The 72089-nt window shown below is 35.7% G+C and overlaps 3 protein-coding genes across 9 annotated transcripts; 2 read left to right on the top strand and 1 right to left on the bottom strand.

The window, feature by feature from the left end:
- The first annotated feature begins 6002 nt into the window (after positions 1-6002).
- On the top strand, positions 6003-9515 carry LOC145012688 (inactive leucine-rich repeat receptor-like serine/threonine-protein kinase At1g60630). Its single transcript, XM_078971484.1, has 2 exons — positions 6003-7653; positions 8710-9515. Exons 1-2 carry the CDS (start codon positions 6348-6350, stop codon positions 9381-9383), a joined length of 1980 nt encoding a protein of 659 aa, XP_078827610.1. The 5' UTR covers positions 6003-6347; the 3' UTR covers positions 9384-9515.
- On the bottom strand, positions 9394-12344 carry LOC145012689 (uncharacterized). Of its 2 annotated transcripts, none has more exons than XM_078971485.1 (8): positions 11290-12344; positions 11098-11197; positions 10896-10952; positions 10265-10385; positions 10062-10147; positions 9926-9987; positions 9770-9851; positions 9394-9685 (listed from the first exon to the last, which is right to left on the bottom strand). In XM_078971485.1, the coding sequence occupies exons 1-8, from the start codon at positions 11604-11606 to the stop codon at positions 9626-9628; spliced, it is 885 nt and encodes a 294-aa protein (XP_078827611.1). In that variant the 5' UTR covers positions 11607-12344; the 3' UTR covers positions 9394-9625. The 2 variants fall into 2 exon arrangements, with proteins under 2 accessions (XP_078827611.1, XP_078827612.1); XM_078971486.1 differs by having other exon boundaries at positions 10062-10144; positions 11290-12342.
- A 37943-nt stretch (positions 12345-50287) lies between these two features.
- Positions 50288-58027, top strand: LOC145012976 (protein SHORT ROOT IN SALT MEDIUM 1-like). Of its 6 annotated transcripts, none has more exons than XM_078971768.1 (21): positions 50288-50442; positions 50707-50847; positions 50973-51125; positions 51239-51430; positions 51531-51628; positions 52594-53121; positions 53217-53262; positions 54096-54188; positions 54272-54327; positions 54454-54565; positions 54657-54868; positions 54933-54996; positions 55080-55253; positions 55388-55418; positions 55515-56461; positions 56564-56638; positions 56754-56828; positions 56913-57302; positions 57392-57433; positions 57523-57585; positions 57750-58027. In XM_078971768.1, the coding sequence occupies exons 2-21, from the start codon at positions 50743-50745 to the stop codon at positions 57837-57839; spliced, it is 3546 nt and encodes a 1181-aa protein (XP_078827894.1). In that variant the 5' UTR covers positions 50288-50442; positions 50707-50742; the 3' UTR covers positions 57840-58027. The 6 variants fall into 6 exon arrangements, with proteins under 6 accessions (XP_078827894.1, XP_078827890.1, XP_078827893.1 ...); XM_078971764.1 differs by having other exon boundaries at positions 51227-51430; XM_078971767.1 differs by having other exon boundaries at positions 50292-50480; positions 50742-50847; positions 51227-51430.
- The last annotated feature ends 14062 nt before the right edge of the window (positions 58028-72089 follow it).

Genomic DNA, 72089 nt, shown 5'->3' with positions numbered 1-72089 from the left:
TCTCCTTTAATATATTATTCTCATAATATATTAATAAATCATAATTAATCTTTTCTCTCTATAATTCATCCTATCAAGTTGCTTTGGTGAAGGCAACCCAAAAGGACCATGCACCATCGTGTCAAGTACATACCAAAATAGTTATGGACTTAGACACTAATCCAACACAACCACCACCGAACACCATCAACCACCATCGTTCATCTTCAACATGTAACATACTCGTGTTTTTCCCTTTATTGGGGATCGATGTTTCTCTCTAGCGCCAGTCGCTGCCTTTACGCCAACGCCGCCCCTCCTCCAGAAAATTAGTAAGTTTCTCTGCTCAATTTATGAAATCGATTTTTCTGAAACTGAAGTTGAAATCTGAAATCGATTTTCAATGATTCGCCACTTTTTCTCAAAGAAAAAAGTGCTTGCCCACCTAGCTTACATGGAAAGTAGAATTCACTTTGAATATTCAGTTCTACAAACGCCTTTATTTACTTTATTGATGGGGTTCACGTGGGACGCCTTTGCAGGTGGTGTTGATTACAGCCTTTTATCACTTTTAATATTTTCACTTTTGCTCATGGAATTGTGATCAACTGGATAGGTATTTGCAATTGGAAAGGGACTCACTGAACCTGGAATCCAATTCAAGGTGGATGTTGATTTCGCGTTGGAAAATCAGTTAATTACAAAAAAAATATTATAATGAATTGATTCAAATAGTACCAAAGTGTGAAGAAGCAGCAAACAAATGCAGTAATTTCATTATTTAAGCTTGTTATATTTTCGTTAATGTTGTATATATCCTACAATCATAACTGGAAATGTAATTTATATGTAATAGAAACAATTGTTGTATAATAGCCTTATGATTTGAGGAAGCAAAGATGTGATGACTTGTCAAAGCTAGATGAATTCTTGAACTTGGAATCAGTGAAAAAGGCATTAGGGTTACCAGAGGAAATACACTTTCGGGTGTGTAATGGTAAGGTGTATCCAGCAATGAAGGAAGACATTATAAGAAACCTTGAAGTTGGGATTCTAGTGCTTTTAGAAGATGGTATTCAGATGCTTGTTTATGCTGAGGAATATGATTTTATTTGCAATTGGTTAGGTAAGATACGAATTCCAATTTTGTTGGAATGGAATCATGAATTTCAATTCTGTTGGAATCACAGAAGTTGATGCTTGAAGAACGGACCACAAAATTGAAATGGACCACATTATTCTTTTAGAATGTATTAATCTTTGTTAGATTTTGATGTTTTCTTTCAGATTTGGAAGTTTTTTTAGTTTTATTCTTTAACAATAAATGTAATTCTTAGCAATTGTTACCCGTATTCTATAAGAACTAATGTAATGTTTATTTTTATTCTTCAATTGATGGTTCAATAATTTGTTATTCTCCAAGAAGTTTTTAAAATTATTTTTAAACTCATGGTTTAAAACTATTGTTTATTAAGCATGAAGATATATACACGTTGACAAATTTGAAAATAATTTAGATGGAATGTCTATTAGTTATATTTTTTCTATTTTCATAGAATAATATAAAAACGTTTGTAATTTTTAAGAATGTCATTGTATAATTGTTATTCTTTAAGAATGATATTTTTTCCATTCTCATAGAATAATATGAGAATGTTTGTTATTCTTTAAGAGTTATATATTTTCTATTATGATAGAATAATATAAGAACGTTTGTTATTTTTAAAAATGTCACGATATAATTGTTATTCTTTAAAAATGATATTTTTTCCATTCTAATAGAATAATATAAGAATGTTTCTTATTTTTATAAATAATGATACAGTTAAACTTGTATATGACTTTTGATGTAAGATATGAATGAATATAAATGTCTAACAATGATAAATATATTTCTTTTCTTATATATATATATATAGTTTCAGGTTCATTTGAGACCATTCTAATTTTGTGAGACCGTGAGATCAAATATAAAAATAATTTTAAAATGCAAAATAAATGAAAAAAATTCAAAAATTCTTTTTTTAAATATTATTTTCTGAATTTTAATTAACTAAAAAATAAAAAATAAAATAACAAAAAATCCCATTTTTTTAAAAAAAATACGTGAAATATCTAATAGAATATTACACTGACATATTCTAAAAAATAATTTTAAAATGCAAAATAAATGGAAAAATCTAAAAATTCTTTTTTTAAATATTATTTTCGGAACTTGAATTAACTAAAAAAAATAAAAAAAATAATAAAATAATAAAAAAAATTCCATTTTTTTTAAAATACGTGAAATATTCTAATAGAATATTACACTGTACATATTCTAAAAAATAACTTTAAAATGCAAAATAAATGGAAAAATCCAAAAATTCTTTTTTTAAATATTATTTTCGGAACTTGAATTAACTAAAAAAATTAAAAAAACAAAAAAATACGTCTCACGGTCTCACAAAATTAGACCGTCTCACATAAAGCTAACCGTATATATATATATATATATATATATATATATATATATATATATATATATATATATATATATATATATATATATATATATATATATATATATATATATATATATAACTTGTAATTCACGACATGTTCTTCACAAATGATAATGATAATAATTGAAACTGAATTATATCAATGGAAATGTTAATAACAATCTCCAATAACAAATTATTCTTTAAGAATAGAAATTGACAACCGTAAAAGTTTAAAAAATTTTAATTTTAATATATTGATTTTGATTTTTGTTGAGTAATTTCACTTTATTGCCTAAAATATAGGTAAAGTTTGTTTCTTTCTCTTAACAAAATGTTATAAATACCATTATAATTATTTACATGTAATTATAGAGTAAACACTAGCTCATGTTATAATCTGATTATTTATGTCTACGATTGCAAGAACGAAATTTTTCTGATTATGAGGTTGTTATCTTAATACAAAAAGTACAATTGTTGATTAATATAACAGGGTCTCGTAAAGAACTAAACTTTTTATTTCTCATTTACCTACAACGTTACATAATATGGAATTTAAATTCATAGGAAGTTTAGAAATTCATAGTTTGTTTTTGGTCGCAAGGTATACCAACAACTATAAACTTAAGGTTTAGTGATACCTTTGAAATATACTATATTGTGAAGATTGTTCGGTGCAATGTTAATATTATATTAGACATGCAAACAACTCTAAATTTAAGTTTTAGTCATTTGTAAAATACTTTATGAGAAGACATTTTGGTGTAATGTTTATCTTAAGGATGCACTCTATAAGCTAACAATCATATGTTCATTTTTATATGTATCATTTTCATATTTTTCTTTATAAATAATGATAAATATTAATTACAATAATAATTATAAGGCGAGCGTCATTTCTGTAAACATCCAGCAATAGTTGCCAACGATTTATAATATATGAAATGTATACAAGTGTAGTCTGGATAAACTTTAATTAATGAGTAATCCTACATTACTTAGGTTATGTTTGACTTACTAGCTGAAAAATTAGCTTTTAGCTGAAAAGCTAGCTGATAACGGAAAAACTAGCTGTTAAATAAAAAGTCAACTGATACTTGAAATGTTAACTGATAAAAAATATTTTTTGGTAAAACTAGCTGAAATATATAAAATTAAATAAAAGGACGTTTACAAATATTTGTTTCTATAATTAATTAAGGGGTATATTTGAATTTTTTTACAAAAGCTCCTAAAAACTAGTCTAAGTAGCTTACCAAAAAGCTAGCTTATAAGCTTTTTTTTGGTTTGCCAAACACGACAACATAAAAAAACTTGAAACATAAGCTAGCCTATCAGCTAGTTGTATCGCGCCAAACACAACCTTAACGTGGATGCTTAGACTCATAAAAAAAATGATAAGCCAGACTGCCATTCCCTAATATTCTTGTAAAAGTATTTAAATCATGTGATGGTTGTTTTCACCTATTTCCTAAATAGGTTTATGTTTCCCCTTTGAACGTTTTGAACTTTTCTACATGTTTTGCCGGATACAGGTTACTAATAAGTATTATTATCAGTATTGAGTATAAGTTTCATAGTATGGCCCATTTAATATTTAAATCATGGCATGTTTGCTTTCACATAAAGTATAAATCAAGACTCATGAAAATAAACACTTTTGTTTCTATTCAAAAACTTAAACGGTCTATTCACTTGGTCATATCATGCTGGCTTGCATATGGATATCGTTAAAAATAGTAGTAATCGGACAATAAAGCATAGTAAAATGCATGGTTTGAAATTTGAATAAAGACAAACTAAAACAACAAAAAAAATATTTGTGATAAACACAACTATACATGTTTACATCATTTTCTTAGTTATATATTGGAACAATGATATTTAAGGGTAAGGAATTTTGTTACGCGTACACATTTATTTTTTTTTTTTTTTTTTTTTTTGGGTACAAACCTTATTATCGAACTTGTTTATAGTGTTCAAAATAGATCATTATGTGATCAGGTATTGTAGATGTAGACATAAAAACTTGAATGATTAATATATAATACGAAACAAAAGTTTGTTACTTTATTTATTATTATTTTTTTTTTGGACTATGAGCATGATCAAATATTGCAATGTTTAGAGCAAAAAGATGTACACACTCTATATGAATTAAATACAAATCTAACTGTTATTAACTTTGTAAGTACATATATATATATATATATATATATATATATATATATATATATATATATATATATATATATATATATATATATATATATATATATATATATATATATATATATATATATATATATATTCATGAAGTACCGTTCTAAAGATATATATATTTTGCCGGCAATTGGTTACAACCAAATCAATTATTGTCAAATACTTGTACTAAAACTATATTTTCTTTAATACATGCTAAAGAAGTGATTTGTTCAACAGTGTAATTAATATATATCATACAACAATTAGGTTTTGTAAAACATGATATTATCATTTTTCTAAAGTTTTAATCCTATGATCTAGGATCTTTTTAAAAATATTGTCATCATTCAAAATGTTTGTATTTCCATATTTCTCATAAAAAGGGATAATAATTCATTGATTTGTAAGGATAACAAATTTTGTTAAGTATACATATTTAATCACTCGAGTTTTCTTTGTATATATCTTACTAATGCATTTGTTTATGGTGTTCAAAATTTGTAATTATGACCTGTAATACCCCCATAATGATATATTTTGAACGTAAAAAAAAAAGAGTTTAATGGTAAAATATATATATATAAAAAAATTAAATAATTATATATACACACATAACAAATAACAAAGTTCATTATCCTTTACAAGTCAAGTCATTAAGACAAAAAAAAAATACTAATCATATATTTATTTTGTTAGAATCATGTCTTGTTATATCATCTTGTTTAATTTTGAAAATCATACAATCTCATATTTCATCAAAGACCACCAAATATTTATGACTCTTTAATATATGTCGCTCATTTCCAAATCGCATCCCTAAAATCATCAAGTTCCTCTCTGTTTCTAGCCTTATTGTTTGTATACGTTGCATTTCTCTATTTCTAGCGTTATTTATGACTCGGATTACATTACCCTTTTTATGTTAGATCATCAAGTAACAATCGTGATGCAAATATCAATTGCTTAACATTAATCCTTCATAGATCCGAACCTCAAGTTATTTTGGCACATGAGTTATCTCATGATGCCCTCACAACATGGAGTTTATAGCAACGTTCCACAAACTAGTAAAAGACAAATTTGTCCCCATACGATTCACCAACCTAGCTAGTATTCTTCCCCTTTATCTTTATTTATTTTGCTATAAAACAACATTAAGTAAAACATAAAAAAAAAAATTATAATACTAAAGTTAACCAAAGTAAAGAATACAGTTGTTACATTTGATTGATTTGGTGGGCATCTGCATTGGATCCCATGTTTACCTCGCTTCCATAAAAACTGTTAAATTTCTATTTTTTTAGATTTTTAATTTCCATTGTTTAAAGCTTCTACTGACATCAAGAAAAGGAGTGGGGATTGGCCCTGAGAAATCACGTGGACGCTCACTTAACCATTTGTCCGTGACTCTACTAACCACCAACTTCAAGAACACCTTAAAAAACCTGCAACTTGTTATCTGATTCTTCCTTTTCTATTTTGTTTTTGCTCTTTCAAGCTACAGACACTCACTTTCATCGTATTAGTAACTAATCTATAATCCAGATCTATTGCAGATTTCGTGGTTAAAAGTCTTAGGTCAATCATGGGTTTTAATGGCGGATTCCACCATTCATTGCTTCATTAATGGAAACCCCATCTCAAAACTACAACTTTTCTTTCGAAATTTGACTTCAAATGTTTGAAATGAGAAACTCGAGAGCGGTTCTTGTTCTTTTATTTAGCTTGTGTTTTCGATTTGTATTCAGTGGTGATTTGGAATCACTTCTGGAGATAAAATCATCCATTGATCCTTCGAATTCATTGCAATGGAGAGGAAATGATTTCTGTAAATGGGAAGGAGTTCGAGAATGCTTGAGAGGTCGAGTTTCGAAACTTGTTCTTGAGAATTTGAACCTGAGTGGGACATTTGATTCAAGAATCATCAACCAGTTGGATCAAATTCGTGTTTTGAGCTTAAAGCAAAACTCAATCTCTGGTCAAATCCCCAATCTTTCCAGCTTAACCAACCTTAAATCACTCTATCTTTCATACAACAACTTTTCCGGCGAGTTTCCGGCGTCTCTCACCACCCTCCACCGTCTCAAAATCATTGTTCTTTCCGGTAACCACCTTTCCGGCGACATTCCTCATTCATTACTTGGTTTACAAAGACTGTATATTCTTTACTTAGATGACAACATGCTAACCGGAAAAATCCCACCTTTCAACCAAACCACCCTGAAATACCTAAATTTGTCCAACAATCGACTTTCCGGCGAAATCCCGATGACACGAACTTTATCAAGGTTCAACTCAACGTCGTTCATCGGTAACAATATTGATTTATTATGTAGTGATCCCTTTGGTATTCCATGTGGGGTAGTTTCCCCGACTCCGTCTTTTACTCCGGCGGATGAAACACCACCCACCACCGGAGCATCGTACCACCATCGCCGGGTAATCAAGATCATAACGATAATCACCGGTTGCATCGGTGGATTATCTTTATTGTGTGTTTTAATCATTTTACTGGCGTTAAGCTTGAAAAAGGAGAATAAAACCAAGACGGGTACGTTCGTCGGAGGTAAAGGTGTAGAATCAGCAGAAGCGGTGGGTGGTGGTGGAACAAGTGGAGACGGAGGATCTTCATGGGATGAAGAAGGTGGTGGGATGGGGTCACTGGTGTTTTGCGGCGGCGGAGATAAGCCGGAGATGAATTATAAGTTGGAGGATTTGTTGAAAGCGTCGGCGGAGACACTTGGAAGAGGTACTGTGGGGAGTACGTACAAGGCGGTGATGGAGACCGGGTTTATTGTGACAGTGAAGAGGCTGAAAGATGCCACGTGTCCTAGTCTGGAGGAGTTTCGTAGACACGTGGAGGTGATCGGGAGGCTGAGGCACAAGAATTTGGTGCCACTCAGAGCGTATTTTCATGCAAAAGAGGAACGTCTACTTGTATACGATTATTTCCCAAATGGCAGCCTCTTTTCTCTTCTTCATGGTACGCAATTAATATTATGCAATCGTTTCTATATATACTTTTTAATTTGTGAAAAAAAAAAAAAAATAGATTTTATACCAAATATACAACCAAAAAAATGTTAGCATATCTTTTTATGTTAATGTATAAATTTTTTTAATTATGTAACAAACTGACTTTTATACAAATTCATTTAAGATAAAGAAGATATGATATTTTAGTGGTTATTTGTTTAACAAGTTTCAAATATGATTGCATTAGTTTGAGTTGCATTACTTGTTAAAAAAATATATAAAATTGTTATTTAAATTAGTAAAATTTTGATTTTACTTTTGCTCCTTACTTGGCAAAAAGTTAAAAGTAGGTAACTAGTTACTAGTTAGGATGTTGCATATATTGTCGTAGAACAAAATATGGTAACATGCATGTTTTGTCTATATTCACTTTGTTGTATAATTAGAAATTAAAATATAACATTGATGTGTGAATATACATTAACCCATATTATTCTTTATGTGATGACATTATTATTCTTATTTATGCAAAAAAGTTTTTTTTATTTTTTTTATTTTTTTTATTTTCAGAAGGATAGAATCATTTTTCATTTTTATGATCTATATATGCAAATTTACTTGCAGCTTGTCTAACTAGTTGGAATGTAATTGCATCCTTTTTCTCGAAAACTAGCTTATAAATCAACTTAGATACAAACTTATATAAAAGTATGTTGCTATATTATCTAGGTTTTCATATACTTCATGACGATAGAACAAAAGAGATATAGCCATATAATTGCTTTACTTATTACAAATTTAGTTAATTTTTTAATAAATTCTTATGTATTTACAAAAAAGAAAGTATGAGATGTTAAAAAAAATGTTTTACAAAAATGATCAAATTATCAAAATATGATAAGGGAATATTTTGTATTTGAAAAATATTTTTACTTTTCAAAAACTAGTTCATTAACAAATTTTATGTTATTTTGATGATATAATCAGGCTTTTCGTATTTTCATTAAAAACTCTAACTAAAAAAACTTTGCCCTAATTAGAAATAATTTACGGCTTATTGCAGGATCAAAAACATCATCTGGAGGCAAAGGCAAACCACTTCACTGGACTTCCTGCCTCAAAATCGCCGACGATCTCGCCACCGGACTCCTCCACATCCACCAAAACCCAGGCCTCACCCACGGCAACATAAAATCATCCAACGTTCTCCTCAGCTCCGATTTCGAATCCTGCTTCACCGACTACGGCCTCGTCTCCTTCAAAAACCCCAACTCCACACACGAATCAAACCCTAATAATTCTCTCCTCCACCGTGCCCCTGAATGCAGCAACCAAAAAACACCACCATCTCAACAATCCGACGTATACAGCTTCGGCGTTCTTCTCTTAGAGCTACTAACAGGCAACCCTCCATCCCAAGCCCTAATTTCAGACAATGGCTCCGACATTCCTAAATGGGTCAACACCATAAGAGAAGAACAAACCGAATCCAGCGGCGAAACCGTATCTTCAGGTAACGAGAAACTCGCAGCGCTTCTCAACATTGCGATGGGTTGTGTGTCGGTTGTTCCAGACAACCGGCCAGCGATGAAGGATGTTTTGAAGATGATTAGGGAAACGAGAGCAGAAGCAGGTCATGTGTCGTGTAATAGCAGTGATCATTCACCTGGAAGATGGTCGGATACCGTTCAAAGCTTGCCGAGGGATAATCATAATCATCTGAATCTCAGCATATGATCATGGATAGTTGCAGTAATTCGTCTTGCTAATTAAGTAAAATTAAGTAATTATCACTCGATTACAGTAGGAATCTTGTTCTCTTCTCCTAATTGCTACCCAGCAAGCTAAACATTCTTAGCTTTTTGAAAATGGAAGTTTCTTATTGTGGGTTTGAATCGAAATGGGCAATCAAAATACATGAAGAAAATTTGGATTGAATTCTGTACTTGGAGAATCTAAAAACTGAAGAAATCGTCTTCTCACCAAGAACCTGGTTCTTGTTTCATATGCATTCCGCTTGATGAGGTGAACATCATTGTCTGTTATTATAAAACTTTCATACATTACCCTAAAAAAACCAAGAATTGTAAAATGTAAATGGAAACCTTGAAAAGAAACAATACCTGATTTTTAGTGGAGAGAATGGTATTAGCAAGATCTTCGTTCAGCGATACAGGTAGTGGAGGCCCAGGAATAAATCTCATGCTGCAAGAATTGAAGTAAAATTCATATCAATTTAAAGAAATAAAATTGACGTTCACAGAAGCAATAAAACATACTCGTTTAAAATGGCAGATATATTGTTCTTCATCTGGCTGAAGAGGTTAACATTGTCTTGAAGCTGTTAAAAATGAATTCAATTCCATTGTAATCCAATTCCTTTCCTTCCAAAAACATTTACTAATAATTACTTACCTTTAGTGCACACATATTAGTTGAGATCTGACCAATAACTTGTTTGTTTTGTTCCAACAAATGTCTTATCGAGCCTTGTAATGCTGCTTAAATAAGTAAAAATATAAATCATTATGTCAATAAAAGTAAAACAATCAAGATAAAAAATCATCTTACAAAAGTCATACATTGGAATACAAAGGAAGGAACCATGAGAGACTAACCTTCAACATGATTACCATCAGTCTGGACTCGATTATTCATTGAAACTGAAAATGGAGCCACATTAAATGTTGATATTGGTGGTAGGACACCTGGCTTTGAGGAAAATTCCACCAATTTATCCTGAATAAATATGACACTTTAATTGATAAGTATTGCATACTAATACACCAACAAGATTAGAGAGAAATAGAGTGTTTCACAATGTAAATGGAGTATTAGACATTAGTTCTTACAAGCAATTTCTTAATTATTATCTTGGGATCTTGCAAAAATCATCTCATGTAAGTCAAGCTGAGTACCTGATCATATCAAAGCCCTCATTATCCTATAAAATGCTACTATATAACAAACTACTCAAAACCTATGAGTACAACCTTAAAGACTATTATTCGATTATCTTTTTGACAATGTGCCATTAGAAAACTAAAGATGATTAAGAGACAGGTGTAAAGTAAATTCATCCAAAGAATCCAAGGACGCAACATTATTCTAATTCTAATTCCAGACTTCCCCAATATACACAGTTAGATATATGGTTATCATTTCTAGTTGATTTGAACACAAAAAATAAATTAGCTGTTTCATATATATATTTCAATAACAAAAATAACAAATAACGCTGTTTTATACCTTCTTGTCTTTTGACTTCTTCCACAAACTGAGTTCCTCATGTTTCCGTCTTTTTCTCTGTGAAAGATATGATGCGAAGATATTGATCAAAAAGTAATCTCTTAAAGTTTTATTTTAACTTTTTTAATTAATAAAAAGCAAATAATATGTTATATATTAGATAAAAAAAAAAAAAAAAAAAAAAAAAGAGTGAGAAACTCACCGCCATCCACCTACACCTGAGAGCAACATCACGAACAGTTTTATTACGCAATGTGGCAGCAATCTTGACATACCTTATAATTCCAGGTTCATTAGCATATCTACATATATTGAACAAGGTCAAGGGCATAAATGTAATTTTCCAATTTTGAAAATGTAACAAAAAGTGAACCCACTAGAGCAAGATACATACTTGAGAAGTGCTTCCTCTAGTTTATACTGTTCTTCAACAGACCACTCCACAGCCACGCCTGCTCTGTGCTTCAATTCCGGGACGGAATCAACAATAATAGAATCACAGGAATTCCCAATTCCTGTGAATGTTGAACTACTGTTGTTTACAATAGCAGAATTCGCTGAAAAAATCATGCCATGTGTACCATTCATTCGATGGAAATCCAAATCCCCAATCATACTAATCTCAGATTTGCTGTCTCTTGGGCTAGATTGGAACGATATAGCTTGTTGATTCAGGGATGAATTTTGTTGATGGTGAAAACCCGTATCCATCACAATTGATTGATTTGTTATAGAAAGGGGTATGATTAGGAAAATGGTGTTGAAGTTATGTAGCGTTTGAGCTACAAAGCGGAGGGAATTTCGTACACCCAAAACGAAAGAGGAAAGGAAATACCCATGTTTTGAAACCCTAGATTCTCAGCTCAGATAGATATAACAGCCATAAGAATAAAAATCAAAACCTCCATTGATATCATCAAGAGCAACGTTAAATCGATCCGATCCCACGAAATAAAGTAGCATAGAATTACTGAATCAGTGGTGGAAGTACCTTAGTGAAGCTGAAACCGCAATCGTAGAAACGACGAAATACCCAAAAAGGAAGAGAAGTTTCGTAAAATCTACGGAGTTCAGCAAACAAGTATCGATACAAAGAAAATTGAATTAAAAACGGGTAACTGAAAAGAGAAAAAGGAAAGTTTGATAAATTGCATCCGCTTTAGAAGGGAAGCTCTGATTGGTTGTTTGTGTCGCCGCCTTCGTTCTTTCTCTCACTACAACATTCTCTACTTGACTTTCTCTCTCTATATTTATTGGTGGCGAAAGAATAGAGAAGAGATCGTGTGGATAGATGAATGACTTTCCTTCTGCTGTTGAGCTTTTTTATAAAGTTTTGGTCTAGCAAGCAGACCAGGCCATGGGATTTAGCAAAAAGTGCGAATCGATGAGCATTTGATGCCCATTACTGTCACCATTCCACCAACCACCATGAAAGGGTGTATACCAATGATAGCCTCGATTGTCGAAAATGTTTTTCTTGAAGGTGTTTAAAGTTTAAACCTAATTTATATTTAGTTTAAACCTAAAATATAAAAAGGAATATATAAGAAAAATAACCAAAAATATATCATTGTACAAAATCAATCGATTCATAAAAATTTATTAGGCTGTGTAAGTTGATAATAAATAACATTTAATAAAAATTACTTATAATTTAACTAAAAGTGTAGAATAACATAAAAATACATATGGAAACATAATTCGGTATTTTCCAAAAGAAAATTTAAATATTCTTTTGCTTTTTCTTTCTACTTATAGTATGCTCAATGGTAAATATATCTTATCACTTAATATTTTTATCGCATCATCATCCTAATACTTTTGATTTCTAATTAAATGAGTCTTCTAATGGTTAAGATTTTCAATAGTTTTTTTTTATAAACTAACATATAAATTTCACTTACTTTCATGATGAAATTTGAACATTCGATCTTCAAGATGAGGACACAACCTAATATCATCCATGGCATTTATCATATTTTGATAAAATTAATAATAATTTAAAGCATGTGTCATCATTTCATATAAAAAGACAAATTGAAAAAAAAATAATAATATTTATTTTCTCTTTTCAAAAAGTTGAAACTTTAGCAAACATATTTGTTTTAAAACCTAGTGCAAATGCATATAATAATAATTCAACATTTTCTTTGTATACGATAATAACTCAACATTTTCTTTAGATTGATAATTTATCATTTGGGATAAATTACACCAGTCGTCCCCTATGTATGTGCTACAATGCATGTTTAATCTCTATTTTCGAAAATTAACTCGGACCATCCATCGTTTGTTTAAAATTTGAACGTTTCGTCCCTAATATGCATTTTGTTGTGATTTTAGACCATGATAGATTTTAAGTGACCATAATGCCCTTTATGTATTTTTTCCAATGAATTTAATGTCATTATTATTATTTGTAATTTAAAAAAAAAAAATATGGCTCCACCCACCCTACCCTCAACCCAATCTCCTTCACTGCCATGAAATAGAACCTCTTCCTCACATCCACCGGTGACCATGTACCTCTTGTCAAATTCTAGTATGTCCTCCTCTGATGACACTCAACTCTGGCGACTCTCAATTCTATTACCACCTAATCGTTTTTCAGGAAAAAACATATCAATTTGATAAAAGCAAACCAAAACACATCGATTTCATAAAACTAAAGCAAACCGATTTCAAAACCAAGAAAATCAATTACCACAAGAAACTAGCTTCTCCTAAATTCAACCACCAGAAAGTTATATCTACCTACGAATTTAAGTGATACGAGAGTCCAAGAGAGATACATAGGGGATTAAAGTTTAGATCCAAAATCGACATCTTTTTTACAACCTGTAAAATGTTTATTTTTTGGATGAATTCTCTAACATCGAATAAGAAACAATATGAAAGATTGAGAGAATATGAGTTTAGTGGATGAATTTCCCGGCCAACGATGGAAGTGGGGCCGTTTTTGGGAAAGATGGAAGGCAACAGTAGGTATGATGCACAAAGTTACAATCCATTTGGGGTTTGGTGAGAGGATCTTCAGAGTAGAGATGTGAGATGGTGATGGCGATGGTGTTGTTGTTAACGATTCCACCAATGATGGTTGTGTTGTTGATGATTCCACATATAATTCCTTCTTGAGTTTCAGGGTTTGATTGAGGCGATCGGTGGAAGAGGAAGATTGATTAGTCCGATTTTGGTTTATTAGTTTGGGGTGTAGGTGAAGGTGGGGGTGATGGGGAATTGTCGATGTTTGGAGTGGCTGAGAACGGGGGAGACAAAAGGTAGCGGAAGCTGTAGGAAAGGGAATGGGGGAAAGGTGGGTTCCGGTATGAATATTCATTGTTTTTTAAATCTATAAATAATAAACAAATAAAAAGAAAACATTTGCTCAAAGTATATCTTATCTTTACCACGAGCCATTTTCCGGCTAACAAATATGTGACATCCCCAGAATCTCGGCCAAAAAAAGACCGATTTCATTTATGCTTTTTAAAATAATTTTCAGAGTAAATCCTTTTAATTTTAAAAGAGATGCGGAATTTGTTCCCAAAAACAAAACATGATAAAATAGATATTTATCAAAACATTTCATAAAGAAATATGATTTCATTTCATAATCAAAAGACGGGATGTCATGTTCCGATACAGATCATAAAGCATAAACGATAGCATTACAAGTCATTCAACAAATATATACATATACAGACTTGTAAACAAAACAACTTGATGTTCGCCCATCTTAAGCTCTTGCACCACTTCCTGTAAAGTAAATCAACTGAGTGGGTTAGACTTGGGAGCCTGGTGAGCATATAGGGTTTTCAACCCACAATAATTATATTTAATTTCAACCATCAACAATAAACCCGATTACCCATTCCCGTTATCCTCACCTTACGTTCCTAAAAATAACGTCTGTTATAAGGAACCTATTTCAGGATTTTTCATCGGGACGGACATTACTGCAGAGGGGCTTCCTCAACAATAAGTATCCTAAAGGCAACCATGTGGGGGATAGAGTACACCGGTGAACACGTCGTTCACAACACCTACAGGTAATGAGCATGCTAGTGTTCCACAGGACAGTCTAGAATAGTCCGTGGTCGTCATCCATACTCTGCTGAATGACTAAAATAACACCAATAACACCGAGGCCTCTCATCTGTTTATTACACACCAATTATCTACCCATGTTCTACCCAACATATTAGTAGATAAAAATATACGTTTTTATACATAGTTTAAAAACCTGTATAACATGTTTTAATCAATACATATTCCACATAACAGATGAGGCATACACACATAACACATATTTCATAGAGAATACATCAGATCTATAAGATAGAAGAGAGTGAATATACACTCACACGTATAACAACCAAGTATATACACATAACACGTATTTTATAGGAAATACTTCATAATATTGCGTTGGAATCAAAATAACTACACACTCACTTGATCAAAAGATGATCGGGCAGCACTACGGCTTGCAGAAGAGGTGTTTCTCCGTAGATCTGGAAGATCTTCACAAAAACCGGGCTCCTCGCGGGCAGCGTTTCGGCTCGGGAATAACGCTCTTCGGGATCCTCGGGGCTTCGGATCTTACTTCGGGGCTCGGGAATATTACCGGGGCTTTGGGGTATAAACGGCACGCAAATCGAGGCAAAACTTAGAGAGAGGGAAGAGTTTGAACAAGAGAAAATGGCTGAATTCGAGTTCTATTTATAGGCTGCTGGGTCTGGGATTACGCGGGGCGTACTCAAATTACGCGGGGCGTACTCGGGTTACGCGGGGCGTACTTTGACGTCACTGCGTGCGTCGACTGGTGGCACTCGAGTATTGGTCAGAAAAGTTGCATCCGACTGAGTACGCGGGGCGTACTCAAATTACGCGGGGCGTAATTGACTTGTCAAACTTCTAAATTGCGTAACTTTCGCATACGAGCTCCGTTTTCGACGTTCTTTATATCCACGCGAAGGTCAGACCATACTCTACAACTTTCATTTAGACTCCGTCGGCTAATTTTGACTTTTATTTTTATTATTTATTTTTAGAAGGCCGGGACAGAAAAACTTTGTTATAAATTCATAACTTCTTCGTCTGACGTCCGTTCTCGCCTAACTTTTCATCATTTCGCTACTAACAACAAGATCTTCGATTCTCATTTAGATTGTTTCGGCTAAAAACCGCTCGATCTCAAATCGAGTATTCAGGCTGCATACTGCTAAGTCGAAACTTAGAAAAATCATAACTTCCTCATACGAAGTCAGATTTGGGCGTTCCTTTTATGCACGCTCTCAGTTTAACGAAATCTACGACTTTCGTTTAGATTGCTAAGGCTAAATATCGCTCTATCTTAAATTCATATTTTACGTCACTCGGCGTCGTGTCGGTTCTGTCGCGAAACTTCGACAGGTCATAACTTCTTCGTTATAACTCGGATTTTGGCATTCCTTATATCTCCGGAATCCTTGTTTCGACCACTACAACTTTATGCAAAGATGTCGGGCTTATCTCACACTTAAATTTTGACGCTTATTTCATTCTTAATTCATTAAATTATAAAAATCAAGAAAATAAACACATAAATCACATAATTCACAAATAATACATTCTTATTATTTCAAGTTGAGTTACAAAGGTTAACCTAGACTATTACATTGCTAAAAATGGCAAGCCCAGAAACACGGGCGTTACAAAATAGCTCAACTGTGACATCCCATTTTCACGGCCAGAAAAGACCGATTTTGTTTATGCTTTATAAAAATCAGAGTACTTCTTTTAATAAAAATGTTGCGGAATTTGTTCCCATAAAAACATGATAAATACGTTATCAAAGCATTTTCGAAGAAATGTATTTTTATTCATTTAAAACATTTGGGATGTCATCGTCAATACAGAAACATAATCATAAACAGAACTTACATTCATTTACATTAGTGATCTACATCTCTTTTAAATCTCTCAGTGCAAAGTAACTTCGGATCAACACATGTGATACAAATAAGCTGGAGTGGGTCAGGTTGGGAAACCTGGTGAGTACATAGGGTTTTCAACCCACAATAATATAATTATTATATTTAAACATCAAACAATCAACCCGATTACTCATCCCCGTTATCTTCTTTGATATTCCTTAAAGAATTATCTTAAGGGTAAATCTCCTATATCATATTTACCTCACATTTCCTTATATGCTCGTTCCTAAGGCATGAATACGTAGTTACAACGTCGCCTGAACTCATAATTCATAGTAAGGGTTAGAGTATCATCACATGAATATACAGTCACAACATCACCTGGACTCGTAATTCATCACCTACAGGTTATAAGTCTGCTGGTGTTTCCATGGGTTGTCTAGAATAGTCTGTGGTCGTCATCTATACTCTAGTAGATGACTACATCTCCAAATTGTCGGACAAGGTTATAGTATATTTCATCCTACATCACCGATTCATCATCACCTTCCTATAATCACATATCTCTCATCATTTTATTTCATCACACACCAACTATTTCATCTACCCATGTTTTATCCCAACATATTTGTAGATATAAAATAAATATATATTTAAATCATTTAAAACATGTATAAAATCATTTATCCATCATAGACAGCAAGTATTCAAATAATATGCACACATAGCACGTAATTTATATAAAATACTTCATATCTATGTGTAAGATGAAAGGGACCATGCATTCACTTGAAAAGGTGGTGAATCCGAACTCAGATAGCGCTTCGCTTCTTAAAAATAATTTCCTTCGATGAAACCTAGTATTATTACCACTAGAGTTTAGTCTATTATTCGCCGAGACTAATTAATAGTTTAGCTATTATTACTATTATATAAACGTTAAACAATACTTATATAACTCATAATAATAGCCCAAGTACTTATTATAAGTTCCTAATAACGTTACTATAATTAAATAAACGATATAATAAAAATCGCGTAGGCGTAGCTCACTTACAGCGGGTTTTATAGATAACGGGGCTTTGCTTGGAGCAGCGTTCCCGAGCCGAAAAACTCTTCTTCTTGGAGCCGCCGAGCACTCCGAGGCTTCCGCCTCATGCTAGGGAGTTTCCCTAGGCTTTTCGGGGGGTTTCGGGGCTAGAGAGAGGTTCTAGAGAGAGAGTAAAAAGAAGAAAGAATGGGAAAGGTGTGAAGAAAATGAGGGTGGGAGAGGTTCTATTTATAGGGGGAAATTGTTGAACTTGGTGCCACATGTCACCATATAGTGGCAAGACTTGGAGAGAAAGCAATGGTCAAGATTGTGCCACATCACCCATTTTCGCACAACACACTTTCGACTTATAAATTCCGTAACTTTCACATACGACCTCCATTTATGAATTTCTTTATATCCACGTGTAGATAAAAATAAGATCTACAACTTTCATTTTGACTCCGTCAGCTAATTCTCGACCGATCTTAAATTTAACAGTACGAGGAGATTATACTGTTAAATGTCCGCGTAAAATTCATAACTTCTACATACGGACTTTGTTTTCGTCTGTCCTTTTACCGTTGAGTTCTTATTAATGAGATATTCAATTCTCATTTAGTTCGCGTAGGCCAAAAACCGCTCGAACTATAATTTGAGTTTCGAGCCGTGCACTGCTATGCCAAATCTTAGAAAATTCATAACTTCATCATACGAAGTCATATTTGAGCGTTCTTTTTTTTGTATGTTCTTGGTTTAATGTATACTAAAACTTTTATTTATATCACTAAGGCTAAAAAGTCCTTTATCAAAAATTCACTATTTACATCTCCTGGTGTCGTGCCGGTTTTGCCGTAAAACTTCGACGAGCCATAACTTCTTCGTTATAACTCGGATTTCGGTGGTCTTCATATGTACAGGGGATATTCTGCAGTCAAGCCGGACCCTTCCATTTGGAACTGGAAGTACCTGAAAACATTTAAAACATAAACCATAAGCACAAATCTTAGTGAATTCCATAATATACCACATACCATACATATTAATGGGACCAGCCCTAGGGGTGTATTTCAACCCATGTGAATGCTATGATCCAACCATAGTGTTACAGTCATTTTGAGACTACAACTCCATTGTAGCCTTTCCGCCATGATCCAACCATGGTCTTCCATTCAAGTCACAAATACAAACACGTGTTATGATCCAACCATAGTCTTCCATACAAGTGTTATGATCCAACCACAGTCTTACATAAAAATAAGTGTTGTAATCCAACCATACTCATTCATGCAAGAGTCACAAAGACAATCTAGCACCTATATAGTATAGTGAGAAGACTCACCTCTCTCACAAAGTCAGAAAAACCACAACTCAACGCCATGAAACGGGTGCTACAATCCATATATTAAATCACACCAGGTCACACCTTTGTCTACACTCTAAAGCTAGCATTTGACCAAGAGTGCACATGGTCAAAAAGTTAACGATCAAGGTCCACAGTCAAAGACAACATCAGTTACGTTTCACGTCGTGATCAATCCAAGGTCACATCGTGAAGAACAAACTCAGGTTAGGTTAAAATCCTGATCACGAACCAACTCCACTAGAGTCAATGCTACCGTCACGTCGTATAACAATAGTTATCCCGCCCGCATCGATCGACCTCCTTTTAAGATGCTTTATAAGAGGAAATGTAGGACCCCAATATGTTGGGGTGAGATCATTCAGTGAGTCATGGGGAGTACCAAAGTGGTACTTAAGACCACTAATTTGATTCAGCAGGTTCGGAGCAGACTTCAGACAGCTCAGAGTCAACAAAAGAGCTATGCCGACAACTGTTTATTAGACCTAGAGTTTCAAGTTGGAGATATGGTTCTCGTGAAGGTATCACCATGGAAAGGTGCCATCCGATTCAGGAAGCGGGGCAAGCTAGGCCCCACGTATATCGTTCCTTTCATGGTGGTAGCCCGGGTGGGCAGGGTAGCTTATCGATTGGATCTTCCGGAGGAACTTAGTTAGATTCACAACACTTTTTATGTCTCTCGGCCAAAAAAGTGTTTGGTTGATGATTCTATAGTGTTTCCATTGGAAGATATTCAGGTGGATGACTGCCTGAGCTATATTGAGAGACCGGTAGCGATCCTCGACAGGAAGATGAAAACCTTGTGGAACAAGGTTGTTGAGTTGGTTAAGGTGTGGTGGCAGCACCGCAAGGGTTCAAAATGGACATGGGAGCATTACCCAGAGTTATTTCCAGCAGCAGACTTCGAGGACGAAGTCTAATTCAAGTGGGGGAGAATTGTAGCATTCAGAATATCAGGTATTTCTATTTTTAGCCTTAACCTATTTGAGTTTGTGCATTTGGTCCCATTTAGAGAGTTTTGCATCTCATCTCGTACAATGGGTATACATGTGGGTACCTGCAACGTACTCGTGTGATCAGATCGTGGAGGGTATGCTAGTACGTTGGGCGTATGTATGGTACGTCGGGTGTACTAGCTTAACATTAAAACCCTAATTTTAAGGGTTTTCTTCCCTATTTAAGCCACCTCATGCCTCCCTTGGACATTCCTTATCAGCCACCTTTCCCTCAAAAACCATAATCTCGAGTTTAAGCCATTAGTGAGAGTTTTGAGCTTATCAGTGACTTTTGGTGCATATTGGTTAAAGAAGAAGACCCTTGAAGAAGGAGGTGTTTCTCGTAAGCTTATAGATCCAGAAACTACTCCTCATTGTGCATCTTTTGAAGGTATAAAGTATATACCTTGATGTGTTTCCCTTTTGATCTCTATGATTGGGTTTTATCTGCTTTTGTCCCCAACGCTTGGACCTTTATGAGTTTGGGACACTCCACATCATATTAGTTTTCCTTTCATGCATTTTAGGTCATGTAGATTCATAAAAATGGTTGTCATGTGGTGTAGCCTATTATAAGAGGCCTAGTATAGGGTGAACTTGAATATCTATGTAACCATTTCAAGAAATAATATAAACCTTGGCTATGCTATCTGATGTGTTAAGGTTATATATGATTTTTCTTGTGTGGTGACTTGGAAAACTAAGAGATAATTCTTGAACGAGTATGAGTAGGTGTGAAAGGTAGTAGAGGCGTATACTACTGGAAGCACAAACTCACAATTGAATCAGGAAAAGTCATAAGGTTACCAAGGTACTAGTAATTGATTATGTTTTGTTCATGTATGTTGTTACCATCGTTTCGGTAATGACTAAGAAGATGATTATTATTCCGAACCTAGTGGTTATATCAAATCGAGTATGACTAAGATAATCATGTTACTGTTGGGTTTTCAGCATTCTAACACTCCTATGATGTACATGCAACCATAAATACCTTGAATCTATGTTTTATCTATTATACATGCAATCTTGAAGTTTCCAACGTATTACCCTAACTAGCATACAATCATATGTACTAGGATAACAAAAACTAGATAAAATACATACCTTTTTTATGTAGCTTGATTCCATGGAGCTTAAGAGCCTAATGCCCCAAGTGTGACACCTCAAATGGTTCACACAACACCAAATACACTTAGAATAACTTGAGAGAAATGAGACACTTCATGAAATTGGCTAGCCCTCACCATTCCTTCATAGTCGCTGATTTTTTGGAAGAATAGGATGCTTATATAGTGTGTCACAATTAGGGTTACACCATGTAAACCCTAATTGTCATGGCCTTTCATTTCCATGATCCATGGGTACAAATATACCATGGAGTATCCTATGGGTTTTAGCCCAACTTGGTAATCCATGGAGCATTAGCCCACTATACAAGTATGGATGATTTACACAATCAACCCATATATTTAATTAGTCCCCTTTTGATCACTTAATTAATTCCAAATTAATTCTTGATCAATACTAATTAAATAATGTTATTAATATATTAGAAATTATAATATATTAATAAACCTTAAGTGTTATTTCTCTCATTTTATTCTATCCAAATGCATGGTGCCATGCAACCCAAATGGACCATGTCAATCGGGTCAAGTACATACCAAATATAGTTATGGACTTAGACACTAATCCAACAGTCTCCCACTTGGATAAGTCTAAAATTATTATTACGTATGACTTCAAAACCCAACTAGCAATCGTAGCTCTTAAAAGTTGTTGTTGTCGAACTCTTAACAAATCAATGACGCGTCCATCAAATAAGGGATCATATATTTCTCCATTCTAGATATCATATGGACTGAGACATGGATTAAAATCATTCTCTTTGTCCATTTGTTATTTCCCGATTTCTGATTTATAACGACCGACTAATTGAACAAATCAAATCAGTCCTGACTTGGCCAAGCACTTCGGGGTGTCATCACTAAATCATCGAGGGGCCCACGGATATCGCTTTTATCCTGAAGGTAAAAGGAATGGATAAACTTCGACTCATATGGATTGTTCTACTACTTGTTGAATCATACACAAAGGCACGTTTTATAACATCGAGTTACCAATGCGTTTTCGTGAAATCAATGTATAACCAATTCATAGTAACAACTCATATCTCTAGGTTTGAAGAATAGAAGATATTATCGTCTCATGATCACTCGTGATAAAATCCATGAAGGTGATTCCACTGAGCGTGGGTTGAATCCAATACTCAGAACTTATGAGTACTCATGAGTGTTGTAGCACCACTTGTTATGTCCCATACCTTGGACATCTACAATCCAGCTTCATGACAGTCTTGATTCATATCTACTTCCAACATATAACCGATTGTGGATGGTTTGAATAACTTAGTCATTCAGGAAGAACGACCTAGTTATTCTGGAAGTCAAAACATGCAAAGTGAAATACAAGAATAATCAAATCCAATATGGTCTCAGAATTTATGAATATAAATAGAACACCTTTTATTTATCATTATATTGATTACACATTATTCATTGCATACTGTTTCAAACTATCAACTTTATACTTGAATTAAAACAATAATTAACCCATGCTCCAAGCATGTACACTGTGTTTTCTAAACACTAGTCATGCCATACACCAAGTATGCACACCATGTTTGTCTAAACATTAGTTATGCCATACACCAAGTATGCACACTAAGTTTGTATGTGATCTTTACTTTGTGAAATAGATCAATTGAACATAATTCCAATTATTCTCATTTCACAATCCCAATTCCTTACCGCAAATGCAAGAATTCCAAATTCCTGCCATTTACCTAAATCTTTTAGATTTTAAACTTTTATGCACTGATCCTCTTGTAATGGTTATGTACAAAGTCACAAAGACTTGTCAACAGACATTACACAATATTCCAATGGAGATCATTCCATGGAAACAAAGTCTCAAATTTAAAGTACATTGCTTTGAACATCCTTCTTGCATTAAGTTTCCTAATCTTACACATATATAATGAATAACTTCCACCTATGGAAAATTTCCATATTCCCATTTTGACTGTCACTTCTGAACAAGAGTTGTCTCTTTTTAGAATATGTCAATATGGTCCTCTCCAAAAATTTACACCATACTTCCAACTGTTCCCGAGCAACCAATCTTTGGTAAACCTTATATTGTCATCGATAATTGCTTAATCATTTTAGTCATATCCAGTTCTAGTACTTTTTCCTCTTAATGCTCTAGACATTTGAAAAAAGTTAGAACATATGAATACTATAGAACATGCAATCGATCCTATATCCGAAGCATATGGGACATGATTCATGATGTCTCACATAAATACATGATACTATACCAGTCCTTTTGCTACAATATTTCTATTTGCCAAATTCCCATAATTCAGATTATGAAAAGGGAGGTCATAATCATAATCGAATTTTAGAATGCAAATAATGGACCCATATATAGAATTTTCTTATGTTGAGCCATTCCAACATAAAATTCATATATATATATATATATATATATATATATATATATATATATATATATCATTGACTGAAGATGATTAAAACCTCAATCTAAGCTTTTAGAATTGAAATGAAGTATAATTTACTCTCCCTTAATTATAGCAAAACAACTTTTCAATCCTTGCAACTTCACAAATTGAAACTTTTTATTTTCTATAATTAACATTGCTAACATCACAACTTACCAATTTCAAATGTACAAGAGTAGGACACTTTTCCTCTTACATATGACAAGTGATATAAACCTTCTTTAAGATGTGTCACTCAAGTTACAATCTTGGAGTATGACTCTAAGACTTGTTTTGGAACAAAGTATGACTCATCTTCTTGATTTAACAATTTCAACAAGTCATGACTATTCTTCTTAGCCATAAGAATGCACTATGATGTCCTTATAAGACCAATTGTAATATGGTTCTTTAATCATTAAGATGATCACAAAACATGATACTAAAGTACTCTCCCATCTTTTCATATTTGAGAAACTTTTATCTTTCTGCCTAATTTTGATTCTTCTCATTCGTTCTGCCATACATCGAAAATTTTCCAATGTTTCAGAATTATACTTAAACTTGTAAGTATAACCATATTTACTAAACTTTGGTAAATCATGACGAATAGTCTTATCAATATTTTGTGGTGGACTTGACCAGTGCGCAAGAATATGTACTCGATCCCTTAGTCCTTCACTTGACTCACATATACATGTGAACAAGGAATTAGTCTTAATTTTCCAAAGATGAAAATTCTCATTCATGATACTATACAACTTGCATGAATCCAAGTTTCGGTCCAATTGAAACTTGGGTGATGAGAATCTTTCTTATTTGGTAAATTTAGACACTACCACAAATGAAAGAGTCAAATTCATATTTCCATTATTGCTATCAATGGAATCATATAAGCAACAATTTTCCACAAATGCCATTGTAAGGATACTTAGAATAAATAAAATAAAAATTTTATTGTTATTTTAAAACTTTGCGGAAAAACTTATCCTTACAGTGCAAAAGCATATGAAAAACTTGTTGTTATCTATTCCTAAGCAATATATCATAACTCCTAAGCAACAACTCAACATTCTGATCACCGAACCATGCGATCAAAATCCATATTCGCGATCAGAATCAGCATATACTTCCTTTATGTTTCTTCACTTTTCTTTGATTATTAAAACATCAACATGTGACCCAGTCACATCATGTAATAAGAATCTCATAATAGAAACTTAACAAAGTTAGATAGTGGACTTTACCTAAAGTAGAGTCAAACTTATTGACTTTACCAGCCTTATGATCTTTTAGGTAAATTTGGTAGCTTTGCAACCAATACCCCTTCCTTTTGGCAATAGAAACATATGGACTCTGTGGTAATGGTACATGGGACAATCTCAGACTTAACCTTTCTCTTTACCATTTGGTCAACCGAGTTGACTATGGCCGATCCCTTTCCATTGGGAAGAGAAAGCTATTACTGGGTATCCAATGTTACCATTGTCAATTTCCATTGGGAAGTTGATCTCCTAATCAAATTTGCTTTATTAGTCCTCAAATCATTGTTGATTCAGCAGCACCAAACAAATAGATAAGATCATTAAGGGTCATGTCAAAATCTGTTGCATAGTAGTCCCAAAGGAACTCACTATGTGACTTAGAAAGTGATTGAACATCCAACTTTCTTAAGACTTTGACACCAAACTCTCCCGGCTTGTCAATATGTGACTTCATCTCCAAGATGTGATCACATATAGACCTTGCTTGCCAATAGGGCTTGAGTGACCTTGAACTATTCAAGAACTTGTGGGTTGGGGAGAATAATTGGAGGAGGAAGAGAAGTATGATTTCCATGATCCAACCATGAAACATCATCTTCATTAGGAAAGCTTGTTCCAAGGGATTTGGAATGATCATAATATGGGAGATATTCACGTTAGTTGATTTAAAGTCCTTAATATAACACCAAATGTGAAATATTAAGGATAGGACCCAACACAATACATTTATAACTTGGAAGAGGGATGCTGGCATCTAAGCTATAAAATATGTGTAGATAGGCTAATGACGATTCACCAATTTCCACCATGAAAACGAAATAATTTAATTAGGTTTTACTTGGATTTGAAACTCCTAGATCTTTTGAGATTCATTGAACTGTTCAATGGCATGTTTCAGTCTCGATTGTGCCCTCTCACATTTTGTGACTGGGATGCCGAGGATCATAAACAAGGTGTGAATAACCATGCAAATATACTTGGTACCCTTAATATTTACCCCTCAATCGATGTGTCGGTTAACCACACGCGCTCCACCGATACTATGACAAGCATTAAGTTACCCTTTGACTACCTTGTTAAATCAAGCTAGTGTGTTGGTTACCCACATGCGCTACACTAACCGACTAAAGCAAAGTGAAAAGTGTAATTTCATGGGTTAGCACCAAATTCACATTTTCCTAAGTAACTAAGATTGGGAATTTATAACAGTTTAGTTACTTAGTATTTATCATTAATACTTTTAATGAAGGGAGAATTCTAGTCCTTATCCTACCTATTCGGCTAGCGACCCTCCACCAATCAAGGAAGCGGTGGGTGAGAGTGGATAGCCACCAAACTGCCATTTTATAGACAATAACCTTATACCCACCTTATAGACTGACTTCGTGAATGGGGCCTACTAACAGTAAGACTGACTTGCTCTTATACATATATAATTAACTTATAATACTATAAAGTATAAGAGTTGAATTTTAACTTTTAAATTCTAAGGGCTTAACTTGAAATTAAATTATTCATAAGGGAAAACTTTACAAATTCCAAAACTTGAGAGCAAGTTTTGAACAATTCAAAAACTATTCAATTCCATAACTTATGAGTTTAAAGTAGTTTTAATTCAAAAAACTCTTCAAGTTCCATAACTTGAGGACAAGTTATGGAAGACTTTAAACTATTAAAAGAATATGACTTTTCTTTATTCATAACCTATGCAAATATTTATGAGTTTTATGAATCTTAAATATGACTTTTCATATAACTTGAGGACAAGTTACAAAAACACATTTTAGAACCAACTCTTAGATTAATTTGGATTGAAAACAACAATTTTCACATAACTTTTCTATTAATCTAAGAAACTCATAAGAACAAGATAATTCAATCAAACTTTCTCATGTAATTAGCCTAACCATTAAAACTTATACAAAACATGAACCTATTGACAATTATCTTTGAAATTGGATTAGCATGAACATTACCACATCAAAAACAGGTTTATAAGTTGAAAAACAGCTTATGGTAATGTTCCTAGTCCAATTCCAGCCAAAACAGTCGAAGATATGCTGTTTGGGGGTCCAACTCGTCGAGTGCATGAACCAACTCGGCGAGTTGGATGAGTTTAGCCTTGGACTTGTCGAGTCCCTTCATGGACTCGGTGCGTGTGCTGAGTAGACAACAACAAACTTCAATTTTTCAGCGAATTTTGCAAGTATAAAAAGAAAACAAGCCTAGGCTCTGATACCACTGTTGGGTTTTGAGCATTCTAACACTCATATGGTGTACATGCAACCATAAATACCTTGGATCTATGTTTTCTCTATTATACATGCAATCTTGAAGTTTCCAACGTATTACCCTAACTAGCATACAATCATATGTACTAGGATAACAAAAACTAGATAAAATACATATCTTTTTGATGTAGATTAATTCCGTGGAGCTTAAGACCCTAGTGCCCCGAGTGTGACACCTCAAATGTTTCACACAACACCAAATACACTTAGAATAACTTGAGAGAAATGAGACACTTCATGAAATCGGCTAGCCCTCACCATTCCTTCGTAGTCGCCGATTTTTTTGGAAGAATATGATGCTTATATAGTGTGTCACAATTAGGGTTACACCATGTAAACCCTAATTGTCATGGCCTTTCATTTCCATGATCCATGGGTACAAATATACCAAGGAGTATCCTATGAATTTTAGTCCAACTTGATAATCCATGGAGCATTAGCCCACTATACAAGTATAAATGATTTACACAATCAAGTCATACATTTAATTAGTCCCCTTTTGACCACTTAATTAATTCCAAATTAATTCTTGATCAATAGTAATTAAATAATCTTATTAATATATTAGAAATTATAATATATTAATAAACCTTAAGTGTTATTTCTCTTATTTTAGTCTATCCAAATGCATGATGCCATGCAACCCAAATGGACCATATCAATCAAGTAAAGTACATACCAAATATAGTTATGGACTTAGACAATAATCCAACAGTTACATGGTTCAAAGAACCAAGTTCGATGTGACATCTAACTTAATCCAGAAGATTGAAGTGAAAGATAATTGAGGCGATCAACAGAAGTATTGCGATCGTCATTAACGTAAAGAAGATTGTAGCTAGAAGTGCTACATGCTAGAATGTGATTATATCACATTAGATTTGAAGAAATGTATATTCCATTATGGAAATTAACTCAAAAGGCCTGAGTCTAAAGCGTTGCATCATACGATGAGAGGTCATTAAAACATGACCCATCAGTCTATTACAATAGCTGAAGTAAAGAACTTATCATAAGTTAAGTCTGTTAAGAAGGAGTAGGAATCTCCAATAAGGATCGAGTTTATAACTCAATGGTTATGATTGAAAGTCCAACATAGGACAAAGAGCAAGTGCAAGATTGAGCACCGCCAACAGTTAAGAAGTCTATGAGTTAGATACTCATTTAAAAGAACATAAGAGTTACGGTTATTATCTAGGATGAAAAGATAATATATGGAGTCATTATACAAGCCCTGCTTCGTTGATGATTACGAGACGTAATCATCCTAAGGGGAAGATAATTGTAATGCCCGCAGATTCAGGTTAGTCAATTTAAAGATAATAAGCGTTAAAAATGATTTTTTTGATAGAAAATTATTTAACATAAATAATCTTAACCAAATTTATAGTATATGTCACAAGGATTTCGTATATAAAAAGAACGTTGAAATCCGACTTATAACGAAGAATTTATGACCCGTCAGAGTTTTGCGATTAAACACGTACGGCTCCGCGTACTGTAAAAAGTAATTTTTGAAAAAAATACTTTTTAGTCTTAGCAACCTAAACGGAAGTAGTAGTAGATGTTAAAATAAGAGTGTGTATATAGAGAACATCCAAATCCGGCTTCATTTGAGAAAGTTATGAATTTTCTAAGATTTAGCGTAGTAATAGACAACCCGAAAATTGACAAAATACTTTTTAGTCTTGCTAGCTTTTTTTTTTTTTTTTTTTTTTTGTTAGGGTGAAAGAGAAAGTAAATAATTTATATTTATAGTTTTACATTAACAGCCTATCTATTTTGAAGATATGGCATTTTATATCCTTATATTTATAACTTTTCTAGATATATTGACTTATTTTAAAAAATATACATCAACTTTTGTATCAAAAATATACATATATTGATTTATTTTAAAAAATATACATCAACTTTTATATATATATATATATATATATATATATATATACACACACACACCTGACTGTATATATACAAAAATCATAGCTTTATTAACAAATTCGCTGAACTTTTTTTAAAAAAAATCGATTTTTTAATTTTGTTTTCAGCGGTTTTATTAAAAAACTGCAATTTTTGTATATATAAAGTCAAAAAAAAAAATATATTTGTGATCTCTAAGTATTTTTTTGATGTATTACTATGATTTTTAGAGTTTTTTTTTGTTTTCCAAATAACCTTTATATATATATATATATATATATATATATATATAGAGAGAGAGAGAGAGAGAGAGATAGATAGAGAGAGAGAGAGAGAGAGTTAGGATTAAATGTTTCTAGAAACTATTGTGTGCCTAAATATACCAATGAGAATTCAAGAAATAATAAATAATTAAATAAATCATTAAAGGGTATTTTGGACATTTTGTACTTTTAATTAAGGAAATCATTTAATTGAAATCTTGCAATTAAGGAAATAAAGTAAATACATTTGTGAATTACATGTCATGAGCTCAAGTTCTGGGTTTGGTGATTCAGTTTGAAGTAAGTAATTGAGTATAACACGTAGATTCAGACATTCATTATAAAGAATTGAAAATAAAAATCAGATAAACTTAATCAGGGGGGTTGATGGAATGGGGATGATGGTCCGATGGAGAAAGAGAGAATAGAGAAATGGAGACAACACCGAACATACCTGATCGATTACAGTGTGGAGGTGAGAGGTGGAGCTATCAGCAGAGATTGCAGATTGCCGATTGGAAGGTGCCGAGGTGGACAGGAGCTCCAGCGAACATCGTTGAAGCGACTAAGGCTAAGCGGAGTGGGGATGTCAAGCCCATTCGCTAAGCTCGTTAGCGAGCCATGAACACCGCCCCCTAGTGCTAGCTACGGGGGTCGTTACCAGATTCTCGTTACCATTTTGGCGAGAAGAGAGAGAGGGCGAGGGTGGAAGCTGATTGTTGGAGACGGATGGTGAATTTTGATCATGTTCCTTTTGATCCTCGATACATGTCTGATTCTTTGTGTTTCTTTTTTGTTTTCTTAAACTTGTATCAGTTTCCTTTTGATCATGTTCTTCGAACAATCAAAAAGCAAGAAACTACATCCAACCCTAAACACCCAAACCCTAAATTAGAGACGATGATGAAGAACTTTTCGTTGTATAAGTAAATCGGGTGAAGTTTGAGACTTACTGTATCTTGGCAGGATAATTTCTGGAGGCTTGTGATGGAATTTCCACAATTGCAGCAACCGAGATGTTTGCAGCCATGGCGGTTTCTATTAACAAATCTTAGGGTGTGTGTTTGGATAAGGAAAAAAATGACTTTATTAGATTATTTAGTTTATTGCTTATTCTCACCACAAAAGCTAATTTAAGTGTTTGGATAGGAATAAGTAAAATAAGCTGATTTTAAAATCAACTTATTGTGGTAGGAATAAGCAAAATAAGCTGATTTTAATAAGCTATGAAAGCAATGCTTATTGCTTATTGCTTATTTTTAATGATTCAGAAATTACCGAATTACCCTTCAATAAACTAAACATAAAACCCATAAACCCTTCAAATCCCATTGTTTGCTTCACCTGTGGTTGCTGCCGATTGCAATTCCTGTTCTCCCTTGGCCATCGTCCCTGGAGGCCATCGACAATCAGGTATGTTCTTGATCTTTTTTTTCTCTGCTGCTATCGTTCCCTGCCATCCAGTTATCTTTTTTTTGATCGGTGATGATGTTCTTCCCTACTATATTTCCCTGCAACCATTGATTGTTCTTCATTCTTGATGCAACATGATTGTTTTATTATCTTTTTTTTAATCGGTGATGCACCATGCCCTTGTTTGTGTGTGTTTTTTTCTTTTTCTTTTTAATCGGTGATGCACCATGCTGTTCACGATTGTGTTTGTGTGTGGTTTTTTTTGTTCCAGAAACTGCCCCTGTGATTATTGTTGATTTTCTTCATCAATTGTTGTTGCTGTTATTTGCTATTATTGATGGTTATTTGTATTCATAAATTCCGCTGCCTATGTTTATTCAATAGTAGGTTGAAATTTCTTCATTCCTTATCATGATTTAATATAGGTAATGGACACTGTCAATGTTCATGATATGGATTTTGATACAACCAAAGTGAAAGTTACAAATAGGTTTAATTGGGATCCTCATACGTTCAAGATATTTCTTGAGGAATGTATGACCGAGCTAAAAAACGGGAATAGAGCGAGTAGTTATTTCAAATCCGTTGTGTGCCAAAATATATGTAAGAGGCTTTTGGAACGAACGGGTAAAGAATTGGACAGAAATCAAATGAAAAACAAATGGGACATAATGTCGAAAGAGTTCAAATATTACGACCGTTTAACAAAACTAGAAACGGGAATTTCAGTTGATCTCGTGAAAAATACAATCTCAACATCAAAGGAATGGTGGGATGATAAAATAAAGGTAATAATTAAAATTTTTATCTAACTATATATTATTTGTATTGTGTTTTCCATGACATTCTAAATTTGTACATATAGGAAGATAAAGAGTTTGCTAAGTTTAAGGATAAGAATTTGGATGTATATCAGACATATTATAAGGCTTTATTTCGGGATACTGTAGCTATTGGAGACAAGGCTAAGGTACCTTGCGAATTTGGCGACAATAGCACTCCGAATGATGTACAACTTGTGGATATTACGGATGGAAAAGAGGATAGTGATGAAGTCCTCTTATTTGATGATGTTGATCCTTTTTTCACAATCGATAGTTCTAGTATGAATAGGAGGGGAAAAAAATTAACTCCCAGGTGTAACAAGAAAAGAAAATTTGAAGGAAAAAATTAAGAAAAAAATGAAGAAAAAAGTGAAGGAAAGAGTATGACAAACTCGTCATATGAACAGAAACTCGACACTATTTTTGATGTTCTGTTAACAAGGAGCACTCAACCCTCAAGACAAACCACACAGTCACCCACAACAGAAGAATGCATGGCAATTGTCTCTACTTTCCCGGGTTTTGAAGAAGGCTCAATATGATATTTAGAAGCGTTAGAGGTCTTTTTAAAGAAACCAACTCGTTAAAATTTTATGGTTCCAAAGAGTGATGAAACAAAGATGGAGTTTCTCAAGAGGCTTATAGAGAAAGAGAAGTAGTGTTAGACTTATCCTTTTATGTCATGTGTTAGACATTCTCTAATTTTTTGGTCAATTTTTCCCTTGCCACATGATTATGTTTTGTTTCCTTTTTCTATGATTTTATCTATTAGGTAGACTTTAAATGGTTGTCATGTGTCAGACCTATTGTTTCAACTATTATGTTAAATTTAAACGGTTGTTTTGTGTGTGTTTTATGCAATGTCGTTTGATGTTTGTTTTGTGGTAAATTTTGTCCTTGCCCCATGATTTTGCTCTTGTTTTCTTTTCAATGATGTTGCTATGATTTTATCTAGTATGTGGTGAATTTCAATCTTACCCTTGTATCCTTTTCGTTAGTAATAGGTTATATTCATGGTCAGTGATTGTGAAAGTGACAACTCATATGACAGTGATGACTTATGTGATGAAATTGAAGAAAATGAAGAGATTCAAACACTTCTTTTATGTGGGCTTGCTGTCAAAGGGTTACTATTGACTCAGAAATTGAAAAACGTGTGTAGACGTCGTCGTTCATCTACGCGCACAGGAAGCATGCTTATCAATGAAATACTTAACGATCATGAGAGTCGATGTTATCAACTTTTCAGATTAGAAGTCTCGGTTTTCAACATGTTATGTAGGGATCTTGTTGCACATTATGGGTTAAAGAAATCACATCGTGTATCTATTGAAGAGTCCCTTAGTATTTTCTGGTTGTACTTAGCGCATGGATGTGGAAATCGGTTAGTTCAAGAGTTCTTTAATCATTCTGGAGAAACAATCCATAGGCATTTTCATAAAGTCTTGGATGTTGTGGTTAACCTAAGTAAGGACATCATCAAACCAAATGCTAACTACAACGAAACTATACCAGAACATATTCTAAATATCCCTCGGTATTATCCATACTTTAAGGTAGTTACTTAGTTGCAAAGTTATGTTATTTGGTGAATTTGTGTACTTGTAAAAGTAATTGGTAACTTGTTATATTTTTTGAAATTGTAAGATTGTATTGATGCCATCGATGGAACACACGTGAAGGCCTCTGTTCCGCAACATGAACAAATCAAATTCATTGGGCGAAAGAATTGTGTTATTCAAAATATTATGGCAGCATGTGATTTCAACATGTGCTTTACCTTTGCGTGGGCTGGATGGGAGGGGACTTCACATGATACGAGAATTTTCAATGAAGCGCGAAGGAGACGTGAAGTTAAGTTTCCACTTCGAGCCGATGGTTAGTATCATTACTTATTAATACAAGTTTTATATTTTCAAACGGTATAAATAAATAACAATCATATGCTTTATTTGTAAATGTATAGGTAACTATTACCTTGTAGACGCCAGATATCCTAATACAAAAGGTTATCTTGCTCCCTATAAAGGTTCAAACATCCGTTATCATATTCCTGATTTTCGACGTGGACAGACTTCTGCCTCGCGGGAACCAAAAGGCTTCAAAGAAAAATTTAACTATTATCATTCATCACTTCGCAATATAATTGAACGAACTTTTGGAGTCTGGAAGGCTCGATGGGTGTTACTAAGAGATATGCATGTAAATTTCGACTTCGAGACCCACGTTAAAATTGTGCTAGCTTCAATGGCGATTCACAATTACATTAGAATGAGCGGTAGTGGTGATGCAACATTTCAAATAGCGCAAGAAGAATCTTATATTCCGCGCAATGACGAAGGACCTAATAATGGTATTGAGCTACATGACGAAGTATCAAGTACACAACGTAGAACTGAGGATATGTATATGTGTGCAGTACGCGATATGATTGCAGAACAGATTTACTTGTAACGTCATAAAATTCCAACCAAAAAATTTCATCTTTACAACCATCTAAACATGAGTAATAAGTTTAGATTCCAAAGTAACAATGTAGTCACAACCGATTACATAACAAAAGATAACAAAATAGTTTCCCCGAGTGTGTGTACGGTCACGCTGGCGCCTTCCCACGGTCCTCACTAGTACCTGAAACACATAATACAACAACTGTAAGCATAAAGCCTAGTAAGTTCCCCAAAATACAACATACGCACATACGCCTTTCCAGGACTTGACCTTTCGGTCCTTGTGTCTTAGGGGACTTCCGTCCCGACTGGGTAAACCTTCCGGTCCTACCCACGTCAACCTTACAGTCCATGTGACCACGCCTTCCGGCCCATATCATGTTGCCTTCCGGCCCAAATCAAGCATATCATACATGACACATATAACAAATAACTTAACACACATAAGGCATATATCTCATATCATATTCGACCTTCCGGTCACACAGTCAAAACCCTTCCGGGTACAGTATAGTGAGAAGACTCACCTCGTACGCCTCGCTAAGTCGCTAATCGTGAATCCTGAAATCACTCGAGCTCGAACCCTCGAGCTGCAATCCTCCTATGATATTATAAATCTATAATTATTACTTGTACCACAAAGGTGGGCCATCCATATCAAGTCAACACAGGTTGACTTGGTCAATCGTCTTTAATCAATTTGGACCGGACTCGGCGAGTGCACACTAGTGACTCGGCGAGTCTACGCATTTTAATCAACTATCAAGGTTTTTCCCTTTTAACTCGTCGAGTACTCCCCCGACTCGACGAGTTCCCCCTAGGCTTGAATCACAGGGCCACCGCGACTCAACTCGCCGAGTCGAAGGTCAACTCGGTGAGTCCCAACCTGACTCGGTCCACCTGTTAAAACCTTTCCAACTCTCTGCGACTCACTGAGTCGCCCTCACTCGGTCCGGACTACACACAGGATGGTCTCAAGGACAATCTTCAAGCGACTCGTCGAGTCTGTTCTTCAGACTCGGCGAGTCCATGCCATGCACCAGCTAAAACTGGCTTTTGCGGTCAGATCTGTTCCATACATACATAGATCTGGCCTTCCCAAGCTTATTTGTCATGTAAAGTCTCGGTCTTGGTTGCCATGCAATGCATACAAGGCTTATTTTGAAGAAACAACCTCTAATATGGCAAGTTTAGCTTCTAACTCAAAAGAATGGACATAAAGCTTGTCATAAGGGGTCTCCTGGACCTGCTAAAGTCCAGATCTAGGTTCCATATCTCCATGGGACCTCTCATACTTCTAATTCAAGCCAAGAAATGCAAGAAGAAACCCTAGATTTGGCACATCAACACAAAACACGAAGTTTGGCTCTGAAAATTACCTCAAGAAGACTCCCTTGGTGAAGTAGCAACAGATCCAAGCTCTCCAACACTTCAAGCTTGATCCTCTCCCTCCTTTCCTTGCAATGTCCCACAAAATAATGAACAAAAGCCTCCAAACACTCTCACAAGGGCTCACAGACGTATAGGGGCTCTTAGGGTTCAAGGTGGCCGCATATGAGGGCCATAAGGTCCTTTAAATAGGGCTTAGGGCCGGGAAATTAGGGTTTCATTAAACAGCGCGAACTCGCCGAGTCCGGATGCGAATCCCCGCCTAAAACCGCGACCCGACTCGGCGAGTTCGACCTCCAACTCGCCGAGTCCCCTCACATAATGTCAAAAATATATGAAATGAAGATACCTGGGGATCCGGGCTGTTACAATTCTCCCCTACTAGAATAAGACTTCGCCCTCGAAGTCCCGCTAGGCAAATAGCTCCGGATGCTGCTCCCGTATCTCACGTTCCGGCTCCCAGGTCATCTCTGATCCCTTCCGATGCTGCCACTGAACCAATACCAGGGGTACCTCCTTGTTTCTCAAAACCTTGATCTTCCGATCTCTGATGGCTACAGGTCTTTCAGCATAATTCAGGCTTGCATCCACCTGAATATCCCCTAACGGAACCACCGCCGATTCGTCGGCTATACATTTCCTCAGTTGCGACACATGGAAAGTATCGTGAATCTGTCCCAACTCTGCTGGCAAGTCTAAACGGTAGGCCACCCGGCCCACCCTTGCGATCACACGGAAAGGACCAATATATCGGGGTCCCAACTTGCCCCTCTTCCTGAACCGAATCACTCCTTTCCAAGGAGAGACCTTCACGAGTACGAGATCACCAACTTGGAACTCAAGCTCGGACCGTCGCCTGTCTGCATAACTCTTCTGTCGGCTCTGAGCGGTCAACAACCTTTGCCTGACCATCTGAATTTGCTCGGTCGTCTGAAGCACGATCTCCGTGCTACCCATAACCTGCTGTCCCACCTCACCCCAACAGATGGGGGTGCGACACCTCCACCCATACAACAGCTCAAAGGGCGGCATACCAATGCTCGAATGATGGCTGTTGTTATACGAGAACTCTGCTAAAGGTAGATAGGTGTCCCAGCTCCCTCCGAAGTCCAACACACATGCCCGAAGCATGTCCTCGAGTGTCTGAATTGTCTGCTCACTCTGACCGTCAGTCTGACGATGATATGCCGTACTGAAATGTAATCTAGTACCCAACTCCTCATGGAATTTCTTCCAGAACCTAGAAGTCAAATGCACGTCGCGGTCCGAGATAATCGAGATCGGCACCCCGTGCCGAGATACTACTTCCCTCACATATAACTCGGCCAACTTCTCCGCAGAAGATCTCTCGCTAATGGCTAAAAAATGAGCGCTCTTTGTTAGCCGATCCGCGATCACCCAAATCGCATCGACTCCTCTCGCCGTTCGCGGTAACTTGGTGATGAAATCCATAGAGATTTGTTCCCACTTCCATTCGGGAATCTCTAGCGGTTGCAGCTTACCGTGCGGTCGCTGGTGCTCGGCCTTGACCTGCCGACAAGTCAAGCACCTCTCGACGAACCAAGCGACATCCCTTTTCATACATGGCCACCAGTACTCCTTCTTGAGATCCAAATACATTTTCGTAGCACCAGGATGAATCGAGAATTTTGATCGATGTGCTTCCTCCATCAAAATAGTGCGCGCACCGCCCACAAACGGCACCCAAATCCGTCCCTGAAAAGTCATAAGCCCTCGACCATCCGTAACAAATCCTGATACCTGACCTACAACCCGTTCTTTCTTTTGGTGTTCCGGCTTCGCAGCCTCCATCTGAGCCCCTCGAATAATATCCAGGATCGGGGTCAAAACCGTCAATCTCATACAAATATCCCGGATCGGGGCACTATCCGCCCTACGGCTCAATGCGTCGGCTACCACATTAGCCTTGCCCGGGTGGTACAGGATCTCACAATCGTAATCCTTCACCACATCCAACCACCTCCTCTGTCGCATATTTAGATTTGGCTGATCCATCAAGTATTTCAAGCTCTTATGGTCCGTGTAAATTGTACACCGAACCCCGTACAAATAGTGTTGCCAGATCTTGAGGGCAAACACCACCGCCCCCAATTCCAGGTCGTGCGTGGGATATCTCGACTCATGAGGCTTCAACTGCCTCGAAGCGTACGCTATCACATGTCCCCTCTGCATAAGTACCGCCCCCAAACCCGATATAGAGGCATCACAGTATACCACAAAATCCTCCATCCCTTCCGAGAGTGCAAGCACTGGAGCCTCGCACAATTTCTGGCGAAGCGTCTCAAATGAAGACTGCTGCTCCGGTCCCCAAGAAAACGTGACACCCTTCCGGGTCATCCTAGTAAGTGGCACAACGATCTTGGAAAAATCCTTGATAAATCTGCAGTAATATCCAGCCAAACCCAGAAAACTCCTGATCTCGGTGGGCGATCTCGACACCTCCCACCTCAACACCGCCTCAATCTTGGCCGGGTCGACCAATATCCCTTTCTGGTTCACAAGGTGCCCGAGGAACTGGACCTCTCGTAACCAGAAATCACACTTGGAGAACTTGGCATACAGTCTCTCCGATCTCAAAACCCCAAGAATCTCCCGCAAATGTTCCTCATGTTGGTCCCTAGTCCTCGAATACACTAAAATATCATCGATGAATACGATCACCGACCGATCCAGCATCGGTCGGCACACCCGGTTCATGAGATCCATGAATGCGGCCGGGGCATTGGTGAGCCCAAAAGGCATCACCACAAACTCATAGTGCCCATAACGAGTCCTGAAAGAAGTCTTTTGGATATCCTCCTCGCGAACCCTCATCTGATGATATCCCGACCTCAAGTCAATCTTGGAAAACCAAGAGGCCCCCTGCAACTGATCGAACAGATCGTCGATCCTAGGTAACGGATATCGGTTCTTAACCGTCAACTTGTTCAACTCCCGATAATCGATACACATCCGATGGGAACCATCCTTTTTCTTGACGAACAAAATCGGCGCTCCCCAAGGCGAGCTACTCGGTCGAATGAATCCCTTTCCCAACAGCTCCTGAAGCTGCGAGGACAATTCCTGCATTTCCGGCGGAGCGAGACGATAAGGCGCCTTGGCGATGGGCGCCGCTCCCGGAACCAAATCGATACGAAACTCCACTTGCCTCTCCGGAGGCACACCTGGTAGCTCTTCGGGGAACACATCTGAAAACTCGCATATGACCAGAACGTCATCAATCGAATTGGGCCTCTCCGTGGTCACTCGAGTATCCATCACATAGGCTATGAATCCATCACAACCCTGCTGCAAACTCTGCCTCGCCCTGGCCGCCGAACAAAACGCCGACCCACACCGGGTCCCCTCGCCATAAACCGTGAGCACTCCCCCACTAGGGTCTCGAATCATCACCAGCTATCTCTCGTAGTCAATGATTGCTCCAAACTTGCTCAACCAATCCATGCCCACGATAACTCAAACATCCCCCATAGCTATAGGGACCAAGTCTATAGGAAACTCGACCCCAAAAATCTCGAGCACGCATCCTCGAATCACCTCGGTGGCGTATACCGCTCTCTCATCCGCTATAGCAACTCACAGGGGATGACTCATCGTCTCCCGATCGATATCGATGTGCTGGCTAAAAGCCAACGAAACAAAAGACCGACTCGCACCCGAGTCGAATAATACCAAAGCAGACACATGATTCACAAGAAAAGTACCTACGCAGATAGTAGTATAAGCATAATATCTCAGCATAAATGTAAATACATGAAAGAATACATACCGGCCATGACATCAGGCGCCGCGCGGACCTCCTCCGCAATCAACTGGAAAGCTCTCCCACGAGCCTTCGTTGCCTCGGTCTTCACTGGCCGAACCTCAGGAACCCTGGCAGCAGGCGAAGATCCCTGACGAAGCTGGGGGCACTCGACCTTCCGATGGCCAGTCTGGTTGCAATGGAAGCAAACCATGAATCCCTTGGGGCAATCCCTCGCAATGTGCCCCTCCTTGCCACACTTGTAGCAAGCACCCGATCGACATGCCCCCTCGTGACCCTTGCCGCACTTCCCACAAGTGCGGCTCTTCTGACCTCCGGATCTCAAATCAGCGGACTTGGTCCGCTTGGCTGCCGGCTGAGACTGAGCCGGCCGCCGATCCACCCGTTGAGACTCGGCCTCCTCCCTGGCCTGGGTCTTCAACTCGATCTCACGCTTCCTGGCATTCGCCTGAAGCTCCGCAAAAGTCTGATATGACGAGTTCGATACGAACTCCCGGATATCTCTCCTCAGCACTCCCAAATACCGACTCATCCGAGCCTGCTCCGTGGACACCTGCTCGGGGCAGAACTTCAAGCTTGATCCTCTCCCTCCTTTCCTTGCAATGTCCCACAAAATAATGAACAAAAGCCTCCAAACACTCTCACAAGGGCTCACAGACGTATGGGGGCTCTTAGGGTTCAAGGTGGCCGCATATGAGGGCCATAAGGTCCTTTAAATAGGGCTTAGGGCCGGGAAATTAGGGTTTCATTAAACAGCACGGACTCGCCGAGTCCGGACGCGAATCCCCGCCCAAAACCGCGACCCGACTCGGCGAGTTCGACCTCCAACTCGCCGAGTCCCCTCACATAATGTCAAAAATATATGAAATGAAGATCCTGGGGATCCGGGCTGTTACATTTCTCAAGGTCAAACACTCGTGCACGTAATGACGTATGATTTGTTTTGAAACTCTGTAGTATTTTCATTTTATGGTTTAATGTAGTAGCATGAAACTATTTTGTGTAATATTTTGGATAATATGGATTTGGAACGAAATTTGTGGTCTAATATTATTATCATTATTTAAAAAAAATTTGTTTTGTTTTAATTAGAAAAATATGTAGTAGCATGATAATTTTTTTTTCAAGGTTTTCAAGATCGGGATCCTACCTAGGATCGTTTTTGGGTTTGCAAAATCGTAATCGTAAGATCGGGATCGAGATCCTAAGATCCCACAAAATAGAATATAATTCTAATTTATAATATTAATCATAAAAAATATTTCAAACATTTAATTTTTCGTTCAAAAGTTATAAAAACTTTAAAATATTAGTCATAAGTCACAATAAAAATGATAAATGGTAGATTGGTAAAGAGTAAAAGACATAAAATGGTAAAAAAAAATTCATTTGAATTTTTTTTTTTAAGGAAGGTAGGATCGGATCGGATCTCGATCCTACGATCCTACCTACGATTTTACGATCCTACCTGCGATCCTACCCAAAATACGATCCTTTTACGATCCAGATTGTTTTTCATACATAGGATCGTAGGATCGTACTTATGTCTGTTTTGCATCGGGGAATACCGACGTTATACGGGCCTGCTGCTAAAAAGGTTTCTATTAATTTATCATTCAAATTTATTGGATAAAATAAAATACTTTAAATAAATAAATGAAAAAAGTACTAACTTAAATGTTTCTATTTAAAATTGGTTAATCTTAAAGAAAAAATTGTTGCTGCAGGGTTAGACTGATGTTAATTTGGCAAAGGTATTCGTCCAACTCAACCTATACAGCTTCACACAACAATTTTCAAGAAGGCAAAAACTTAAATAGGTTAATAGGTGAGAAAGAAACCAAAAAGCTCTGCCATATTGTATCTCTATTTGTTTAGAGGGTGGTTCGGTGATTATATTTTCGTGTTCTTAAAATTTGGTTGCTCCTTATCCTGTTGATGGATTTTTTGCCCACATGGACGGTTTTGCCCCTGCCACTATTTGGCTCTTGATGTGGTTTGTGTGTCCCTCCAATGTTTTACTCCTGATGTGGAAGGGTTTATATGATTTTGATCATTATTTTGGGATGATCTATATCCTATGCTATTAGATTTTTTTCCCATTATGGACAGTTTTGCCCCTTGCTCCAATTTTGCTCCTGTTGTGGTTTTCTTCCTATTGTCGGCATTGCTCATTGTTTTCTGATTGCTTGTTGTTTTCACGGTGCTTACGGAGAAAGTCATGTAAATGTTTTTTGTTCTCTTTTGGCTTATTGTTTGTTGTTTTTAACTATGTTTTGTAGCTTTTAGTTTTCCTTTTCCTTTATTATAAGCTGCTTTGTTTGTTTCTAGCTTCCAACTATTGTTTATATAATATCTGTTATGTAATATTTTGTTTCTCTTAAGTGCATCAGCCCTTTTATATTTGTTGTTTGTATTTTTTTTTATGATTTTTCCAGATGAGACTCTCTTTTAGTCCAACCATCAATTTGTTACACCAAATTACTGTTTTGCCCTTGCATCAATTTATATTATATTAATTGTTTGTGGTTTAAAAAAATAAATTCGGCTTAATAATTGTGCATAAAAAATGTTTGTGTATTAAAATAAAAGTAATTTAATTAAATTAGAAAAAGAAAAAAAAATAGTGTGCTAGGAGTGTTACCACTCCTTACCAAATGCTAAGATTAGTTGTTAAATGGAGAAAAATAAGGGTTCAAGGATCGATGACTTTGGTTTAGAGTTTGGACTACCGAGAGCAGGCAGTAGGGGGCTAGTAGTTAAATATATATATATATATATATATATATATATATATATATATATATATATATATATATATATATATACAATTATATTTTTATACATATCATCTCATAAGAATGAATTAAACACAGTAGTTAACTAGGGACCAATAATGTTTTTTTATTTTAAACACATACTTTTTATGCATTTTTTTAATACATGGACCATTTCTGTTTATTATTGTAAACAAGGACCATTTATATAAATTTACTTCAACAGGGACCATTTCTTTAAAATATCAACGTAAGTGTGTGTATCTGACTGTTTGTGTGTGTACCAATTTACGTTAAAAAAGGATCATTTATATAATTTATGTTTGAATGAGTACCATTTTTGTCATTGTATACTTGTGTATTTGAATTTTTTGTTTTTGTGAAAAATAAAAGAATATTCATGTTTATAGCAATGTACTTTTAAAATATGGACCATTTATGTAATTTCTTCTTCACACAGGGACCATTTATGTAAGTACTGTTTGTGTGGCTGTTTTAGTGAAAAAAAAATTATTCCCAACTAGAGCAATGTACATTTAAAGTAGATTGTTATAATTAGGTTAAATTTGTCAGTGCTTTTTAGTGCAAATGAAATATACTTATTCCCAACCGAAGGTTTATGAAAGAAAGTCCTCAGTAATTTTTTTTTTGGCTTGTGACTCAAACTCATTGGTGTTGAAGCAATTTGGTGGTTTTATATATTTGGTTTTGGTTTGGACCATTTTGTCCTTATGGATTATTCAGTCTGTTCCCTGCAGATTTTATGTACATAGTTGAAGCAATTGTCGATCTATAATTGTATTTACAATGTTAATTCATGGATACGGATGTACATAGTTAAATCAAATATATTTTGATTCCGGTGTCTATAGGATGTCTATTGGGATGTTAATTTAGCAGCATCCAAATTATAAAATCATAACTTGAAAGAGCGAAAATAAAACAAAGAAGAAGAATCAAATAATAGTTTGCAGGTTTTGATGCTTTTGTTGAAGCTATTGGTCAATAATTTAGTACTAGTAGACTCACGGCCAAAGGGATAATGACTTAAAAGAATAATATATTTTTTGATTTGTATACATTTGGTCACTGATTTTTTCCGTTCGCATTTACCCATTCAACTTATTAAATTGTACACATTCAGTCATTATGACCGGTTATTACAAAAAAAAAAAAAACTATTTTCATATTATATTGTCAACAGTGAGCCCGGGTTAGCCAAGAAAAATGACTTAATATGGTAATATATTTCTCATTTTTTACACATTTAGCCCTTAATATTTTTGTATACATTTAGTCCTTAATATTTTTTGTTTCAAAATAAATCAGTTTTGTTTTTGTACTCATTTAGTACTTATGAATGATTTCTCATGACATTTTATGTGGTACAATCATTGATGAGGGGTTTGGGACTGTTGATGCTTATGTTCATCGTGATCTCGACTGTTTTGTTGCATAGGTCTTGTGTTTTGAAAACCGTAACTTCTTCATATGATATCAGACTTTAATGATCTTTATATCCATGTGTTCATTTTTTAAGTCTACTATAACTTTTGTTAACATACTCCCGTTAAAATGTAATATATTTTTATTTACGATTTTATAAAAAAAACATCCATACATGTATTCATAAAAAATGTATGGATATAAATGTCGTAAGTAAAAATATATTACCTTTTAACCGGAGTAATCTTAACGAAAGTTGTAGTAGACCAAAATACTAACACATGAGTATAAAGATCGTTAAAATTCGATACCATATGAAGAAGTTATGACATTCAAAACGAAAGTTGTGGTCCCGTCCCAGTCGATGAAACATATATAATACCCAAATGTTTCTTTCTTTCATGCACACATACAGATACAGGTGTAAGACAATTTTTTTAATAATAACATATTAAAACACATTTCAGGCATGAGTTTGTTTACATCACTTTCTGCTATTCAATAACCTATTACAGATATCATCAACAAAAAACTTCATCAAAAAACGATGACCATCAGCAACCCAGTCAACACCACCACCAAATCTACACATCGACATCACAAACTAATACCAGCAACCCACACAAAATCTACTACTAATATTAACACTAAACAACATAAATACTACACCAAAACACAAACCCATGACTCAAATGCTTCAACCTACACAACTTTTTTTAGTTAAACACCATATATGTCACCACAAACACAGTAATAACACCAACAATCCCAACACTATACTTCAGCTTCTTAAGTTTGTTGTGCTGGAAGACATCTTCACATATGCTCCTTGTAGAGAAACGAAATGATTTTTAAGATCAGCAACGACATTTGAGATATCCAACTGACCAACACGAACGTCATCGACCTCATGGTTCATTGCATCCAAGTCTCGATTAATTGTCTGACGGAGCTCACAGAACTGGTCTTGGAAGTCCTCCCATATAAAAGACAGTTCCATCTGGGTTTGTAGTGGATTGATGGCCATGTCTTCATTGGTTACACCATTTGAATGATTATCATCCATGTGACGACGGTTGTTTAGAGACCGTTGCATGTCTGATCAAAGACATTTTTGAGTAAACTTAGATACGAGATTTGGGTAATGAAGTTTACAGATGTGCCGTTTTAGGTCAAGGAAGTCTTGATTTTATATGGAGGTGCTTGAACAGTCGATCCTTGCTCCTTACGATTCGCCTTCAATACGACGTCGTTGCGGTTGTTCGACACTTTAAATTCTTGCCATGTCATCGCTTACGTGTTAGGCTAGGTTTATGTGGCAACGTTAACCGGCTACAATAGGTACAAAGGGAATATATTGATAGCTAACAAATACTTCGTTCCCTTATTAAGCCACATAATAAGTTAAGTGGCTAAATGGGTTAACCCTAGAAACATTATAGGGCCTATACGTCATTTTCCATATATATATATATATATATATATATATATATATATATATATATATATATATATATATATACTTTAATAAATTAAAGTTTTTTTTGCCACATATCACATTCTTATTTAATTTTCCAAATGTCATTTTTCTTGTTATTTTGAATTAATTTCTTTTCCACATGTCATTTCATATGTTTTTCTATTTTAATAAATTTCATATAATACTTTAGTATAATAATTCCAATAAATGTAGTAATAAATGAATATCAATTTCATTAATAGATTTACCTTTTTATTTCAAAATTCCCAAATTAAAGTTCATTAATTAATTTATTTAAATTTAAAAGATAAAAAAATCAATTTTAATAATTCATTATTTTTCTTATTTTATTATAAATCCAAAATTCGTAAATATATAGACTTATATATATTTTGTTAATTAACCCATGTAATACATGAGTCTTATACTCTAATAAATGAAGATTTTTTTTGCCATATGTCACACTCTCATTTAATTTGGCAAATGCATTTTATGGTTATTTTGAATTAATTTTTTTCCACACGTTATTTTATGAGTTTTTCTATTTTAATAAATTTCACATAATACTTTAATGTAATAATTATAATAAATGTAGTAATAAATGAATATCAATTTCATTAATAGACTTACATTGTTATTTTAAAATTCATAAATTAAATCTCATTAGTTTATTTTATTTATTTATTTAAATTTAAAAGAAAAATCAATTTTAATAATTCATTATTTTTCTTATTTTTCTTATAAATCCAAAGTTCTTAAATATTTAGATTTTTATATGTAATTTTTTTAATTAACCTCTCCCTATATATATATATATATATATATATATATATATATATATATATATATATATATATATATATTTATACACACACACATTATAATAAATGATTGTTTTTTTTTTTTTTCATTTGCCATACTCTCATTTAATTTGCCAATTGTCATTCGTGGTTATTTCACTAGTATAAAAACGACTTACGGACACACCATAAAAGTTTGACCATATGTATATAGTGACATTTAATTTTTTTCACTGAAAGTGTGACGGAATGTAACGCCATCGTATGAGTCTTATAGTCACTTTAAAATGTAGTGTCAGTATGATATGAAAAAATGTAGTTGTATTATAAAAGTGTGGCTATTGGGTAGGGAATTTTGTTGCTAAAATCAATCATTTTTTGCAATATTGTGGTGTTAAACCGTCAGTAAACACATGTATTTAGTAATTGTAGTGACTGTATATCGCCAACTTACGACATGCATGTTGTTTTAGTATGGTGTTTTACTAATATATTGTCACATAATTTAAAGTTTATTAATACTATTGGTATGTTTTGCAGACATGCAATTACGGTGAACATGATCATGTTCACTAAATGATCACATGTAATTAATTTCATAAGTAACGATTTGCTAATAATTAGTCAGAAAAACAATCTTTTATTGTAACTATTGTTTATTGCATAGAGACACACAATTAAGTAACACATGATCATAAGTATTATAAGAACACACATTTTATTAAAATTATGGATTTAATATTAGCCTACGGTCATATTTGTATTACTTATCATGACCGATACTGTCATTCATACACATTAAATTTTGTAACTATGACAATTTTATATCATTTTGACATATAAATAAGTTTAAAAAATAACCATAATTGATTTATAGACATAATAACGTTTGTACTTGTGACCAATATTCAATTTATTACCATAGAAATTGCTTATTAGTATGACCTATTCTATCGTTTAGAAACACAAACATTGTAAAGGGTGACTATTGTTTATACTATGATCATAGACAATTATTTAAATTGTAGCCAAAAGTATTTTAAAGACACAATTTTTCTAACTATGGTCATCATATATCAACAATGTGAAAAGATAAAAGGATATTGGTATTAATAATAAATCGAATGAAAATAATCCATACATAAGTTCCCTAAATAAATAGTGAAAATTCACTGTTATTAAAACAAATTTGAATTAATTTTTATTCCATTTGTCATTTTATAGTTTTTCTTTTGTATTAATTCCACATAGTATTTATATGCAATAATAAATGCATATTACTTTCCTTAATGAACTTTCATTTTAATTTCAAAATTACTAAATTAAACCTTCATTAATTTCCTTTTTTATTTATCTAAATTATTTGTTTAGATTTAGAGAAAAAAAAAACACTTTAATTTATATAGTTCAATATTTTTCTCATTTTTCTTATAAATTCAAACTTCTCAAATGTTTAGAATTTTATATTTAATTTTTTCTTTTAAATAAACCAATGTAATACATAGTCTCATATCTAGTGTGTGTGTGTGTGTATATATATATATAAAGAGAGAGAGAGAGAGAGAGTTAGGTTCTAATGAAAACAAATATATTTTTTAAGAACTTGAGAACAAATCTTAGCCATTAATCATTTAAAGAAAAGCCATGCTCTATTTTTATTAGTTATGGGTATTTTTGTCAATTGCGTTTTTATATACAAAATCATATCAGCGTTTCATATATTTTATCCTTTATCATCGTATTTCCTCCTCTATCGTTCTACTTTCTATATTTTAAGTTGATTGCTTTTAATTTTAAATGCCAAGATTCATATCCTGGTCTTTCATATAGTTGTCAGAGGCTACCACCTGGTCTTTCATACATATGCCAAGGTCTACATTCCGGGTCTCCATGCAAGCATCGCAAAGACATCTATCATCCTATATAGTATAATGAGAAAACTCACATCAATCCACTGACAAATAATCATATACACACGAGCTATTGGAACTAGAACTCCTCACACTATGCATAGCCAAAACCAAACCTTAATTAACAATTAAGGTCACAATTCATGATTAAAGGTCCAAGTCATAATCTCTTTCTTACTAAGGGTAAAAGACCATTTATCATTCCCTACTTGGCCCAAACAAACCATGACCCGAACCATAATGACCCACGAACCAAAATGGCCTAATATAGAACCCTGGCGAGTACACCTCGCGTACCTCCCCAGTACACACGACATATTGCCCTCCTGACCAATCTCAACTTAATGCTCTTAATGCATTAAGACCAAGTCATCTAATTTCCAGATCTAACTCTAAGAGGATGACTTAAGTCATAAAATTCCTGACTTTATGACTTTGCATGGCTTAATAGAGCCCAACACTAAACTTAGGTTTTCTAACCCATCAAAATGTCAAATAACTTACATAAAAGTGCTTAATTCCTTAAGACTTTATATCCAAAGCTTAGATCTAATTCCAGTGGGTGTCTTAATCAATAAAGTCATCAACTTGATGCCTTTGCATGGCTATAAGAAACCCAAAAAACAAATCTAGCTTACTAATTTCACCAAAAGATCACCAACTCATACATGGTTGGTCCACAACATTAAGATGCAAACTTTATGAATAAAGGACCTCAAAGACATAAAAAAAGGAGAGCCTAAAACTTTTGGAGTAACATTTACTCACAATAACCAACTCATGGGACCAAATATGCTCATATCATCACCCAAAACTAGATATACATTAAAGTGCCATAAAGTTTGAAGCTTTATACCTCTAGAAGATAGATTAAAATGAACAAGGTTTGGATCTACAAGCTCCAAGTCAACAAACACTTCTCTAATGAGCTTCTTCTTCTTTTCCAACATGCACCAAGAATACTCCAAAACACTCTAAGAGCTCAAGAATCTCATAGATGGGGCTAGGGTTTGATATTACATGTTGAGGGGGATTAAGGCTGAATATGGGAAGGGTTCCAAGAGTTAATGATGCTTGAATACGATCCAAACCCAAAAAATTAGGGTTTTTCTCCTGATAACATACGCCCAACATACCTGTTAGTACGCCCAATGTACTAGAGTGATCCCACGTCCTCAGTACGCCCAATGTACTCCCATACTCTTACAACTTAACTTCAAACATCCATAATTATGTCGTTTCAACTCCGTTTTCGATGTTTTTTATATCCACGAAAAGGTCTTAAAGAGCTCTACACTTCTATCTTGTTACTTTTGGCTTACCCCAAGTCGAACTTAAAATCATCATCCTTGTAAGCAGTCTAACACCTAATTCTTCCCGAGTTCACCCTTGGTTCCAAACATGATTCAAGGGACTCAATCCAATTACTAACCTTAACATCCTTCAATAAGGCCCCAAACCATACTTCCTTAGAACCCCAAGGCCTACAGACAATCAAATTACGACCCACGATCCTGAATCACAGAACGGTGTGAAAACAGGGTGTTACAGTTCCACCCCCCAAACATGTTGTAGATTAGACTCGTAAGGGGTTTAGTGCAGCCACAAGTAGTCTTCTTTCACCCAATCATGTTGTGATGGGTTTGTTATCTGATAAGGAAGCAACTAGTCACTGAGTTTCTGATAAGAATGAAAGATGATGATAACCAGACCCCTACATCTGCCGCATGCTGGTGTATTTATGTAAATTACAAAAACAATGTTAAGTGAAAAGAGTGTTGACTTTGTCCCATAAATGGGAAACATGCACACAATGAGAAGTAGTTTTAATTTTCACATTTTTCTTCTTTCTTGTACTCCTATATACCTTCTCTCAAATAAAGGAACCAAAAATATGTATTCCCATTTCTCTTTATTTCCCTTCTACAAATACATATACATGCAATGGAGCTCGTATAAAAAAAGAACCCCTTGTTATAATAAGGTCATTTGGATGCCATTAGACTTGCTACAAGTTTTAAAGATTCTTGTTCGTAGTCAGGAATCGTGCTCTTACGGAACAGAGGAACGACACCAGTAGTACTACCTTAGCCTCATGATATATATTATGATTGTTGTTTGAGCATTGAGATATAAAATATGGTTAGAAGGTAAGAGGTCTTTAAAGAATATTTTTCAAAATTTTCTTTAAAAAATTAGAGTTCATATACAATCAAAAACTGACCAATGGGATTAAAAGTAGCTGTTGGTTCGGAGACTCAACCGACATGAACCTAAACTTAAGATCTGTAAAGACCAATTAGGTAGTTGAAAGTGAAGATCAACCTAAGACAGACAATTTACATGGACCTTGACATATCCGGTCCGGTTTGGGTCTATTTTTCGAGACAGGTCAAACCAGTTTAGGTATTCGCCGTGTCTGAACCTACATTAGAGGCCCAACTTTATTCGGCCCAAGTACAATATAACCCATCTAACCCGGGTAGGGCTCCAGGCCTCCAAAGTCCAACCTCCAAGCTTTCTCCCGATTCACATAATCTACCATCTTGCCGGACCACTCACCAGAAACAGCTACGTCAACTACGTCCTCATTTCGACTCATGTCATTTGCTCTGGTCGGCAACCGGTGAATTCTTCGCTGTCGTCGGTGTTCAATTTGTACGAAATTCCCACTATATACCAGTTTAATATCTTGGGTAATATTTTCAAGCATGGAAATTTGTGTTCGGGATTGAAATGTAAAACATCAAAATTCAGATTGGTTCTTTCTTCAATTTTAATTGCAAAATCACAGAATTGGAGTTACAAAACATACCCTAATGTGTCCCACAACCAAAAACACCATCCGTCAAAGTGATGAGATAAATAAAGATAATGAATATCTCCCGTAAAATTAAATCCGGACATGTTTAATTTGTGTAGGGTTTTCTTTGAATCTTTCTTTTTTCTTGGAGAAGCATGTATCCTTCAAGAGGAAATAACGCGTATGGGCAGCAACAGCAACAGCAACAGCAACAGCAACAGCAGCAATCCTTCTCTGGTCAATCTGCTTATGGTCAAAATGTAAGCTTTGCGATTGAAGGCTTATTTGTAATTATTTCCATATCAATCTTTCATTGGTGAAACATGTAACTTTTGCCCTTAACCTCGATTTATGTTTCTGACTTCTTGATTTGATTTGGGTGAAGTTGGCTCCTGATGGCGGGGCCTCTCAGATGTCTATGGCTTCAAGGCATTCAGCCATGTTAAGTGGCCATCCATCATCTACTGGAACTCATTATGGTGGTCAATATGCTTCCGTGTATGGTGGTTCAGTGGCAATCAGTAGTAGTGCCCTAGAGGTCAGTGAACTTTTAATTTGGGAATTAGTTTTCTTTTCATGGGTTACAGATAATAAAGATTCTGATAAATCTCTATAGCATGTAAAGTATAAACTTTGTAGTCACTTCTGCAGGCATCTGGTGCTAATGCTAGTGGAGCATCTGGTGACTACTCTGTTCTTAGTCAAAAATATGGTCAAAAAGAGATTCCTGGTTATTCACCAGGGGATAGATCCCGGGCAGGTGTTTATCCTGCCCGAGATTTGCAAAATGAGCCTACTGCTCGGTTTGGTGATTCAGTTGCTTATGGTCATCATCAAAATCAGGTTTTGTATCATACTTATATATGTTGGTGGTTATTATATGTTTTAAATTTTCCCTTGATGACATTTAGGGTTTCATCATGTCTAATTGTTTTTGGAATAGGGGGACATATACAGTCACTTGGATGCTGCATCAGCACTACGGAAGGAATTGCTACAGACTCAGACACTTCAATCTTCTTCTATTGAAGGGAGTTCCAGGTAACCTACTTCATAATATATATATATATATATATATATATATATATATATATATATATATATATATATATATATATATATATATGCAGATTTATGTCTTTTAGGTGCTGTTTCTTTTCGACTTTATGGACTTAATGGAGACAAGACTTAATATCGAGAAATATGTAATAGTGTTTCTTTTTGACTTAATATAAACATATGGGCTTAATTGGTTAAATGAGTGTAGGGTGTCTTTATCCATTAGGATTTAGGACCTCATATTTATGCTGCTACCCTCTAACCAAACTCTCCTCTAATAATTTTAGTTCTTTTAAAATCCATTCATCTTCTTAGTTCTTCCCAAGAATCGACCAATTCTCTCTCCAGGGTCCATTTCTCGCCTTCTTCCCTTTTATCACTTTTTAAAAGCCTATTTCTTTTTTTATTTCTTCTTCAAGAATCTTTTTTATTGCTATTAAAACCTATTCAAACCCACAATATTTTGGATTTAACTTTTGTATTTCAACTTATTTGTGTTTAAGTTAAGTTATTATTGATTAATAATGTCAATTTATATAGTTTCTTATCGTGGTCAACCTATAATGATTTTCAAATAAACAGTGAACATCACTTGTAGACAGAAGGGTAAAATGGTCACTTTTTCATATTCAGACTGTTCCTTTCGGTCCAAAAAAGAAACGGTTTTCGTTTATGACAACATTTAATCACTTACTGACTTACTCCAGATGACATCATTATCCATTCAACACTTAATGAAGAAAAAAAAAGAAACAACCCTTTAGTCTAATTGTATATAGTTTCTTGCTTACATTCTCTTTTTGAGATTTCATACCATCTATGTCCCTCTTATGTTCTACTTACCAATGAATGAGGAGCAAGATATGTATCATACTACTTCCTTACTTAGTCTACATGACAATTGACAACCACTTTCTAGTTTCTAAGTCCCCAAACATTTCTGGCAGACAATCTGATTATCTATCAAGGGCAACTACCATTCGTCACACAGGTCAAGAACTTTCGTCTTATACTGGAAGAATGGATGACATGTCACATCATGGACAACAACATGCTCCATCAATCCTAGGAGCAGCTCCACCACGAGACATTGACAATCATGTGTATACTCATACATCTGCTTCTGCAACTTCTGGTTATGGAGTCAGCCTGCCACCTGGCAGGGACTACGGCTCTGCAAAGGGTCTTCATAGCACACCTCAAGCTGCCATGGTGGCACGTGGTGGTTATGCAAGGGTTGATGACAGGGCACAAGGACAAGGACAAGGACAAGGACAAGGACACAGTCGTGAAATTAACCGAAGAGCTGAAGATCTTCATAGGGATGTTTTAAGAGATAGAGAAAGAAAGAGGGAACGTGAACGTGTTTTGGAGAGGCGTGAAAAGGAGAGAGATAGGGAGAATAAACGTGTTATTGAAAAAAAGAGAGAGCGGACTCCACCTCGTGTTGAAGCTTCTTCTTCTTCTTTGCATAGGTGGATGATTGTTGCTTAAAATATAGTTCTCATACGATCTTTTGCAGCCTTCATGACTAACTTGTGTTGTGTTAATCTTGTTATATATGGTGAAGGCGTCGTTCTCCTGCTAAAGAAAAACGAAGAGATTATGTTTGCAAGGTAAAAAAAAAAGGCACATATTAGCTCTTCATCTGTTGTCAAGTTTCCTTTTTCTTCTTGTTCTTGGGTTGTAGGTGGTGAGTTGACTGAATTCTGTATAGCAATCTTCCCCAATTCTGTTCAATTTGGAGTTTTGTACTGAAAAGTACTGTTTTTTTTTGCACCTATCACTCTCATATTGCTATACTTCAAATCCCTTCTCTCTCTTGATTGGCAATGCACTTCTTGGCATTCACTGTTTGTGCTTTCCTTTCAATATTTACCTTCTTACTCTTAGCCCTTCTTTACTTTCAACTTATATTGCTAGCATCTGCTTTCTTCTTCATTGCCCTCTTCCTCCTCCCTTTGTTGCTATTCATTATTGTGGGCTTGTGTTTCATATGTTGGAGGTCATTTATGGAAACAAACAACCTTTCTACCCTTCATTCCATTCATTAGAGACTTGAATTTTTTTGTTGTTCTTGGCATATTCTTTTGACATTCATCTGTCATCAGAATACCCTCTATTCATTTTGGTATTTAATGGGGTCTTCTATACGTGCTGTTGGACCCTTGTTGGCTTCTAGATCATTGGATTATACTGATTAAAGATCGTTTTGGGTGAACTTATTCAAGATTGCTGTTGCGTTCTAATTATCGTTGGGTTCATCTTTCTTGATTGATAAGGACTTGAGCTCTAATGAGATGTGTTTATCGATTGAAAATATCGCTGAGACATATGGCTAAATTGTCAATGCATTGAAAGAAGGAAGATAAGAAGACACTTGAATGTTTGCTTCTTGACTTGTTGTTACTTGTTTGTATTCCTGATAGGTTCAACTACCATTTTGCAGGTTAATTCATCCAGTTTAGTAGATTTTGAGAGAGACTATTTGTCTATTGACAAGCGGTATCCTAGGTTATTTACTTCTCCAGAATGTTCCAAGGTTAATTTTATTTTATACTTTTTTGCATCAACTACTCCTTGTTCTTTTTAGTTGACACTAACTTGAGTTCTAAATTGCTACAGGTGATTGTTAATTGGTCAAGGGAGAATCTTAAAATTCCTTTGAATGTTCCTGTCAGGTATGTTGCATGTTCTTTTCTTATATCGTTTCTCTGATTTGGAATTTGGATGTATTTTGTTATGCATTCTATAAAGAATAAAGATCACCCAAAAATATCAACAAATTGTTGTTTCTGTTAAAACAGTTTTGAGCATGATTTTGTTAAAGATGATACAGAAACTCAGCAGAAAGAGACATCCATTACAACAATGGTTGATGATCCTGTAAAATCAGAGCACACCCGGTGGAATGCAAAGGCATATTATATATATTTTCTCTCAGAGATTTCTGACTTGAGTTAATTTCTGATACTAAAAATGTAAAATTTCTTTTGCTTATATTGTTCAGATTGTATTAATGAGTGGACTCAGTCAAAATGCTTTGGAGGAGCTATCATCTGAAAGAGAATATGAAGATCGAATTCCCCATTTTTGCAACATGATTAGGTTTGCTTGTCTTAAAAGTGGGAATACTTTCAAGGCAATTGGAGGCTTTTGGGAAACCACAGATGGCAATGATCCTTCAGTTGACAAATCCACTCTTGTTCATACTGCTCTCAGGTTTGTTTATGCATGATAAATTTTACATTTCCCCCCCTACAGATTTCTAATATATACTGTGTAGGTATGCCAAAGACCTCACAGGACTTGATTTGAAAAACTGCCAACATTGGAATCCTTTCCTTGAGGTAATCCATTATTATTTTGAAAGTTTATCTAATTAATTAAACTTTCTTGTTATCTAATCATTTGATTATGTTCATTTTTGCAGATTCATTATGACCGAGTTAAAAAAGATGGAATATTTAGCCATAAGGAGGTCACAGTACTCTATGTTCCTGATTTATCAGATTGTTTACCTTCAGCAGATGCATGGAGGGATCAATGGGTTTCACACAAGAAAGCTATTGCTGAGAGAGAGCATCAACATGCTCTTAAAAGAGAGGTAGACTATTACTGCTTCATATTTTACATATATATTTAAAAATAAATTAAAAAAAGGACAGATGATACTAATATATTGTTACAATCTATTGAAACTAAAAGTTGTTTCTTCATCATATGTTTTGGTTTATATAGATTGCTCGAGGAAAGAAGGAAGGCTTGAAAGGTAACTAACTTATTGATATTATCATACCTGAAAGTTATTTATTTTTATAAAAATGTTGTAAGTTTACCTTTTTATAACTCTGTTGATTCTGCTTAGATAAGGAACCTGGGACACCCAAAGATCTGAAGAAGGATGCAAAATTAGAAAAAAAGAAAGTGTCTGAATCTGATGAGTCAGCATCAAAACTTAAAGAAATGGCAAAAGATAAAGTCAAAGAACCTGAAAATGAGGGAGTTCATATCAATATAGAGAAGAAAAATGTGGTTGAGACACCTGGCGAAGGGAATAACTCTGTAGAAAAGAAAACTGGTAGTGGAAAAAAGAAAATCATTAGAAAAGTTATAAAAAAGAAGGTTGTTAAAAAAGATAAAGCAGGAGACACAACCAAACAAACTGATACATTATTAGATTCCAAGAAAGCGGGAGAGACTACTACAGAGACAGAAGCTGCAGGTCAAAGTCAAAGTCAAAGTCAAGGTCAAGGTCAAGAGTCAACTGGTAATACTCCTGCTGTGAATACTCCTACAAAAAAGAAAGTTATAAAAAAGGTTCCTGTGGTGAAATCTGTTAAGAAAGAAGATGTAGGGACACAATCTGAAGTGACACCTGTCAAAGAGAAAGAGAGCTCTGAAATCAAACCAAAGAGTGCAGATACAGGAAGTCTTAAAAATGTGAAAAAAACTGTAAAAAAGAAAATAATAAAAAGGGTTGTGAAAAAAAAGGTTGTTGCTAAAGATAAAGTGGCAGATAAACCAGAAGTAACTATTGAGGAGGAACAAAGTGTTGCCCCTGAGCAGAAAAAAGATGAAACTGAAAACAAGGGTGAAAAGAAAGGTAAAATGGGTTCCAAAACGAAGGGTATTATCGTCCAGTCTGACAATAATGAAAAGCTGGAAACTGAGGAGAAGTTGAAGGAGGGGAAAGTGAAAAAAGAGAAGGATGTTAAAGGTGAAACAAAGGGTAAAGAAGTAAAAGATAGTAAAAAGGATGATGAGGTTCCTAGACACCCTGGGTTGTTTCTCCAAACAAAAGAGAGCAATAAAGTATGTGATTTTAATTTTTAACTTATGTATTATTTCCATTTTGAAAATTAGGGCAAATTGCAATGAATAATGTATTTTACATTTTTACCCTTTCTGTCACAGTTTCGTTCATCTTCACTTTCACTGGATTCCCTCTTGGATTATGATGATAATGATGTTGAAGAATCAACATTTGAGGTGAGTAACTCGGCTTTATACAGTTGTTATTTATTTTGTGAATGATTATCGTATTAAATTCTTTATACTTAAAGTAAAATAATTATTTGATTACACTCTTGATTTACATTTGCAGTTGTCGTTATTTGCTGAAACATTTTATGAAATGCTTCAGTATCAAATGGGTTCCAGGATTTTAGCATTTCTCCAGGTTTTGGTTAAAACAATAACAGTTAATGATGGACTATTTTTATTCCCATTTTTTTTATTTCTTGTATTGTTTTTTGTATTACAGAAGTTGCGTATCAAATTTGTGGCTAAAAGAAACCAGAAAAAGAGACAGTTGGAAGAAGTTTCTGAGAAGGAAAAAGTGAAAACATCAAAGCGTTTGAAAAGTGATGATTCTGAAGTAAAAATCAAATCAGTTGAAAATGAAGTTTTAGAAAACGATGAAAAGAATATTCCAAAAGTGGAAAACATGGTTACTGAAAACACAGAGAATACAAAATCAGATGAAGATCTTGAAGAAGATGAAGATATGACAGATGCAAGTTCCAGAGATAACACAAGGAATGAGAAAACTGACATAGATTTGAAGTCCAAAAACATAGTAAAGAATGAAGAAGAGGAAGAGGAAAAGGTGGATTTAAAAAAGAAAGAAATAATCGACAAGGAGCTTTTACAGGCATGTTTTTTTTAAAAAAAAAAAAAAAATCTCATTGTTGTAATGTTTTCTTGAATTAATTCTCATTCTTATTTTTTAATTTGAAACAGGCTTTTAGGTTTTTTGACCGAAATCGAGTTGGTCACATTAGGGTAAATTTGCTAATTAATAATATTTCAGTTCCATTATTGTCATGTTTAAAGGAAGTAAGAAATTAAATATTGAATTTGTTTGTCTTTAGGTTGAAGATATGCGGTTGATCATACATAATTTGGGGAATTTCTTGTCTCATAGAGAAGTCAAGGTAATATATACACAATCCATCATAATCCAGTAGAAAGCTGTTTAAGAAAAAGGAGAATATTTATAAACAGAATCACAAAAAAGACCAAAATCGAACAAAATGACTTTGTTTTTTCTTTACTTTTTACACAAATGTTTTATCCCTGACTTGTATTCATGTGTTAGGAACTTGTACAAAGTGCATTGCTAGAAAGCAACACTGGGAGGGACGATAGAATTCTGTACAATAAGCTGGTGAAAATGACTGACATTTGAAGTGATAGATTGATGCTTTTTTTTTTTTTTTGGTGACATTTTTGCACTCTTGTGTAATTGGAAGGCATTTGCTTTTGGATGTATGTATGATGTTTTGTAGACATGTAACATATACCCAATTGATATGCGAAACTTGCTAGTGTTATTGATCAAGTTAATAATACATAAGAGTTTTATATAATTATACACTCAGGAGTTTTGAGTTGCTTTAATTTGGTTTTGTTTGCTGTCTAGAATGAAGCCTCAAACTCCCTCTTTTGTGGTTAGGAGAGTTTCAGTCTTTGTTCATGGTGTTTGTTAGATGCTAATGTTATAAATTTTTACTTCTACACAAGTTGATTAATCAAAATCAAAGCTATTGACGTGTCAATAGTTTTGCAAAACAGAAGTTTTAAATGTGCAAAAGATCAATATTTGGTAGCAAACGCCTTTCCTTCAAGATGTAGATCTTTTACAAGGCACTTTATTTATTTTGTGCAAACCAATTGTTTTGTGGGATGTCACTTCTTTAGGGTTGGGTCCAGGAGATGATTCTCGTATGATATCTTATTATCTCATACCAACAGGTTGCACCTTCCTATCAATGAACGTAAAAGTATGTTGCAATTGTAGTTTTATATGTAAAATTGTCACCATATATTTATATAGAAATTATGAGTTGTTTGTTTTATAGACTTTTATGAATTTATATTTATATATTTATTTGAATTTGTAGTTTTTTTTTATATAATTGTGTTTATTAAAGACTCAATTATATTCATTAGATATACACCTAATACCCTACATACCACATCATCAAACTTATAAATAAAGAACGTAAAAAATTGCATACCAAACTTCCTACTTCTCTTATAAACATAAGCTTTTGTTGTTTGGCAAAAATGTCCACAAGTTCAATCGCCTTTCTACGTCTAGTGATAAATGAGTTGAAGTAAGATGTAATGACCAAAGGAGAAAAAATTGAGAAACACATTTCTAATAATCGAGCAACAAGGCATGCGATTGACACAACATAATATGAAATTGAAAAAAAAAGGAGAAATAGATGTGAGGAGTTATATAGAATCTCAAATCGACGAAATGGAGAACCCGGATAAAAGACAAAGAAAACAAATTATAAAAACTAAACAATGGATACGGAAGGCTGAAATATCTGTTTCAAAGAATTAGTGTGATATAAGGGTTAATGTGAAGAGATGAATGATAAAATAACATGAGTTGAGAGATAGAAAAAAAATCATTAATGTATTTTGTAGAATGATAGATTATAGATGATTAGTATTATTGTTGAGGTAAAAGACAAACATTTGTTTATAGTATGACTTATCTAGAACATTCTATGATCATTGGACCCTCTCTTATGATGAAATACATTTAGGGCTTTTGGGTCTTCCACGGTGACATTGGTCCAATATTATTGGTGCTTTAACAATCTATCATACCATTGGTTTCTCATGTTTAAAAGGGACATGAAGAGGCTTCATTAACTCCTCATATGTTTGACAACAACAATCTACATGATATATTGTGATAGCAATGTCGGAACAATCATCACGTCTTAAATATTTTAAGAGGCTTACGACATGGCTACACGATAAGCAATTTTTTTTTTCCATTTTAGACATGTACAAATTCTTTCATTGAAATAAAAAATGTAGTTTTTTTGAAAGACTAGGACCTCAAATCTTGAATTTGAACAGGCAAACCGTATAGTTAGTACTTTTATTTTCTCTTATGCAACCTTCTTATCCACACATATGTTAAGTCTAGTTATCTCTTCTGCTACATAAAGTGTCAAATAACACTCTTAAGTTCAATGTATATTAAGAGAAAGAACTAACTAAACATTTTCAATGCGTGTTACATATACATGCTTTGTTCCGACTTTGAAAATACCATTGTTGCGTTGTCGTGCAAAAGAACTTTAAGAACATCTAACACGTTGACGAACTTTGTATTGATTGATACTAAGATCATAGAAATATTCCCACATTTTTTTGGACATGCACCTTGTAACTATTCCCATTTTTTCTTGCATTTCTAAATAATTGTCAAAACCTGTAACTTTCTGGAACAACATTTTTGTGTTCATAATTTTCATGTAATGAGCTTGCACGTTTGATAAAAGATGATGTCAAACATCATGATACGAATTCGGGAATATAGTTATATAGGACATGATAATCGCTTCCCTCTATCAGTCGATAATGTTAAATGTTTCGAGTCGTGGATGCAATCACGTAGTTTCTTTTAGGAACATGGTCACTTATCTGTACACTTATTTTTTGCTTATCCCATATGCAACATGCAAAATTTGGTTGTTAACGTCTATCACAACCACCAATAACATGGTGCCTTTGAAGTAACCTATTAGGCGGGCCACGTCTATCCCTAGCGCATGCCTACAACATCTGAGGAGGACATGTAACTACAAAACTATTAATATAAATTAACAAAGGATGTGGAAATATAATATATAAACATATAAAATCATAAAAATAAATATTACTAGGCAACTATCGAGAGGAACAAGAACTGTCGTGATAATCCGTTTGAATTTATGTCACTGTTTTTGGATTATACGATGTATATATATGGGTAAAGTGAATATACCTAACAACCTTATATAAGCTTAGGTACCTAACCACATTATACTACATTGTTTTGCATTATATTTCCATTGCAATCGTCTAAGGTTCTTAAACTTCAACCCTTAACTTGATTTACTTCCAATATTTTCAGACATTCACCATTATATTCCTCATACACCATTTGATTTGTAACGGTAGTATATGAAGCCCACCAGGGGGTCTCCGATAGAAAGACGTCATTTGAAGGAAGATAATGGTGAAAGTCCAAAGATTTTGGAATCAATCAAGTTATGAGGTTGAATTTTAAGAACTTTGAGTGATTACAATGCAAATATGATACAAAATTACATAGTATAATGTGGTTAGGTACCTAAGCTTATATAAGGTTGTTAGGTATATTCACTTTACCCTATATATATATATATATATATATATATATATATATATATATATATATATATATATATATATATATATATATATATAAGTAGAAAACTTTAACTTTATAACTTATCATTTATGTAACTATTAATGAATAATAATTAGGAACATAAAAATCCGAAAATACATATTTGGTTATTATCATAAAAAACTTTATATATTGTGACTTTTCTAGATTAAACTTTAACTGTATTTTTTCTTAAAAAAAATTATATTTTTTCATTTTCTCAAAAAATCTTCATTTTTTTCTCGTGAAAATGACATAAATCTTTTATTTTATTTTTTTGAAAAAAATCCTCATATTTGATAAATTTTTTGAAAAAATATACTAAATGTGTCAAATCGAAAAATGGAATACACAAGGTCTTTTTTTAGAAAAAAATAAAGTTGAGATTTGATCTCGAAACAAACACAATATATAATGTTTTTTATGTATTAACTCAACAAAACATATAACTTTTAATAAGATCACCTATTGACGAGATACAAGTTGAGAAGTAATGTTTGAACATGGAGATTGTGGTCGGCGGTGCACGTATAAAAAATGATTGAAGTTTATGTTTTCAATGATATATAAGGCGTGTTGCTAAAACAAACACCTCTTATTAAAAGTCAAACCTCATTCTTTTATTTTAATTAGGGTTATGGTATGAGGCGTTTTCAGAGAGTGGAGACTGCCAAATGAGGCAACCCTAGAAGTTAGAGTCTTTAAATTGGTCCCAAGGTGTAACATTTCATTCAGGTATTTCACTTTTAGCCCTTCATTTGAAAATTTCTTACATTTTGGTCCTTAGCCGAGTACGTTGGGCGTACTCTATGAGTATGTTGGGTATACTGGCTCGATGGCTTGGATGCGAAGGCACCCACGTACGCTGGGCGTATGCTCAATAGTGGAAAACCCTAATTTTTAGGGTTTGTGCTCTATTTAAACACCTTATGTTGCTTTGGGAGTTTCTTATGACTAGCCTCCACCTATCCAAACCCTGATAACGAAATCCTAGCTTCCATTTGAGTGTTTGTGAGCCATTGTTATGATCTTGTGGTGTTTTTGGTTACTTTGAAGGAGGTGAAGCTTGCTTGGTGGAATTGGAGATTGAAGATCCAGAATCTTCATCAACTTTTCAAGCTTTCTGAGGTATAAAGCTTTTACCTTGATAAATCCAATTGCAAGATTGAGTTTAGGGCTTGGTTTTGACATGTTTTGGCCCCATAAGTCCTCCTTTTGAGTATGAGTCACTCCAAGAGCTGGAAATGCTAGATCTTAGCCTCTTTAGTGTTCCTTATGCATAAAAATTCTACCTTAATGTCTTATTTTGGACCATGCATGAATTGGGACTCTTATTATGAGTCTTAATGGTAAAAAACGAGTATTGGGTCCTTTTGAGCCATGTAAAGGCTCCAAGTTAAGAGCTTTATGGATTAAGAAGTTCCTCTAGACTTGGATCTGTAATTTGGGTGTTGGAATACAAGTATTAAGCACTTAAGAAAAAAAATGCTTAATATATGTGTACGGTGGGCTTACGCAAGAGTACGCTGCGCGTACATGCCTTTGTCCGTGATCATACATGCAACTTAGTATGCAGGGCGTATGTGTCGTACGCACAACGTACCAGGCCTAGTCTTGGGCTTTTGCGAATTTGGGCTATATATGGACTATTGGGGTTTTGGGCCTTGTTGGGCCATTAACCTTTCTGAATTTGGACCACTGCTAGGATTTGGGCCAATATTGTGCTTTGGGTATCATTTAGGGATTGGGGCCGCATTGGGCTTTCTGGTGCCATTGGGTTGGGTCTCGGATATTGGGCCAACTAAGGAAATGGTAAAATGATGTTTTACCCTGGGTGTTAGACAAATGAACTAGGATCCCAATTATGATTTGTGGCCTAATTATTAATTGGGTATTATTTGGTGATGTTTAGTACAGAGCTTTCCCGGATTAGTAGCCCGAGCTTTTATCTGATTTATTCAGCAGTTTGAGGTGAGCCTCCTCACTGTTCTTGGCAGGTCGAAGGCATTGATGCCAACCTGTGATTTATTATGATTAGGATTCTAGTTGTCTGTGTGACTCTTGCATGGTGGTATGTAATATGTATACCGGGCGGGGTCTGATGCCAGGCATGGCAGATGAGTGTATTGTATGCTACTTATCTTAGTGATTTTTACATGTGTTTTATGTACCTGTATGATTGCTGGGCGGGGTCCGATGCCAAGCAGGTCCCGATGAACGTTCTTTATACCCATGCGTTGGTATTTACGAGTACTAAAACTTTCATTTAGATCCCATAAGCCAATCCTCATTCTGTCTCATATTTACAAATCTGTATCGAGATTATCGCGCTCGAAGAGTAGAGACTAAGTATCGTCCATATCTTAGACATACGAGCTCTATTATCGAAATTCTTTATATCCACGTGTTGGTATTTCCGAGTGCTACAACTTTCATTTAGACTCCATCGGCTAATTCTCATTCTATCTCAGATTAACAAGTCTCTATCAAATTCGCCGTGCTCGAAGAGCAGGGACTAAGTTTCGTCCATATCTTTCGTATACGAGATCCGTTTTCGATTGTCCTTTTATTGTTGAGCTCCTATTGATGAGATCTTCAATTCTGATTTAGATTGTTTTGGCTAAAAATTGACCGATCTAAAATTCAATTTCCGGGCTGTGTAGTGCTACGCTAAATTTTAGAAAAATCATAACTTCCTCAAATGAAGTCAGATTTTGATGTTCTCTATATGCACGCTCTCGGTTTAATGACTCATATGACTTTTATTTAGATTATTAAGGCTAAAAAGTAATTTCTTAAATTTACATTTTACGATACGCAGAGTCGTGCCAGTTTATCCGTAAAACTTCAACGAGTCATAACATCTTCGTTATAAGTCGGATTTCAATGTTTTTTATATCTCCGAAAACCTTGTCACGACCACTTCAACTTTCATTAAGGATAATGGGTCAAATTTTCATTATATTTTTTACGGATATTTTTATTATTATTTTATTACATTGTTATATGCATGTTTATACACATAAATCACATAAATCATATAATACTCAAATAATTCTTGTTCATTACTTCATAATAGGTTATAACTATTGATCCTAACTATTACATCATCATACTAATGTTTAGCCAGAAACACGAGCGTTACAGGTTTTGCTATCTTTTGGTGCTGTTTTATAACCACACTATTAAATAAATGTATTTTTTGAAGCGATATTTATTTGTGCGGTTCAATACTCGCACCAAAGGATCTTTTTAACAGCATCAACAAATGTTTTGTGGATTAGTGTTTGATGAGATTAAACTAACCTTTAATCTATAAAGATCGATTAGATCTTGAACAAGTATATAAACGTAAACAATAAGAACGCAATAAAAAGAATAAGTCAAGATGGAATCAAACGAGTCGAATGATTAAACAAAATCCTCAGAAGAGCTCGATTAAGAACATCAACTGTAGAGGATTGGAAGGTTACAAGAACGATCAAAGAAACCTGTTATCGTCTAGATGTATCGCTATTCTCAGATCTCTAAAAACCTTAACCTAATATGCATGCAAGCGTAAACTTATATACAAAACATAAAAGGTTTACGGTTGGACAGGCCCAAACCGTAATACAAAAAGCCTTATGCTAAACGAGCCCAAAAGACGCAATCTTCAAAAATAATCTCTAGCTCAACAATCTCCCCCTTTGCGTCAATTTGGAGCGAGACCTTCACTAGTTACTTAGGCCAGCAGCTGAAGCAAGTACCTTCTTCTTCACGGTACTAAACAGACATTTGGTGATGGAAAGAATGGTCTGTCTAAACCGGATGTACCAGTTAATCATATCTTCAAAGTACTTGACGTCATCAACCGAGTTCTCTTTACACCGTTTGATAATGAACAGCACATGCTCCAAACAGGTTGTGGTGTAAAGATGCTTGTCAGCTAAAGCGAAGAGACATTTCTGTCCTTCCGCTCTAGTGAACATAACCAAGTTGCGTCTCGGGTCGATCCTGCCCAGTAGCATTTGATTGAGATCACTGGCTGATCCCACAGGAGCAATTTTGGGTTTCTTCTTGAAGACTGTGGCGACCTCCTGATCCATTAGGGCAACCTCCATGATGTAGCAGGCTAACATCCTTTTGACATGGTCTAGAATGGGACCATATTCAGCTTCATTAGTCAAAAGGATATTATACAGGACAATCCAATCATGAGGATTTAGATTCGGTAGATCTGCCAGGGAGATAAGATGAGCAGTTCTTGCAGATCCCCGAATCAACTTGAACCGAACATTTATAAAACGTCCTTCAGTATAAGGTTTCAGCACCCGAACGTTTACAATCTTCTGGGCGCTCCAAGTAAGGAATTGTGGACGAGCAACCGCCAGATAGAAGTCAATGAGCTCCCTGTCAAGCTCAGCGTTCGGGTGAGGGACTTCAAAGATGTTTGAGAAGACGTGGAAGATGAATGCCTTTCGAGTCAGCGGCATATCGAACTGCGAATCGACAGTGTTGTTGCAGTCGAACGATATAACCGGCTCGAGCCATAAGATGCTAGGAGTTTCAATGGCCTCTTTAATTAAACGTTCCCTGGTCCAGGCAAGGAAGAGAGTCTTTCGGCTCTCAAGGAGATCGTGGGCTTCTTTTTGTTTGCGTTCGGCTTCAGCAGCCTCTCGCGCCACACGACTGGCATCATCATCAACCTTGCGACTGTTCTTTCTTTTTAAAATGTCAGCAATGGTCTCCTTGTCGCCTTCTTCATCTTCTTCCTCAGCTATGTTTTTGCCTTTGTCCTTCACACCCGAGCCTAAAGCTTGACCAGTCGGAGATGGTTCGGTCGTGTGAGTAGCTTTGGAGGAAGGAGGTGGTTTTGATCCTGTCGTCTCATCTCCCCCTTGTTTCGGAATGGACACGAAACTTGGTAGCCCTTCTACTTTGTTAAGAAGATCGATGGCTGGAGAGAGTTTTTCAGCAAGAGAACGCCTCACGGAAAAATTTAAGATGGGATCGTGTGCTTCCAGAATGTTGGATATAGCAGCGTGGACATCCGAAACACACGTCTTGATCACCTCCCTTTCAGAGCGAAGATCTTCCAGTTGTTGTTGGGATTGGGAGAGTTGAGTTGTCTTGACCTCAAGTACGGTTGTTTTGGTTGCCAGATCGTCCATTAACGAACGCTCGGTTGCAAGATCCTCTTGTAGTTTGTTGAGGCGAGCATCAATGGAGGCACGAAAGGCCGAGTTGTCGTCGCTTATGTTTTGGCGGAGAGTAGCGAACGAAGGCAACTCCGATGAGACAAAGTTGGCGAATTGTTGAACAATGGGTTCCAAAGATGTCTGGGTGGCATTGGCACTTTCCTGCAGGGACTGCAGTAGGGTAGAGGCGTCAGAAAATAGTTTATCGACTTTTTCGGTCGCTGCCTCACAGGCTCTGGTAGAGGCTTCAATCGCAGCAGTTGCTGAGGCCACCGAATCATGTTGAGCCCTGGAGAAGGCATCAACAATCTTCTGAAGGGCAGCTTCAGACAGAGAGGAGTGCTGGTTGGAAGAGGAGGCGAGAAGTAGGTCAATCTTCTCATTGAGCTCTTTTAGATGCTTCTTTGTTACTAGAGCATCATCCTCCTCTTCACTTTGAACTTGAAACGGACTATAGTAGACCGAATCAAAGATCAGATTTTCACCACCAAGATAAGGGTTTTCACCCTCAGAGGCATTTTCAGGAGATGAAGGGGGTGGTGAAGTTGGGGGTGTTGTAGGTTTGGTAGGATCAGGTTGAGTGGGTGTTGGTATAATTTTGGTTGGTGGTTGAGTATGGGTAATTTCGGTTGTTTGGGTTTTGGTTTGAGGTGGTTCGGTTACGTGTGGTGATTCGATTGTAGTTGTAAAGATTGGTGGAGGGGAAGGAATTGGGGAAATTGGAAGTTCCATCTCTGGGGTAGGGGACCGAGGTGGTGTGTTGCCTCGTTGAGGAGATGCGTCTCCTTGAGAGTCGTCAGAACCCGAACTCTCACCCTCAGAGTCACTCGAAGAAGAGGGAATTACAAGCTTTCGCTTCGGTTGGGTCTTCCTCTTCTTCGGCAGTGGGGATTGTGCGGCTTTCGGTTGTTTCCGCTTTTTAGGAGAAGGTCCCTTTGGAGCTTTGGATGTTTGCTTCCCTTTTTCTGCCTTTTTGCCCCTGCTCACTGGTTTGTCTGCATCGTGAATTGACCTGAGCATATCCGGGGTCAGATCCTTTGGACCAGATGGCCTTAGCTCCTTGAGCTTCCGAATCAACCTGCTATCAGATGGCACGTCGCCATACATTGACTCCGGGATAGAGCCAATGAAGGAGAATTTTGATGCATCTGAGACGATGATCTTCTTGGTATGGAAAGTACCAACAGAAGACATCGATGCACCATCAGCAGTAGGAACATCAAATCTGTCCATGGCCCATTTTGTAATCAGGATCCAGAATCGGGCCAAAGATACCTCAGAGTGTCGGGATGAAGAGGAGAGGCTTTGAATAAGTTGTTGCCATAGGACAAACCCATAGTCCAGGTTAATCCCATTGTAAACCCCGTACATGATGGTGAGGAAGAGACGACTTGCACCATCTGATCCTGAACTTCTCTCCGACAAGCCCTTGAAAAGGACTGTAAATAGACCGTTCCACTGTGGCGGCAGGCATGACTTTTTGAACCTTGCGACAGAAGTAAGAACTTCTGTGTATCCCATGTTGTAAAACATGTTATACAGATGACCTATCTGAACCGACTCCGGATGAACTCTTGAAGGGTCAGCAGCAAACCCTAGCAAGGTGCATAAACGTGCGCGAGAGACGGAGGTTTTGTGTTCTCCAATCTCGAAGAACACCCGGTCGACGGCCTTGTCATAGTATGCAGTCGCGTAGACCTGCGATAGGGCCACCATCGGCACCGATTCGATTCTGGAAAGAGCCGGAACAAGTTGGGAATACTTCAAACACTCTATGACCGGCGACATATAGGAGTCGTACGCCAGTGGGTTAAGATCAATGACCAGACATTGTTGTGGGCGAATGGGAAGGATCTGTGAGGTAGCATGAACAGAAGAGGAATCAACCATTGTTGTAGGTATGAAGAAGATGATGAACAGGAAACTGTTTGGGAGTATTTGCGTTCTGGAAATTTTGAAGGTTGTAAAGAGGTAAAAGGTGGTGTAGTGGGCTATTTATAGTGGGTGATAGGAGAGAGAAAAAATCGTTTCAAATCTCTTATGGAAATTTGAACCGGGTTGTTGAGTGACAGATGGATGACAGTTGGGGCGTGCGATGATCACGTAGGAGAGAGAGTGTCAGGTTCCTAGGATCACGCCGCCCAACAAGCACCGTTTCATAGGGACAAGCCGTTACTATTCCTACACGCGCAATTAATGTCACAGGACAAGAGAGAACTTAAGGTTTAAAAGAGGATTCCCGTTAAATTACGATCAACCATTTATTAAGAAATGTTGAAAGACTTCTTTTAATTAGGCTAAATAAGAGTGGCTTGAAAAGAAATAAAATCTCAGAAAGAAAAATAAGAACACGATCCCAAGGGAAGAAATGTTTTGGGTTTAAACAATTTCATAGGAATCACATAAAATTGGAGATTTTAATAGGGTACTTTCGTCAATTCTGTAGTGAAAACTTGAGCAATTTAATTGTTCACCGTCAATTCATTAGGTGTGGAATTTTGGGTTTCACTTAGTTCGTAGTGACACAATACTAAGATCATAAACACAGATGTTGTGTAACCATAAACCTCAGTGGTAATTTCTGAGAGTCTCAAGGGTTACTATGATGGAATGAGTGTAGTGGAGAAGTAATGTGGAGATGGTGTAAGAGAGCGAAGTACCTCTGCTGCGAAAAGAAGGACCAAGCAGGAAACTCTTAACTCATGTGAGAAAAGAGTGAGGTAGCTCACGATTAGAATAATGAGTTGGCCTTATTGGGAAGACAAGGTTTGTGTATACCAGGTCATGAGGGCCATTATTCAAAATCTTATGAGGCTTGAGACACATACAACAACATGCTTCTAGGGACACTTAGGTATTTCATCAAATTTATCCCCATAAACGAACACGAACACACAAGAAATGAAATTTTTTTTTTTTTTTTTGGAGTTTTTGAGATTTTTAAAAAAATAAGACTGAAAAAAAAATTAGACATAAAAAAAAAACTTTAAACAACTTGAAAATTTGACAAATGAAAAACTGAACCCGAACATTCAGTTGGTTTCGGTTGTTGAAAATTTTGAAAAACCGAACCTGAACCTTCGGTTGGTTTCGGTTCTAGAAAATTCTGAAAAACCGAACCCGAACCTTCGGTTGGTTTCGGTTCTAGAAAATTTTGAAAAACCGAACCCGAACCTTCGGTTGGTTTCGGTTCAATAAAATTTTGAGGAACCTGGAAATTTAAGCAAACAAGGAAAAGAATTTTTTAACACGAGAAAAAACAGAATTGTACAAGAAATATACAACATTGAAAAACTACCTTTGAAGTAATGAGTGAGTCAGATAGTTGAACCGAACCCGAACGTTCGGTTGGTTTCGGTTCTTACGTTTGAGTTTGAAAGATAGTGTGAGGTACTGACTCTGATTCCATCATACCTAGTCCTTGCAATATTTTATTGAATGATGCTTCAGGAAGAGCATTTGTAAAGACGTCAGCCAGTTGATCAGTGGTTCTTACGAAGTGAACTTCGACGTTTCCATCTTCCACGTGATCTTTGATGAAGTGATACCGCAGTGCTATGTGTTTGGTTTTGGAGTGTTGCACTGGGTTATGACAGATCCTAATTGCACTTTCAGAGTCACAGTATAGTGGGATCTTCTTCATATTGAGTCCATAGTCTCGAAGTTGACTTTGGATCCAAATCACTTGTGATGTGCAGGATGCAGCTGCAATGTATTCCGCTTCGGCAGTAGATAGCGACACGCACGTTTGTTTCTTGGATTGCCAGCTAACTAACTTCCCGTCAAGAAATTGACAACCACCAGTTGTGGTTTTACGGTCGAGTCCACATCCTCCAAGGTCAGCATCAGAATAGGCTTGAACAAAGAAGCCTGAGTTGGATGGATACCATAGACCTAAGGAGGTGGTTCGCTTAAGATATCGTAAGATGTTCTTCACTGCAAGCATGTGAGGTTCGCGTGGGTTTGCCTGAAATCGAGCACAATAACACACAGAAAACATGATATCAGGTCTGCTAGCAGTTAGATACATCAGTGATCCAATCATTTGACGATAGAGTGTGATATCGACAGCCGGTTTGTCTAGGGATGGGGTAAGCTTGGTGCCGAATGCCATTGGGACTTTGACTTTTGTGTCTCCCATCATACCAGACTTTGCTAGGAGAGTCTTTGTGTAAGCTTCCTGATTAATAAAGATGCCTTCGGGTCCCTGTCTTATGTTTAAACCAAGGAAAAAGTTAATAGGACCCATTGAGCTCATTTCAAACTTAGTCTCCATCAGCTTTCTGAATTCAGCTGTTAAGCTGGGATTCGTGGAGCCAAAGATGATGTCATCGACATAAATTTGAACTATCATAAGGTGGTTACCTTCCTTTTTGCGAAAGAAGGTTGGGTCAACCGAACCTTGTTTGAATTTAGACATCTTTAAAAATTTTGTAAGCGTTTCATACCAGGCCCTCGGAGCTTGCTTGAGGCCGTACACAGCTTTATCCAAAATATAGCAATGATTTGGATGCTTTTCGTTCATGAACCCGGGAGGTTGCTCCACGTACACAGTTTCTTCGAGTTCTCCATTGAGAAATGCACACTTGACGTTCATTTGGAAGACCTCAAAGTTCTTGTGAGCAGCATAAGCCAGAAATATTCTAACAGATTCTAGCCTAGCTACTGGAGCGAAAGTCTCTTCATAGTCTATCCCTTCCTCCTGACAGTATCCCTTTACCACCAGACGAGCCTTGTTCCTTATAACATTACCTTCCTTGTCCAATTTGTTCCTAAAAACCCATTTGAGACCAACAACCGAAGCATCTGGAGGAGTTGGAATGAGGCGCCAGACTTTGTTCCTTTCAAATTCGTTCAGTTCATCTTGCATAGCTTGAACCCAATCAGAGTGATCTAGGGCAGAGTTAACTGTCTTCGATTCAACTTTTGATACGAATGAGTTAAACATACAAAACTCAAATTTTGAAAATAAGGATGTCTGTTTTGTCTTCAGTTGTGATCGGGTCAGAACCTTTTCAGAAACATCACCACTTGAGAGACAGGATGATCTCTGGTCCATTTGATAAGAGGAGGGTAATTCGGATTAAAGGTTGGATCTAGTTCAGCATTGATCATTTCTTCTGGCTCAGATTGGCTATCGTAATCGAGTGTCAGATCATCATGTTTGTCCTCAATTGATGAGCTTTGAGAGGCATGAGGATCAGGTGTTTCTTGTGGTACTGAGCTTCCAGGCGTTGAGGCATCTTCGGATGGAGAGGTATCTTCTGTTGGAGAATTATCTTCGGTTGGTGAAAGACCTTCGGTTGGAGTGGTAGAATTTAGTTTCCCCTGGACTTGTGAGCTTGGCTCCCCCTCGACTTGAGAGCTTGGCTCCCCCTCGACTTGAGCGTTGTTGGAAGGCGAGTCATTAGTGGTTGATCCTTCTTCATGCATTCTTCTTGCAGCATCTTCGACAATCTGCTTCATAGGATCAACTTTGTTGTCTTCTGCACCTGCTTCGGAGAGTGAAGCTTTCTCTGGTTCGTCAAAGAGCTCCAGAAATGTCTCGTATAAATTGGCGATCGAAACTGTGACTTTGTTAGTTAGAGGAAAGATTTCCCCTGCAGTGTGTTCTTTGGCCTGTAGCTTCTTGACATAGGTATCATCAAAGGTCACATAGTATGTTTCTTCCATCTTTCTCGAACGCTTGTTTAGGACGCTGTACGCCTTGGATGTGAGAGAGTAACCCAGAAAAATTCCCTCGTCTGCTTTGACATCAAACTTGTTGCGGTGTTCTTTAGAATTAAAGATGAAACACCTCGAGCCGAACACATGGAAAAATTTCACATTGGGCTTTCTGTTGTTCAGTATCTCATATGGAGTGAGCTTGAACCTCTTGTTGAGATAGGACCTGTACTGAGTAAAACAAGCAGCCGAAATAGCGTCAGCCCAAAAATAAAGAGGTAAGGAAGCGAAACTTAGCATGGTTCGGGCAGCTTCACACAAAGATCGGTTTTGTCTTTCGACTATTCCGTTCTGTTGCGGTGTGTAG

The sequence above is a fragment of the Lactuca saligna genome, chromosome 8 (genome assembly GCF_052625555.1).
Source record: "Lactuca saligna cultivar CGN05327 chromosome 8, ASM5262555v1, whole genome shotgun sequence".
Lineage (NCBI taxonomy): Eukaryota > Viridiplantae > Streptophyta > Magnoliopsida > Asterales > Asteraceae > Lactuca > Lactuca saligna.
Note: the sequence above shows the minus strand (reverse complement) of the source record. Positions and strands in the feature narration are given on the sequence as shown.

Coding starts and splice junctions, on each gene's coding strand:
- LOC145012976 (XM_078971764.1), top strand. CDS start 50,743: ATGTATCCTTCAAGAGGAAATAACGCGTATGGGCAGCAACAGCAACAG. Junction 55,419..55,514: donor AAAGAAGGAAGGCTTGAAAG/GTAACTAACTTA, acceptor GATTCTGCTTAG/ATAAGGAACCTGGGACACCC. Junction 56,639..56,753: donor TTGAAGAATCAACATTTGAG/GTGAGTAACTCG, acceptor TTACATTTGCAG/TTGTCGTTATTTGCTGAAAC.
- LOC145012689 (XM_078971485.1), bottom strand. CDS start 11,606: ATGGATACGGGTTTTCACCATCAACAAAATTCATCCCTGAATCAACAA. Junction 11,198..11,289: donor CTAGAGGAAGCACTTCTCAA/GTATGTATCTTG, acceptor CAATATATGTAG/ATATGCTAATGAACCTGGAA. Junction 10,386..10,895: donor AGAAGTCAAAAGACAAGAAG/GTATAAAACAGC, acceptor ATATTTATTCAG/GATAAATTGGTGGAATTTTC.
- LOC145012688 (XM_078971484.1), top strand. CDS start 6,348: ATGTTTGAAATGAGAAACTCGAGAGCGGTTCTTGTTCTTTTATTTAGC. Junction 7,654..8,709: donor CCTCTTTTCTCTTCTTCATG/GTACGCAATTAA, acceptor GGCTTATTGCAG/GATCAAAAACATCATCTGGA.